Below are 60948 nucleotides of genomic sequence, written 5' to 3'. Positions count from 1 at the left end.
TCCGCTTGCTTGCTGCTGCTGCTGTTGTTGATACAACTCCCGTTGGCGTCGCGGATTGCGTTGTTGCGCCGCTGTTTTCGAGATGCACCTCCCTCTAAAACATTCATCGCAACCAGCACGCTCGCCCGGTGCTCGAGCAAAGGAGGCATGAATCATTGATCCTGCATTCATCGCTGGAAGGGTCTCCACTGTTGCTCCGGCTGTCGGCAAAAAAGGGAGTCATTGACACAACAAGCCCCAGCAAAAATCTCTCTGCTATGCAGAAGGGCCATTGCTCGAAACGTCTTCTATTGTACGTATATATCCATCCTGTACTCATTTTGCGGAGCGTTCTCCACTCTTGCTCTGGCTTCCAGCGAGGGAGTAATTAGCACACAAGCCCCAGCAACATTGAAATATCTCTGCAGTGCAGACGGGCCCTTGCCCGAAACGTCTCCCATTGTTATTGACGAATGCGGTTAGTGGTTTGCAATGTGTAATTAAGCACCGCCGCCCAACGCAGTACTACTATCACCAAAATACACACAGTTGCATTACATCATCGGCAGAGGGGGAAGACACATTGGTCGCTGGGTGGAGCTTCAACTCGCACCTTCGTCTCGCCCCCCCCTTCCCTTGCCCCCCCCCATCCCCGCCCCCGCACACTCAACACTAAAACCCGTGCGGCGCAGCGAGCGTGGTTCATGGAACGCGCCCGAGCGAGCGCGGCGCGACACGGGGTATCCCATGCGCTCTGGCAGCCCGAGTCACGATGGACGGCCCGGCGATGCGCTGCAAGGTCGTGGTGATAGGAGACAGCCAGTGCGGCAAGACGGCCCTCTTGCACGTCTTCGCCAAGGACTGCTTCCCAGAGGTACTGTGTGTTTCATCGCCACCGGCACCACCGTCGGCTTCGTAGTCGGCGTCGTCGGCAGTGGCTCAGCGGCGGAGCGGAGCGGCTTCGCTGAACGGACGAAGGGTTTTTTTTTTTGCGAGTTCAAATCCTGCTAAAGGGGTTGAATGAACTTGGACCATCACCCGTCCGCGGTCGATAAAATAGGTGCCACTTTGTGGCGGAAGTCGACGGTGGTTGTTTTCTACGGATAGACTGTCCCACCCGCCGGAGAAATGTCGAATGCCCAGTGCTCATTTTGAGCAGGAAATCACTTTCACCTGACTTTTGATGAGTCATTCATCGCCGGACGAAGTGCCGATTCGAGTGTTCGTCCTTACCCCTCGCGACGTTAACAGCTGCCCACCTTGAGCTCAGCTGATATTCATAGCCGCATCTTCACGGCGGACCGCCCTCCCTCTCTCAGGCTCGTTATCTTCGTGCCATCATTCCCTTAGCTGTGCCACATTTATTGGGCTCCTTAATACGACGCCGTGTATGCAAAGCGGACTTGCGGGCATACTCGATTTTTATTGTTGCGTGTGGCGCCGCGGTGGCTAGCTGTTAACTACCTCGCCTGGTATACAGGAGGTCGTGGGTTCGACCCTGACGCCTGCTGTATATTTGGAGTTTGCATGCCTCTCTCCCTGTGGTCGCGTGGATATTTTTTTCCCTCCGCATTTATAAGCAACATGCGTTCAAGTATTTGGCTGCCGTAAGCCACTTCATTGGGCTATCAATTGTGACCAGTTCGCTTCTGGAAAAGTGCTATATAGCTGGGCCTTATCTGCTAAAAGAAAAAAAATATTTCAATTGTTTAGTTTTAACAATGGGTTAAGGAGCTACAGATGCTAATGTCGAGGCTAGCTCGCCAACGACGAGAGGGCTTTAAATTCAGTTCGTGTGGTTTTGCCATTTCTTCTCCCTCGTCGGAGGAGCGCAGACGAAAGCGGGTTTACTCTACGGTCAATCGTTTGGGTTGCATGGCCACGACATTTCAACGCTCTGCGCAACGATTGCTGCGATATAGAATTCTAGTCGTGGACTCGAACTTTTGCCGTGCAGATGCCCTGTGGCACTCGCTCACCGCTTGCTCTCTTTGAAATGGAACGGAAGAGGAAATTTCGTGTGCGCCATGTTTAGACGGCAGCTGTTAGCTCTTAATGACTTAATAATCTGCTCTTAAACAAATTGTGCAACAACTAAAAAAAAATCCCCGCAATTAAGGCCATTAAGAGCGTTATTCTTATTTAAGCTGGCGGGTTTAAATTGGCCAGCCTAATGGACCGTATAATAATATTGAATCGGAAATGTAATAACTACCATGATTAGGGGTCGCGGTAGCTTTTGTCCCTTTTTAAAGTCACTTATAATTTATTGAAATACAAAAATACGGCCTTCGAAACTACTCGATAGGGGATTACCAGAACATTCTAAATGGGACCGCACGACGATATAGTCTTGGCACTCAGAATATCCCGGATGACAAAAGACGCATCATTAAGCAATTACTATGCTTAATGAGGGCGGAGCGGTGGCGCGGTGGTTAGCACGCTGCAGCCACGAACACGTCCGGGCGACCCGAGCTCAATTCCCATACCACGTGACATCTTGAACTGGTCCTGGAACCCCTAAAAATCCCCACGCCGACCCCACAACCCATGCACAAAACCCACACGGATCAGCGTGGTGACGTGTGGTCAAGCAGCCCTCACAACCGCCACGGGGCGTGTGGATGCCTTCATCCAGCAGTGGATTGACAAAGCTTCGTACATCACGGTCATTGTCTAACGTGGTTTAGTGCACCCCCCTCTCTCCCCGTGTCTTTTTACCCCCCCGGCACCCCCCTCTTAGAGGTAGAACATTTGCCTGAGTTAGAAAATGAACCTGGAGTACCTTAACCGCTTCCTGTTTAAAGAGATAAGTCTACTTAGAAGCCCCCCCCCACCGACTCTCCCGTCATGCTGATGTTAATCGCGCGTGTATGCTGCCCTCTGATGTGATTGCTGATGTTGGTTCAATGAAAACAAAAATAAGTGGTTTAGTGGTGTCGCGTGGTTGACGTGAGCCCTGGTGCAATCCGTGAGATGAGGGGGGGGGCCCTGTCCAACTCCCCTCCCCTTCTTATCTTCCTTACCTGGCGTTTTGGGCCTCTGTGGGGGAGTGTTAAAGGCGCAGTTGCACCGCCTGCACGCACCGTAGCTGACGACAGCCACTGTTTGCACCCGAGGTCTATCTCTGTCTTGCGAACGGAAACTACTTTTCGCTCTCGCCCTGGTTTTACTCGCAAGGTTTTCACGCGGGGCAACTTTGCGCGCGTACCGTGCACATGTCTCATCTCCACCCCCCCCTCCCCCCGTCTGCAGGGCTACATCCCGACGGTGTTTGAGAACTACACGGCCAGCTTCGAAATCGAGAAGCAGCGGATCGAGCTCAACATGTGGGACACGTCTGGTGAGGCCGACGAACCGGTTTAATTTACCCGCCACGCCAGACCACGTCTGCTGCCCCTCGCCCACAGTGTGCACGGTCGGCCTGCGTACGATGCGAAAGAAATTCAACAAACATAGGGTGCACGTACAAACGTAGGCACGTTCGCGGAACGGGAGGGCTCTCGTTTTGAAAGGGCTCCGCAGCCACACTCCGCTGCGAGGGTGGCGGCCGTGTTTAAGAAGCGAGCGCGTTATTGAAGGTCGGCCCCGGCGCTCACCTCGTGGGAAGGGGCGAGCAGTCGGCCCCGTCTCGCTCTGAATGGGGAGGGAAACGTTCTCGGGATATTAACGGTTCGTGCCGATGATCGATCTCCGTCTATTCGTGCCGCATTGATCATTCAGTAAATGCGCTGTGGCCAAAAACGGTCTTTCGCCTTTGACGTAAAAAAAATATAATCATCACCACAGCCCCGGTTTTAAAAGCCGCCGTGAGATTGCCCTCCGGCCTCCCATTATCGTTCCGTGGCGCTTCTTCTGCCGGTCCACAGAGATGAGCAGATGCTCTCTCGCTCCTCGGCTCCGGCGTCTCACTCACACCCCCCTGGTGCCACCGTAACTGTATCTAGGGGCCCATCTGCTCATCTTTGCCGGATGAGGACTGATCGGTGGCACATGGAGAGGTTCGTGCCGGATTTCGGGATTAAGCAAGAGGCAGCTCGGGGTGAATGCAGCACATGCCCTGTACGCCGCCAAAGCTATCAAATGTCTCGTTGAAGACTCATTTCTTTCGAACTTTTTTTTTTTGTGTTGAGTTTGTTGTCCTTCCCCGCACCTCCGATTAGCACGGTTGGCTACGTACGGTGCGAGATAAGTTCAACGTACATACATGTCCTCCCAGCCCTTCATCTGCGATCTGCGAGTGCAATTATTATCCTGGGATGGGGTGAGTGGGTGGGGGGGGAGGGGTGGACAGATTTATTTATCTTCACGGAAAAGACACGACAAGCGCAGGTTCGGAGATAAACCGGCGTGACCTTTTGATGGGCCTGTGATGAGTGGCTCTCGCGTGCGGACGCAGACGGAATGTCACCGAGGTCGATCTGTGTCCCCTCTTCTCAATGGGCTCTGACCTTTCTCCATCCACGGTCCACTCTACATCATAGGCATGCTTGGCTGCAGTGAGCACAGGAAGACAGGCTCGGTGGCTAATTGGCGATTAACTCAAGTGAATGCCAAGTGCACACCTACATAAAGGGGGCGGTGGGCGGGGGGGACCTGCAGCAGCGGCTACTGCCGTTGAATAAAATATTGCATTCATCTTGCATCCATGACTCGCACACGTTCATGGCCAAGCAGTAGTGGTAACGGTCCATGCTAACTGAAGAGCTCTAACAAAAAATATTCACTCGCGGGAGAGCGCATAATGGCAGCTAATGATGCAACGCCAGACATGCTGTTAGGATAATGCCCAAAACAGATCTCCTGAGAATCTCAGCCCCCCCAAAAAATGTTTTTGCTCTTCAAAGACAAAGAGGGTAACAGCGGGGGGCAGGATTGAAACGATGTGGCAGCCTTACAAGCAATCGCATCACCCAGCAATACGCGACACATCATTCATTTGGGATTTCATTTTTGCAACTGAGACGATTTCCCGGACAATCGGTGAAGAGTTCTTCACGGAGGTCAACGCGACCGCCTTCACGCGCGCTCAAGCATCCCGTTCCGAGGGTTCATGGTCTGCTGATGAGTTATTTTAAATTGTGCGTTTTTGTTGTTGTTGTTGTTGTTCCAGTTGGTTCCCCTCGCTCGTTTCAGCTCTTTACCCATCTTTAATTGCAGGATCGCAGGAAGCCGGATGACACGGCACTCGTTCACATCAATTCGCGCTTGGCTAAAGCACGCACGCACGCGCATGCTGCAATTTAAACACACCGGGGGTGGGTGGAGAACAGATCAGATAAAGCCTTTCAATTCTACACCCGTTGTGGCTGTGTATATATATTTCCCCCTCACCCCGTAAACGAATAATCTCCCCAGCTGGCGGTGGTGAGCGTCGAGGGGGGGTCTGGCTGCGATGGCCGGCACGGCGGCGGGAGCCTCGGAATGTCCTCACGTGGCAGCGCGGCAGAGTCGGGGAGGGGGGGTCAGAGAGGCCACGACAATCGGGGTCTTTGTTGTGCAAATCGTCTCGCATTGAGAGGGCACTTTTTTTTCTTTGTGGCTACCACGGGTTTTTTTTTTAATCCTTCGCGAGCTTGTCGCTTTTGTGCAGGAGGAGGGGTGAGAACGACCCCCAGCACCCCCACACCCCGAGCCCAGGGGTGGCTCCGATTCTGCGCACCGCACTCACGCGCCCTGGACCCCGACTTTTATTTGTGACCACCCGGAGGTTTTCGTCGAGTCAAACCCGCGCGTTGAGGCGCGGGCGTTCTGCCACGCAGCCTTCTGACGACTAGGTTCCCGCGGCCACGTGATGGACGTTGCAATGCGCAATTTATGAGTAATGAAAGTGATTAATGACATCTTGGGAGAATTTGAGAAGAAAATAACGTTTTTCACGCAACTTAACGTGTTGTCCTCTCTCAAATTCAGCTATTAATTTTAATCATGTTTAATTACAAAGCTGGCTGGTTGCACACCTCTTTCTCCCCAAGCTGTCCGGAGGTGGTTTTTGTTTCTGCAGCTCGTAATTAATAGTTGCAGCAGTCACACATCCACACCCACGGTAAATATATATTTTATGCAACGCTTTCAAACCTTGTCTCTCTCCCACACGCACCGCTCTGAAGCCTGACCCAAGCGATGTAATTATGGACACTTTGGAAAATATCAGTCGCAATTTTACTCAATAAAACTTATGTAGTCCTCCCCGCTGCTGCTTTCTGCCGCTTCCACTGTTGAAGCGTCAGGCAGGTTTTTATGAGGACAAGCTCAGTTTGTCCTCATAAGTTTTGCCCCAAATAGACACGAGACTGACATCCTGGAATGCCTTCCAGCCTTTGAAGTTACCAGGTATATGCATTACAATATAAATATTTCATACCAATCAACTCGTTTGAAATGCACGCAGCTTGTTCAGGAAGAGGCTTTGGGCCACGGTGAGGTGGACACGATTTGAGCACCGTTCCTTAGCTACGGTACCAAGAATCTGTAACCCAGCTTGTCAGAGGTTGAGCTCGCGTGTCACGCGAAGACCTTGTTCTTTAGACGCGCATTTCAGGCAAGCGATTTGGCTCGTGAAAGGCAGTACAGCGAGTTGGTTCGCTGTCAAAGCTATACAGAGTTTGAGTGCCCTTTCCCCCAGAAATGCGTGGGATATTTTCTAAGCACTCAATGTTATTGTATGTCATCATAAAACATATATTTGAGCAACCACACCTTTCGAATATAATATATAGCCTCAAGACTTATTGCAAGATTTTCCAAGGTGAGTAAAGAACGAGGGGACACTAAGCGCAAAGCTGCGTGGGAATTAATGGCGGGCTCGTTCAAGTTCGCGACTAAGCGCGCTGTGGGGGGTGGGGGGGGGGCGCCTTCACACACCTCCGGCGACAGCCCCTCGCTGGCGTAGCCGCACACGGCGCTCAGCCGCGGCCGCGATGGAAAGCCCAAGTCCCACCTCGCCTTCCGTAAAAAAACTATGTCTCCACCGTCCCGGCTGCAGACGATGTACGGTTTCACTCCTTGGCTTCGGCAGAGTGGGGGCAGGGGGGGAGGTGCGCGAGGTTAGACACTCGAACGTGATCCGCACGCAGGCTGGCTGCGGAAAATGACACACGGCCCGCGGAAGCGTGATGCGGCCAGCACGCGACTTTATGGCAGCGTCTGAACGTAGCCTGCTGGCGTCTTCTTCTTGGTTCTTTCGGTAAAGTCACGTAGATGGGAAATAATAAAATAATAAAAATAAAACATGATAAAATACAATTCTCACGACGTTTCGGCCACAACGCAAGCAGCCGTCCTCGTGTGAAGAACAGGTCTTTCGGAAAGACAGCGTCTTGTATTTTATTATGCTTTATTTTTATTATTTTATTATTTCCCTTCTACGTGACTTTACCGAAAGAACCAAGAAGATGAATCCCTGCAGTCACGAAAGCTTTAAATCGAAATGCGGGCGTCTTGTTTAAATCCACGAGTTGAAGGCGGTGAACAGCTACCGGCCAAGCTGGCAAGCTGCTCGGATTGCCAACCCGGGAGACGGGCGTCCGTTCACGCTGCGCGAGGAGTTTCCTGCGGCAAGCTTGTCTCCTACTCATCTAACCATAAAAAAGATCTATCAACGTGTGAATCAGGCCCTGACGGGCAACGACGGACAGCCCTCCGATGTTGCCGACGCGGCTATGCTACAGCCTGGCTTCAAACTGCCGCTGCCAACGCATGAGAGAACCTCGGTGCCGCTGCGTCGGTTTTCGCAGATGCGCGTATACGGCTCCGTTGCGTTTCCCACGTCGGACCGTGCGAGTCGTTCAGACGGCGTCCGATGTCTTGCTCCGCGTACTGGGATCTTATTTGGCGAGAGAGTATTCAGTTCCTGAAAGAGCCCTCACATTGTCGAGGCGAAACATGAAGAGTTGAGTCTCTTCTCGGCTTTTTCAGCTATCGAATGTTCAGTACCCTGATAGAAGCTGGGAAGAAACTGGTTCCCAGCATGTGCAGTGGAATGTTGGACATCGTGCCGAATGACGGGCGGCACACCCTTGGGGTCTCGGCTCGAACTAATGCAGCGGTGCAGGTGGCATTCCGAAGAGGTGTGAGGGTGAGAGTGGAGAGGGTCGTGGGGTGACTCCGAGGGCGGGGGACATCACCGGCGCCACCGCAGTCGCTGTCGGCTCGCGACGCGGCCTCCGCGCTCCATCCTGATGGCGGTGTCGTTATTTATTTTGGTGGATGCTGCAGTGAGTCCCCGTGGAACGTCTGGTTCCTTCTTGATCTCGGAATTATGTTAATTCTTGGACCGTGTGTGTGTCACTGCCCTACGAACCCGGCGACCCGAGGTCGATCATCGCTCCCGATCACCAACACCAGTGACGATTATCTCCCCGAGGTCGACTCAGCCTCAAATAAGTACCTGGTACAGTGTATAAACATCGCCGTAGGGAAGACAAAGGCGGCCGAGCTTGGTGTTGGCCACGCACTCCCTTCATAGCTGCTCACTAATAGGACTTGCCCCAAAAGTCTGTTAAGGCTATACGGGGGATCTTTGTCTGCGCTTGTAGTCTCATCCGCTGCACATTATACGGAGTGACATTTCTGATTTATGCTTCTCCAAATGCACGTGGCTAATGCAAGCCAAGAAAAAATAACGCTTGAAACATTTCCCTATTCCATGACATTGCATATTGATCTTGACATGAAATGACAAGGCGATCACGAACAATGTACGCGGCGGAGCAGTGAGCGGGAGGATGATGAGCTCTCTGACGGCGTGTTTTGGTAGCGTTCCAAGGCCGGTACATTGTTGCGTTGCCATTAAAGAAATAACAATTCGTTGTTTCGCGATTACATGTCGGCGCCGTGATTCATTACTGGACATTAGCTAAGTTGATGCGGCGATTGATAACTGTCATCTGTGTGGCGGGAGTGACTAGGGATTGAGAAGGACAGCTGATGCTTGCGCAAGCTCCTGGCTGCATGCTTCATGTCCTGTCGGTCAGCCTCGGTGACGTAACACGACGATAATTTTTTTGTTAGATTTCCCAGCCGTTGTGTTTTTTTCTTTACTTTACACATCCCTTTGTCATTCCACTGCTGGACGAAAGGCCTTCCCATGCTGTGTCGGTCGTGGTGGTCGTTGGAATCGTACGTCAGCACCGCTGGTCAGTGCCGGTTGAACCTGCGCAGATATTGCCCGCGACCGATGTTTCGCCTTGGCTGGGGATCGAACTGCGGTCACCGGGTTCAGAGCCCACTGCGGACGATCACTGTGCCGTGGCTGCACACATCCTAGCAATCTGGGAGGTGTCATTGGGATACATAATTTCGTTCATCGTGCATAAAAAGTGACACGTAGTATCAGTGGATTTTATTTGTTTGAAGTGCGTAGGTAAATATTCTTGTTAATTTCTGAACGGTAATATTTTTTATTTTAATTGCCATAGCAGTGGCAGCAGCGTTGAAGCTGGCACATGGATTGTGCAAAATTAAATCCATCGCGCTGCGGAATAACACGAAACTCCGCGTGCAGTTTTCAGCAAAGCAGCAATAGTTTATTTATAACGAAAACATGTGAATTGACATTCTGAGCACGTGAAACTTATTCACCCAATTTCAACAGCGGTTGTTTTAATTTTTTTATTTACTTGGATTTTTTTTTTTTACCATTCTGGTGACTTGTCAAAAATAGCCGGGGCTGCTGGAATGCATTTGAGAGGCATGGGAAAATCCGGCGGAGCCCAGGAGGCCGCTCGTTCTCCATCATCTCGCCCTCCCACCCCTCGGGGGAGTCTGCCCAGCTTGAGCGGTGTTTGTTCTTCACAGAGCTCAGCCTGCACCCTGACCCTCGGTGGAGAAAACCTGCCCGCTAGCTCTGCGACGCGTCCTTGGTTGTTTGCGCCGCGCCTTGTTCGGCCACGGTGCCCCGACGATTCGCTCCCACGCGATAGGAGCTTCCTCGGGAACTGCTCCCAGCGTGTGGTTGCAAAACGTCGGACACCGTGCGGAACGATACGCGGTTTAACCCGACAGCGCATCAGAGAGCGGCTATACATTACAACGGCGAGAACCTATGCGGCAGAACCTGCTGTTAGTCGCGACCTTTCGCTGAAACTTCCTGCGGAGGGGCAGACGCCCCCCGTAAGCGTTCGCGATCCCGTCCACCTGCTCGCTTGCCCCCGCCTTACCTAATTTATTTTGGAGAACCAATTTTTTCCCCCTTGTCTGACTTGATTGTTTATTTTAAGCCGATGAAACAGTTGCTGCGGTGAAGGTCACCGTGCAGCTGCGTTCTTGGCTTTAGAAATAGCAGATGAGAGGAGGGTGGGCGCTGCTCACCAGGGCGAGGGAAGCAATCCACCGAGGTGGTAATACTCCGTCACATCGGCACCGATCATGCGCCGTGCTCGTTGGCAGGGACGGAGGACGCCGCAGCAAGGGGCAAAGGTTATCGCGAATCGTCGTTTCCGTGGACTTTAAAAAGTCGGCAAATTTGATTTCCCGCCCGCCCGCAGTGTTGTGGCGGCGTAATCGCATTTCACTGTGACCCTTGGGCCTTGGTCAGGGTGACACCATTTGCCGAGTAAATATCCCATTCCCACAGCCCTGCCAACTGCTGCCCGTCCCCATCTCCGTCCCCCCTTCCCCGCCTCCTCAATTCCCCCCCATGTCTCACGCTATTCGTGTTAAAATACTTCTCGTCCCGTGATGGACACTTAACCGAAAGAACGAAAAAAAAAACCCCACCACTGCAGCTCGAGGCATTGATCAACCGCGCGCTGTCGGGGTGAAGGGGCAGCACTCACGGGACCTGCGTGGCCGTGGGCAACTGTCACATGACACAGAAAAGGGAGGAAAGTGACGGGGGGGGGGGGTGATATTTCTTACAAACAATCCCATGGTGCAGCTTTCCCAAGCGCAGTTTGGGTCGTTATCGCGTGTTGTCACGCGGTAACAACCGGAACAACGAGCGGTAACGACCCCAACAACGAGCGGTAACGACCAGAACAACGTGTGGTAACGACCCGAACCACACGCGGTGACGACCAGAACGCGCCGGAGAACTACGGAGCGGCACAACCGCAAAAACTTACACGGGAAAAAAAATCACTCGGCGCTCCGCCCCCCCACCCCTCCTGCTGCCCCCCCCCCCTCCTGCTGCCCCCCGTTGAGGTCCAAGGGCACCCGCTGAGCTCGAGTGCGACATGAGCGGGGATTCGGCGTTCAAGGGAAATGAATCAACTTTGCGTGCGCTTCGCCCCGACAGGGGGACGCGGCGTTCTAGACACAACGCACACGCGGAACATTAGCGGGGCCGTCACTTAACCCGGATAGAAGGCAATCTAATGGATGCTACGGACGCAAAGCAGACATGTCCTTCGCCGTTTGGAAAACAGCCACTGTTTAAGTCTTCGTGGCGGGATGAGTCATGACATTAAAATTGATTTTCCACATGAAACGTAGGAGTAAAATAATGAAATAATTACGCCTTCCAAATCCATTTTCTTTGTGTGTTAATATGACCATGTCAATAAGAAGGCCAAACTTAAATGGCTCTTTGCTTAGACGTTCGCAAATAACGCACGTCAGCCCCTGCCAATTCACTGTGGAACCAAGGCCTCCAACATGCCGTGCAAGCCAAGGGGATTGTTTTGGCCATACTTCACCGTGCTGGTCAAAGGAGGTTGGAGACAGGTGGGGGGGAGGGGAGAGGGGGCGGGCAGCACCAGTCATTTCGCCTGGGCCTGGAGTCAAGCGAGGGTGGCCAGGTTCACAGCGCAGCACGCGAACCATCATGCCACTGCTTGGGAATTGTATCTAAAATGCGTAGCGATATTTTAGCCACGGCTGACGAAGGCTGGAGAGAATGAGTCAACCGCAGCATTGAACGTCACCACTTACACGCAATGTACGGCCGACGTTACATCTGCGCATGATTAATGGTGTCCCAACGCGGCAAAAGCACGTCATTAAAATCTGCTGCTGCCGCTGCTGCTGCTGTTCCTTCCCTGTGCCCCAAGGGTCGCCGTACTACGACAACGTCCGGCCGCTCGCCTACTCGGACTCTGACGTGGTCCTCATCTGCTTCGACGTCGGTCGCCCCGAGACACTGGACAGCACCCTCAAGAAAGTGAGTGTGGCCCGCGTGTCCCCCTGCGCACACGCACATGCACACACACGCGCACGCACACATGCACGCACGCACACACACACACGCACACACACACACACACGCACACACACGCACACACACACACGCACACACACGCACACACGCGGGCATAGGCACGTTCCTGCATCGGTGACAAGGCGGCAAAAGTGCAGGCCCCGCAATTGCTTTGCTCGCGCTGCTGCGCTCGAGAATGTTTTAGCCTACTCCTCCACACTGGCGCACATGTCTTGGAAGATGCGGGTGTACCCACACTTGACCCCACCACACGCGAGTGACGGTGGGAGTGGGCGGTGGCGGCAGGATTCCAGCAACCTGAAAACCGCCGCGCCGGGAGATTGAACTGACCCAGCGACGTCTGGATCGCATGTCCAGTGTGCTACTCATTATATTCTTGGTTCTTTCGGTAAAGTCACGTAGATAGAAAATGAAATAAAAACAACAAGCGGTCTTGCGATTGAAACGGCGTGGGTTTTTGCGTTTATTTTTATTTTATTATTTTTATTATTTTTTTTGTCTTTTTTTATCTATGCGACTTTACCGAAAGAACCAAGAATATGAATTCCTGCAGTCACGAAAATTTTCAGTCAAAATGTAACTGCTACTCATTACACAACTATGGCAGCATCCCAGGTAGATACACGTACAACACAATCACTCGTGCACGCGTGCCGAATTTAAACGCCGCGTTGCTCACCGCTGAGACAGCAACCCCACGCCGTGCCCGTTGCGTCACAAGACGCGCGATGATGCATGCATCCGCCACACGCACGCACGCACGTAAGCGAGCAGTGAATGCCTTGGCCCCGGATTAAAGCATTGCCATGAGGAATGGAGCCATCAGTTTTAATAAATCCGTTAATGCAAACCGCGGCCGGACCGTAAATCTCCGCCGTAATCCGGCGTTTGCCGTGGGCACGGCCTGTGCCTGCTTGCTCGTGGTTCGGCCGAGGTGGTCACAGCAGCGATCGGGGCCACTGCCACGTGGCGGCACGGAAACGCCACGGCGGCGGCGGCGGTGGAGTAGGAGGAGGCGTAGAACCGCTCGCCGCCGCTCTGTGTTGCCCACGCCACCGGGGGCCGTCGTCATCGTTGGCTGCGAGGAGAGGGAGAGCGCTCACCGGGGCTGTTGGGCTGCAAGGTGTCGGCTGCACGCTCGCGGAGCGGGGGTCGGCGTCTTTTTTTTGTTGTGCGAGAAGAAAAGACGGGAAACTATTGTGTGCACGCGTGTGCGTCAGCGCTTGTGAAAGTGGACCGGGCCAGGTGTGCCGCGATCAACATCCGCACACCTGTGCGCCGACAGCGTTTGGACGTTGGGACATAAATAGATGACCTTTCACCCCCTGTGTTTATTCCGCCGGGGTTAGGTTTACCGAAATTGAGTTTTGATCCTTTGTAAGAACAGCATTTCATCTATTCACGTGCTACAAAGAAGGATCGCTGCCCGAAACGTCACTCATTGTATACTTTTCATTGAGTGCCAGGGGGTTCATTGACGGATGTGTTGAGTTTTTGTTTGTAGTTGGCGATGCTTGTGCACCTCCACCGATGCAGCTGCATCACCAAACAATTTGTTTAATTAATTTAGTTTCCTTAAATAACAACTTGGGGGAGCCTGAGTCGGGCCGTGGCATTTAAAGGATTATCGACAGCAAATGGCATTGCAGTGCAATTAATTAAACATCTCTGAAGCGTGCGCACGCACCCATTGAACGCACGCGCTGATGGAATAGAGCAATTAGGAGCACAATGGACAGCGCGGCGTGTACAGATTCGTCAAGAAGCTTCGGCGCAGCGAGAGCCGCATCGTGCGAGGGATTGTGCGTCAAATCTGCCCGGGGCCGGCCCTACCGGAAAGTTTAAACTCGCGTCTGTGAAAGAGCTCAGCTGCATGCCGAGTAGACACGTTGGCCAAAATAAATGTACACCACCATCATGCTCGAGTGCAAAGCACTTTTGAGTGATTTTTCCGTTAATAAGGTCACTGTAACGAGTTTCAGCTCTGAAATGCGGTTATTAATGATGTGCATCGTCGTGAGCATCGTCAGCAAAATCAATCCACTGCTGGATGAAGGCCTCCCCAAGCCCTCGCCGCGTCGCTGCCGGTCCCGTGATGTGACGATCCACTTAACCATCTGCACACCAGCTGCTTTCGCTGCTCCATGGCGGCCGTACCGTAGAGATGCGTTTTTGTTTTTTGTTTACAAAAAAGATCAAAAAAGCCGTCGACCGATAAACATTCACTGCAGCAGCACAGTTTTGCCGCAGCCGCATATTTGGAGTTTGCGGTGTCTCTCTCTCCCCGTGGTGGCGTGGGTTTTTCTCCGGGTCCTCCGGTTTTTTCCCTCCACCTTCAGAATCAACGTCGCGCGTTTAGAGTGTTTGGCTGCGAGAAATTTCCACGCGACGAGCCGCTTCGTCTCGCTGTCATTTGTGGCCAGGTCGCTACTGAAAAAGATCTACATAGCTCAGTGGGGGCTTTCATGGTAAATATTAAAAGTTTGGTTTAGTTTAGCTAAGATACCAGCGCTTACCAAACGCGGTACGATTATTTACAGAGCCCTAAAGGAGTGGATTACCTTGCCGACGGATGGCGAGTAAAATTCTGTCGCTCGATGTAACGTTTAACAAAGAGGGTCACAGGGAACGGCTGCACAGCCGTCGTGTGTCCGACTGTCCCACAGCCAACGGCTGGCAGCTGCTGCTGAGATTGACTGCATGACAGGGCGGGGAGAGTCACCGGTAAATCATTAACGAGCTCTAACGGCATCCATTAAGGGCGGCCCTTTGTGGGTGGATTCACGTGGATTTCCCACGTAAACTCGATAGCCTGCTGGTAAGCCTCGTGTTATCGTGGCGATATCCCCGGTAACTTGGGTCGATTTTTATTTTCGTGAAAAACGGAACCGAAAAGTTGAGGGTTTAATTTCAAGTGAGCGATTATTAGCTCATAAAACAAATCGTATGACCAGTCATGTACTATGACAGCCCCTGTTTGTCAATCCATTGCCTCCCCATGCCTTTGTGGGTCATATGGGTCATTTGACCATACTTCATCACTCTGGTCAGTGCGCATTGATTGATGAAGGTAGGGAGCATAGTCGTGGAAATGTAGAAGTACAGTACAACAATGGATTCTGCTTCACTGCCCTCTGCTGCCCACAACATAGAGCCCACCAGGCCCTATGGCAAACACCTAGCCAAGTACTATCCAGGCTCAAGCATGCTTACCAGCCTTGAAACATGTTCAATCCAAGTAAAAATCAAGAAGATATCAATTGACAAATATTTGTTTGATTATTGCTCCTCCAAACCGCACCAACCAGCGTGGTGACGTACGTTCAAATAACCCACATGACCCGCACTGCATGATGGGAGACCCATCATCCAGCAGTGGATTGGCAAACAAGGCCGTACTTGCGCATTTGTAGAGGTCACAGGGGCACCGAGGTGCCAAGATGTTAACTCTCTTGCCAGGTATACAGGAGGGCGTGGGTTCAATCCCGACCATGACGCCTGCTGTATATTTTAAATTTGCGTGGTCTCCCCCTGGTAGTGTGGATTTTTGTCCGGGTCCTCCGTCTTTTCCCTCCACATTTAAAAACGTGCGTTTGGAGTATTTGGCTGCTGTAAAGTTCCACATGATAAGCCACTTCATTGAGATATCATTTGTGGGATGGTCACTTCTGAAAATAGAGCTGTATAGCTCAGTGGGTAAAATAGAAAAAAAAATGTGTTTAGTTTAAATAGTTTAGTCATGATTTGTTTTACAATTTTCCAGGGGAGAACATTTGAGAGTCTGGCTTTAAAGTGCCCAATGTTCCCTTCCGCGGGCAGTCATTATCCGTTGGCTGTTATTTTGCCCGAAATTCAGCGACGCGGTTTGGTTATTAAGAAACCGGTAGCCGGAGGTGCTGCGTCCATCACTGGAAAACTATAAATTCGCTTTAAAGTTAAAGTTTGTATGAAACTGAAAATAAATCTGCGAAAATGTATCAATTATTACAATGCACCAACCCCAAGTGACAAATTTGCCTGTTTATCTTGTGACGTTTTTTGTTTGCAAAAGTTTTTGGTGATATATTTTTGCATTTCCTTCCAATTACGGCACTCACATCCCACTTTACCGGAGTGATAGCCGGTGGTTTGCGCTTCGCGGTACGATCTCGTCGAATGTGCCAAAATACTTTTTTTTATTTGTCTCGGTTGAATAATCTCCTCGTGTTGCCCTGAGTTAGCAGAGTTAGGCGAGTTAGTTTTATTAAGTATTTTTAATGAGCCGGCCAGGATTGGGCAAAAACTTGGCCCACTTTGCACCCAGGCAACTGGAGAGCACGCTGAGGAGGCCTTAGAAATAACGGTGTAATTTCAGCGTATAGCGGTCACCTCGCTGCGCCGTCTAATCGGTGTGTCAAGCTCATTATCTCACCGTGACCCACCAACCCCTCATCCAAGCAGAAGCACACCTAGGAGGGGGGTGGGGGGTGATGCGGGGGAGCAAACGGGAGAGTTCCCCCTAGACATTTTAGACAGGCATTCTGCATCGTGGACCATTTTTTGTATTTTTCATTTTTCATTGATGCAAAATGTATTTTTAAAATAAAGAGTTATTTAACATCATCAGGTAGCATTTCTGCATTCCGCACATGCTTTTCACGTGAGTTCCTCTCTGCCGCTTCCAGCCTTTCACCTCCTTCGCTGCTGTTGTTATTGACCGCATTATGCCAAATCTCTGTTTGCTGTGCCTTGCCATGTGCTCTGAGGTCTTCCTCTTTTCTGTCCAGCGTGTGTCAGTTTCCATTGTCTCAGCTTTCGCGGTAACCTCCTTGCGGTATCCATCCCCAGTCGATGTCTACGAACAATTGTTTGACCCATCCGGAAATTTCTTAGCTGAACACGCCACTGCCTTCACGTCACGGGCACCTAAGTCACGCATCATCAAACCCGGACCATTGAAAAAAAAATAACCGTCGGTTATGATCTTCGCGGGCCCGACATTTGAGAATGTGGCCACCGCAGTGCTGCTAAGTGGCTCGTTTACAACGCGGCTGCGGCGAAGTGACTTCCACGGTGTTTATCGTTGTTACCGCTGCTCTACAAATAAACTGCAGTTCATTTGCCCCCTGTCAGGGCTCTGAATCTGCCCGGCTCCTAAACAGCGATCTCCCTTAACAGCTGCTCTCGCGCTCGCTTACTCGCACAGGTCGATAGACATCTTCTGACTTGTTGCGCCCCTTATCAGTGAAGTGTCCACCGAAAAATGCGACCATCGTGCATTCGTTTTTGAAAGAGGGCTAACCTCGCTTGCCACGTCGTTTGGCATGAAATGTTGTTTTGTATTTTTTTTGTCCGAGCCACGGCTGTGATTGCTGTTGAGCTGTTATAGCCTCCACGACGCGTTTACAGGTCGTTCTGATTTTAGGGTGCCATGGTGGCGAGACGTTAACCACCTCGCCTGGTATGCAGGAGTGCATGGGTTCGATCCCAACCCTGACGCCTGCTGTATACTTGGAGTTTGCGCGTCTCTCTCCCCGTGGTCTCGTGGACTTTTCTCTGGGTCTTCCAGTGTTTCCCCTCTACATCTAGACACATGCGTTGAGAGTATTTGGGCTGCAATAAATTTCCACGTGATAAGCCACTTCGTTGAGATATTATTTGTGGCCAGGTCGCTTCTGAAAAAGAGCTACATACTTTAGTGGGCCTTACCTGGAAAAATAAAAACAGTTGTCTTTTAGTTTTTTAGTTCACGAAGGAGCTCCCAGCGCGTGAAGCGAAACGTCGAATGCCGTGCGGAACATCACATGGCGCGACCCGAACAACGCATGAGAAGAGCTGCAACAGCAGAGCCGCTTATCCGGACCCCGTTCGCCTGTCCGCCTGCAATACTTTTATCGTAAAAAAAAGGGCACAGCGGGTTGCGACGAACAGCTGCTGCTCCTGCTGTAACGGCGGCATTCAAAAAGTAATCTCGAGAGATGTCGCCGGTCGTTGTGGAGGTTCGATTGATTGGGTCACCCACGGTCTGCAGACAATCGCTCTCCATTCCCGTGATGCTGCGCCCCGCACCCTTGGGGGGACAAGGGCCTCTTGAGGGCACATCTGTCGGTGAGCGACTCTGAATATCCTGTTCACCACCTCCGCCTTCATTCAGGCGTCCTGACGACGCTTTGCATAATGCTTGCCCGACCGTAACACTGGACGCGTGCATTGAGAGCAATCGGAATTCCTGCGTACAGTATTTGTGACATCCGCGCACCTGTACAGCCCCATTGTCAATCAACTGCTGGATGATGGCAGCCCTGGTACATGCCGGTCATTTGACCATACGTCCGCACGCTCGGTCGTTCGCGTTTGTCAAAGCGGGGAGAGTGCAACAATGGGTTTTGTCGTTTGCCGACGTAGCCACGCAGCTTTGTGTGTGTGTGTTTTTTTTCTTGCGCCACGGTGGTCACGCATCCATGCCCTGTCCGGGGCTCAAACTCGCCGAGCTTCCGAGACCCGTGGCGCATCGCAGGCGGTTTTGTCGGCGGCCGTCGTCGGCGTACGGCGACGCAAACGTCCGCATCGTTCGTTGACTCGCGCGCGCGTCACGCCTCTTGCAAGGAGCCCGTGCGGTCGACGTCTCATCTCGAGAGTTTTGTTTTGTATCTCGGTTGTTCTTGCCCACAGTCGTGTACTCCCTGTTGGTGCGAGCTCGCGTCCAAGGCAGGCGCTAAATGTTCGTCTTCCACCACGTTAGACGTAAGCGGCGAAGCGTTCACGCTGACCGCTGCCGACGCGAGGCTTTCTCGAACTCTAATGAGGTGCAAACCGACCGCACTCAACGCGCTGCGAGCTCTTTCGCCGCTCCGACTACCGCGGGGGACGCCATTTAGAAGGCATCTCGTTGCAACAGCTCTCCCGTGTGTGTGTGCCTGTTGCTGCTGTCCAAAGCTCCCGGGTTGTGCAGCGAAACGTCGGACACTGCGCCGAGCGAAACTCAGCGGCATAACCTAAGAGCGCATCGGAGAGCTGTACAGTGGCAGGACCGCCAACGCCTACACAGTGGCATTTTATTTGAAGGCGCTATCCAGACATGAAACATCTGGCGTATGGCGTAGATGTTTTTTTTTTACAGCTATATCTGACACTTGACAGACTTCCTCAAACTCTTTGTTCTATTACCGAAATTTGTTTATTGAAAAAATGTCCTAAGTTCATATTCTAAAAAAGCCTGTAGAAAGGAATAATTATTGTCCCTGAGTAGAGGTAAGACAGAGAATGATGGCGATCGTGTACATGTGTTGCAGTAGCTTGATCGTGCCACATTGCGAATGCCGCCATTTGAAGTGTAAAACTAAACACGTTCACACTGCCACGAGTTGAAACCAGAGTAATTTACCGCAGTACAACTCATCATCACAATGCCCTCCTCGTCCTCCTGCTTCTCAGCTGGAAGTTCCCTTGCTGCACGGAGGTAGTTTGACCGCTCGGATCTTTTTCTTCTCTCTCCACGCACTCCCATTCTGTGCCTCTTCCCTCGTCACAACCCCGCTGTTCTCACATCTCGATCCACCGTATGCGTCATCTCCCTCCTCCTGCCCCACACTGGTGGCAGCCTCCTCGAATTCCCCTCTAATTCCGTCCTCTTGTGTGCCCCTTCTCGGGCTCCTGAAGGTGGCAAGCCCCCTCTATACACAAGCCTGGCTGCCGCCTGATGAAGCTGGTTGTAATTACTGGTGAAACGTCGTGCTCGGATTGTAAATATGGTGGCTTTGCTCTCCAGCACACCGGTGTGCTGTACTCGTAACGAATTGTCATGTTCCGTTTACGTGACAAACCTTACCAATTGGCTGTGTCGGGTGGTGGTGGGTTTTACAATACACTGTTATATATTTACGCAATCTAAACCGAAAAAAATCCTTATGGAGCCCCCTCTACATCCATCCTCTCGTGTGCCCCTTCTCCGTCTCCCGAAGGCCGATACGTCTCGTCCCTTCAGCGCCTTGTCACGCCGGCGCTTCGCCCATCGCCTCGCAAACTGAAGTTGCGGCATTCCCTGACGGCATGCCGGTCGCCCCCCTTTCGTTCCCTGAGCCCCCCCCCCACCCCCCGACGTCACTCGCAGCCCCAAATTTCCACATCCGCCTCCCCCATTTGTCCCCTTTACCTGGCACCGCACAGCCCCAGAACACGCCCGCGCCTCGGCGCGCCTTCTGGTGCGCGTGTGATAAATAAAATAAGTTGGTAAATAATTGAAGCGAAAAACGCAAGCGCTGCCACGACGCCGTCGGTCCCTTCCCGTTCCCGCGTGGCTGCTCCGGCTGCTGGCAGCTAGGGTTGCCACCAGCTAGGGATGCCACATGTCCTGGATTTAACGGATGCTCAGCACTTCCAACAATAACACTGTGGGCTGGAAAATAAAATAAGCCCTGCTTCTGCAGCACACGTATCAAGGAGAAGAGCATTATCCAAAACTCCGCCTCTCGTGCTATTTTTAGGGCAGTGTTATTGTCGCCATGTGTTGAGTTTTTGTTGTTGTGTGCTAGTGCAGCGCTGCCAATGCGGTTATTGCAACAAAACATTGCTTTTCCTTGGTAGCTCGTAATAACAATAACAATGCACCACTCGAGACAATACATGTGCAGGTAGTCTTCCTCTCTCGTGGTCTTGTGAGATATTCTTCTCGCCATAGTCAGGTCCTGGCCTTTTTGTCCCTGAAGAGGTGGCAATGCGGCTGGCAGCGTGAGCCATCCGTGCGAAGAGTGGAACGCATTCCCCTGTCAATCCCCCGTGCGGTCGGTGAAGCAGCGTCCGAGTGTGCGGGCGGGGCATTTGCACCGGGGCCCATTAGCCTGAGGGGCTTGGGCACCGGGCTACAAAGGAGGGGGGGGATTGGACGGGAGAGGAGGGACGATAACGAGACGTATCTATTTATTTATTTGGGCGCCACAGTGGTATACAGGAGGTCGTGGGTTCAATCCTGACCCTGACACATGTATATTTGGAGTTTGCATGTTCTCGACCCCGTGGCCAAGTCGATTTGCCTCCGGGTCCTCCGTTTGTTTTTTCCCCCTCAACGTTAATAATCACCGTCACGCGTTTAGAGTATTTGGCGGCTATACATTTCCACGTGACAAGCCACTTCGTTGGGCTATCGCTTGTGGCCAGGTCGTTTCTGAAAGAATAGCTCTATAACTCAGTGGGCCTTATCTGGTACGATAAAAATTGTTTAATAGTTTTTGATCGTTTATTTAATTGCTTGGACCAGGGCCCATGTTGACCGCACTGTGCCACTGTTTCAGTAATCGGTTCCCTACGCTACATTCGGATTTCATGCTTTCAATTATTAAGCCGTTCGCCAAAATGGAGCTCTTTCAAATAAATACAGGAAGATATTAGAGGTATGAAATATGTAGCAGTTGAACGCATGGCTATGGAGGATGCAGTCAAATAATGCAGAGTAGAGTTTGCATTTGTATTGAAGACAATGGGCGTCATAAATAAGCAGTCAATTATTCCCTTTATATTGTCAACCTCACGGACTCTTTATCAAGAGGATCCTGCTACACTGGGATGTTTGGCCAATTCTATTCATGTTTGTGTGGCATCACGTGGCAGGACACCGTAGATTGGGGCAAAACCCCACAACCTATAAGGAGGGGGGACACTTACAACTCCGCACAGATAAGATTCGACAACCCATTGCCGCAACTGCCATCTCTTGGCCCCGTCACAGCCTAAGGCTACAACTTGTGGTAGGCAGTACGAGCAAATCTCAACCCTCCCTGGCTTCCGAGATCTCGTGAGATTGAGCGTAGCATCAGAACGCGGTCTCCGTTATCTCCGCAAAACAACAGCGCTCTCCGTCACGCGGAGTCGGCTCTCGTGCCGACAGCACGCGAGTTCCTCGCACGCAATGCTGCCGCGGTCCCGGCGAGAAACCGCATCTGCTGACTTAGCGTGGGGTGGGTGGCGGTTGTGCTCGGTGTGCAGTGGCAGGCGGAGTCGCAGGAGTTCTCCTCCAGCAAGGTGCTGCTCATCGGCTGCAAGGCCGACCTGCGCGTCGACCTGCCCACCCTGCTCGAGCTCTCCAAGCAGCGCCGCATCCCCGTCACGCAGGAGCAGGTAACGGCGCGCACGCCGCGTGGGGCGGAGGAGGGCAGCACGCTGCCTCGTCCCATCCAGCCCCACGGCGCCACATCCCTCACCCCACATCCCTACACCTCGCCCCCCACCCCCCCCCCCATCAGCCTGAGCCCCCACTCTCCCCCACATCGCTACACCCCGCCCCCCCCCCCCCTCCACCACCACCACCCCCTTGTCAATCCGCACCTCCGATGAGCATAGTTGGCTACGTACGGTGCGAAAGAAGTCCAACCCGAGCCCCCTATCTACCCAGCAACCCACATCGCTACACCTCGCCCCCCCCCCAGTCCCTGGAACGACGGCGAGCGTCACCCTGCAGAAGACACCGTGGGGTGTGGCCGGTGCTGGCTTATCGCCACGAGCTGCCCCACAGACAGGGGGGACCCCCCGGCACCCCTAGCCCCCGCGCTCAGCCACGGACATTAAAGCGGCCCTGATGAGCTTTTCGATCAGTGAACGCGATTAATCGCACGTGTGTGGTTTGTAATGATTTTTTTTTCTAGGGTGTAATAAATACTCTTAAAAAATATATTCTTTTCATACCCAGCATGTGCACGAAACGATAAACACGCGTAATTACTATTTCCAAGGTAGGGATTTCACCTGCGGCTTGTATACATAATGTACAAATTATGGCGCGCATTAAATATTTAGAGTCGCAGGTGCCGGTTTTTTTTTATCTTGCCAAAAATATTCACATCGGGCCAGACGCAATTTGTTTGTTGGTTTTCTTTCTTCGTCATTCATTATTCAATCACCTAGGTTGCGTTATGCTAATATATTTCCTGGGGGTGTAGGGGGGGGTGCGGTGTCGCTCGGGCGTGGAGGGAAGGTGGAGTTGGCGGTAGGGAATTGGGGGGGGGGGGGGCAGGGTAGGGGGGGAATCACAAAACTGAAAGGGGTTTGAGGTGGTTCTGTGGCAGTGGGGGGACGACGGCCAACAACTGCACATGCTGCTGTTGCTGCACATGCTGCTGCTGCTGCTGCACATGCTGCTGCTGCACATGCTGCTGCTGCTGCATCAGAGGAATGTAAAGGATATTCGGCCAAACAAAGGCGACAAGTGCGTCGTGCCCTATCAAAATAGAAGTCCTAGCAGATGGCGGAGCAAAAGTTCGAGACTGTCAGATATCATTAAGCATCAGCACCATCATCGCCCTCTCTCATTTCACCGTTAAAAGAGAGACACTTAGCCACCCACACACCCCCCCCCCCCCATTTGATCTTCCCATTTGGATTCAGAGCTCTGGAAACCGTTTAGCACGAGGGAGGTGCGCGATATTCCTCAAGTGTCTCCTGAGCGATTGAGAAATTAAATTAAATGTACGTCGGGAGAGCAAGAGCGATGAGAGGATTATGATGTAATTTTCGTGGAGTTGTTGTTATTATTGTTGGAACAACATCGGGCAGTTTATCACGTTTAAAGCTTTCGTGACTGCAGGGATTCATCTTCTTGGTTCTTTCGGTAAAGTCACGTAGAAGGGAAGTAATAAAATAATAAAAATAAAACATAATAAAACAATTCTCACGACGTTTCGGCCACAACGCAAGCAGCCGTCCTCAGGCGAAGAATGAGACATTATCAAGCTAGGAGCTTATATAGGTGTAGCGAGGAGGAGCGCCTTAACAAAAGAATGTGCATATGAAGAGGAATTTTAGCATACCAATGGGCAATGCGTAGGAGGGGGGGCGGAGGGGTTTCAAAGTCCCATTATGCCCATGCATTATGCAGGATCAACAGCACCACGGGGGGGCGCAAGGAACAACGTTAATAAAGGAAAGGAATGTTAATGATATGTAGTTGTTTGGTAAATGCAGCTACATATCATTAACATTCCTTTCCTTTATTAACGTTGTTCCTTGCGCCCCACCGTGGTGCTGTTGATCCTGCATAATGCATGGGCATAATGGGACTTTGAAACCCCTCCGCCCCCCCTCCTACGCATTGCCCATTGGTATGCTAAAATTCCTCTTCATATGCACATTCTTTTGTTAAGGCGCTCCTCCTCGCTACACCTATATAAGCTCCTAGCTTGATAATGTCTCATTCTTCGCCTGAGGACGGCTGCTTGCGTTGTGGCCGAAACGTCGTGAGAATTGTTTTATTATGTTTTATTTTTATTATTTTATTACTTCCCTTCTACGTGACTTTACCGAAAGAACCAAGAAGAAGTTTATCACGTCCTTCTGCCAAATGGATCGCTTATCACCATCTAAATCATTTTACTTTCTGAAAAAAATAAGACCCCTAAGTGTGTGTTTTTAAACGATCTCCAATGCAGCTTACAAGCAGGGCCACGCAGAGAGAGGGGAGGGGAGGTGGCGGAGGGGGGGCACAAAAGTGAGCCCCACTCCAGGCCTGTCGGTGGTGGAATTTGAACAAAAACACGCGTTTCTCGAGTATTTAACTGCTATAGATGTCCACGCGATAAGCCACTTCGTTGAGCTAGCATTGGCGGCTAGGTTTCTGATGAAAAATAACTAAAAGCTCAATGGGACTTACCTCGTAAAATAAGAATAGTGTAGTATTTATTTATTTGCGGTTTGTTGACCTTTCCTATACTTTGCACTCTAATTCTTTTTGGCATTGTTTGTTGTTGTAACTTTCTGACCCGCCCTGACGGGGGACATCTGTGAAAAAGACCTTCATAGCTCATCGGATTGCCCGAGGATTCATTGGGGATTATGATTCATTCTGGAATAACGTGGCCCACACCAGCTATTCCACCACGGGCCTCCAGAAACCTCTGGCTGGCCCTGCTTGCAAGGGAAACAAACGCATGCCATACTACACATGTTTGGTTTGCTTTGTTTGCACAGCAGTCAATGCCAACTTTGAAACATGTTCTGTTGGCTTTGTTTACACAGCAGCGGAATGCCTTGGTTTAGGTGGATATCTACCGCACAACACGGGGAGAATGAACTTCAGTTAATAAACCAGCCTCGCGACGGGGAATTTAACCAGGTCACAGGGATTTAGAATGACCTATCGGATTTTAACAAAGACACCAAGGTTAAGATGGTATCTCCGTTTTCTCTGTCGTCAATACCTTCACCTGCCAGTCTGTACAAAGGCCCTCATTGAGCTGGGCACTTTCTAATTAGCTGTGGCTTGTACCATTTCTAGTGAAGGGTGGGGTGGGGGTGGTGGTTCCGCTATTGGGTCATTCTCTCTCCCGGTCACAACCCACTCATCCCCCACCTGCCCTTGGTCCTGTTGAACGTACTTGAGCATTCCTGCTGTGAAACGTAAAGCAAAGATAGCTTTCGGTAAAAATGCACTGTTGTGAATGATAATTAATTAATTTTCATGAAATTATAGTGTTGCAAAAATTGGCGCACGAGTTATTTTATCCGGGTAGAAGGGTAGTGCAGTGGTTAGCGCGCTGCACTACAAACCCGGCAAACCTGAGTTAGATTGCCAGCCACGGCGAACACGAGTTGGGTTCCTAGCCACAGCTATCACGAGTTGGATTGCCAGCCACGGCTATCACAAGTTGGATTGCCAGCCACGGCTATCACAAGTTTGATTGCCAGCCACGGCTATCACAAGTTGGATTCCCAGCCACGGCTAACACGAGTTGGATTGCCAGCCATGGCTATCACAAGTTGGATTCCCAGCCACGGCTAACACGAGTTGGATTGCCAGCCATGGTTAACACAAGTTGGATTGCCAGCCATGGCTAACACAAGTTGGATTGCCAGCCACGGCTATGACAAGTTGGATTGCCAACCACGGCTATCACAAGTTTGATTGCCAACCACGGCTAACACGAGTTTGATTGCCAGCCACGGCTATCACAAGTTTGATTGCGAACCACGGCTATCACAAGTTTGATTGCCAACCACGGCTAACACGAGTTGGGTTCCTAGCCACGGCTATCACAAGTTGGATTGCCAGCCACGGCTATCACAAGTTGGATTGCCAGCCACGGCTATCACAAGTTGGATTGCCAGCCACGGCTATCACAAGTTGGATTCTCAGCCACGGCTAACACGAGTTGGATTGCCAGCCACGGTTAACACGAGTTGGGTTCCTAGCCACGGCCATCACAAGTTGGATTGCCAGCCACGGCTATCACAAGTTGGATTGCCAGCCACGGCTATCACAAGTTGGATTGCCAGCCACAGCTATCACAAGTTGGATTGCCAGCCACGGCTATCACAAGTTGGATTGCCAGCCACGGCTATCACAAGTTGGATTCCCAGCCACGGCTATCACAAGTTGGATTGCCAGCCACGGCTATCACAAGTTGGATTGCCAGCCACGGCTATCACAAGTTGGATTCCCAGCCACGGCTAACATGAGTTAGATTGCCAGCCATGGCTATCACAAGTTGGATTCCCAGCCACGGCTAACACGAGTTGGATTGCCAGCCATGGCTATCACAAGTTGGATTCCCAGCCACGGCTATCACAAGTTGGATTGCCAGCCATGGCTAACACAAGTTGGATTGCCAGCCACGGCTATCACAAGTTGGATTGCCAACCACGGCTATCACAAGTTTGATTGCCAACCACGGCTAACACGAGTTTGATTGCCAGCCACGGCTATCACAAGTTTGATTGCGAACCACGGCTATCACAAGTTTGATTGCCTACCACGGCTAACACGAGTTTGATTGCCAACCACGGCTATCACAAGTTTGATTGCCAGCCACGGCTATCACAAGTTTGATTGCCAGCCACGGCTATCACAAGTTTGATTGCCAACCACGGCTATCACAAGTTTGATTGCCAACCACGGCTATCACAAGTTTGATTGCCAACCACGGCTATCACAAGTTTGATTGCCAACCACGGCTATCACAAGTTTGATTGCCAACCACGGCTATCACAAGTTTGATTGCCAGCCACGGCTATCACAAGTTTGATTGCCAACCACGGCTATCACAAGTTTGATTGCCAACCACGGCTATCACAAGTTTGATTGCCAACCACGGCTATCACAAGTTTGATTGCCAACCACGGCTATTACAAGTTTGATTGCCAACCATGGCTATCACAAGTTTGATTGCCAACCACGGCTATCACGAGTTTGATTGCCAACCACGGCTAACACGAGTTTGATTGCCAGCCACGGCTATCACGAATTTGATTGCCAACCACGGCTAACACAAGATTTATTGCCAGCCACGGCTATCACAAGTTGGATTGCCAACCACGGCTATCACAAGTTTGATTGCCAGCCACGGCTATCACAAGTTTGATTGCCAACCATGGCTATCACAAGTTTGATTGCCAGCCACGGCTATCACAAGTTTGATTGCCAACCACGGCTATCACAAGTTTGATTGCCAACCACGGCTATCACAAGTTTGATTGCCAACCACGGCTATCACAAGTTTGATTGCCAACCACGGCTATCACAAGTTTGATTGCCAACCACGGCTATCACAAGTTTGATTGCCAACCATGGCTATCACAAGTTTGATTGCCAACCACGGCTATCACAAGTTTGATTGCCAACCACGGCTAACACGAGTTTGATTGCCAGCCACGGCTATCACAAGTTTGATTGCCAACCATGGCTATCACAAGTTTGATTGCCAACCACGGCTATCACAAGTTTGATTGCCAACCACGGCTAACACGAGTTTGATTGCCAACCACGGCTAACACGAGTTTGATTGCCAGCCACGGCTATCGCGAGTTTGATTGCCAACCACGGCTAACACAAGTTTGATTGCCAACCACGGCTATCACAAGTTTGATTGCCAACCACGGCTAACACAAGTTTGATTGCCAACCACGGCTATCACGAGTTTGATTGCCAGCCACGGCTATCACGAGTTTGATTGCCAACCACGGCTAACACGAGTTTGATTGCCAGCCACGGCTATCACGAGTTTGATTGCCAGCCACGGCTAACACGAGTTTGATTGCCAACCACGGCTAACACAAGATGTGAGCGATATCTGAACTGGTTCTGTGCAAGCCCACCCTCTCCCCCCACCCCTCTTCACCATTCCACATTGACCGGGTATGTTGAAGTTATGGCCTTCATCCAACAATGGATTGACAAGGGCCTGAAATTATTATTGCTATTATTTGATTTATTTATGTTGTTATTTTTATTACTGTTTGTAAGGCACCCCTGAGAACTGCATCCAGTGTTTCTACCCCACCACCGCCCCCCCCCCCCCCCCCCCCAAGTCATTGCTTCTCTCAGCCCTGGCAGCTTGGCTTACCTTGTCGGAGCCTTTGGGACCATGAGAATCATTCAAATGAATGGGCCTATTGAGCTGGAGTGTGGGACCCGATGCCCCAGAGAGAGCTGCCAGAGCCTAGGAAGGCTTTTTGAACGCGTTTCAAAGCGTCGAGTTGCTTGCATCAGAGATGGCGAGGGAGGGGGTTCGCAAAGTTAACCAAGAATTCTGCACCGTTGCTTGGATAAGCATTTTTGCCAAAACAAAGAAAAAAAAGCAAACTCATTAAAACAGAATTCAACACATTTGCAATTTGTCCTCCATACACGTTGAAATAACACGGTCGCGCTTCTCCGCAGCAACGCAATTATGGACTCTGTCAGGATGTCAGGAACTGTCCCTCTTGGCTCTTTACACACGGCGCCCAAGGCGAATAAAAATCCCACGAAAACTTGCCACTTCCAGGCGTGCATTTCAGCAGGGTCCATCCGGGTTGGCTACCAAAAAGTATTTCCACACCCAGCACACCACATCCAATTTACTTCTCTCAGTAACCTACCACTGATCCCCCACCAGCGCTTTTGGCTTATAATTATGAGCCACCTATGCCAATCTACCAGCGACCCAGAAAAACAAATTCCCACCAGGCACACCACATTGAGTATACCTCTCACAATGGCCGCGACTCCTCATCGTCACTTAGCCACTTCCAGTCGGCTCGAGAATGTTCAATTGAGAAACTAAGCCCTGCATTCGCCTCCCCCCATCAGTATTCCTCGTGCATTTCCCCCCCTCCGCTCTCCGCTAAAAAGTATCCGCGTTAATTACAAAAGTCCAATTCTTTCCGAGTGTCTTTCCCCTGGGAGATCGGCCGCCCTGCCAAAGCGCCCGGGGGGGCCTGCCGATGTCTGACGCCCCCGACACGTGCCGTCCGCAGGGGGCGGTGGTGGCGCACCAGCTCGGCGCGGCGGCCTACGTGGAGTGCTCGGCGAAGCTCTCGGAGAACAGCGTGCGCGACGTGTTCCACATGGCCACGCTGGCCGCGCTCGGCCGCCTGCCCCGGCACCTGCTCAAACGCGGCCGCTCCCGGCTCGAGGCGTCCACCGCCGCCGCCGCCGCCGTGTCCCAGACGCCGCGCGAGACTCCCGTGCCACAGCAGCTCGTGGCGCGCAAGGAGCGCGCCAAGAGCTGCGTGCTCATGTGAAGGAGCGCCGCAAGGCCCCCGCGGGATTGACGGATCCGCGCACCGGAGACTCGCGGGATGCACCGCAAGACGTCGTGAAGGACCTTCCCTCCTCGCGTGGGCCGCGGTTTGATAGATTGAGGGTTCTCGGAACCCTACCTGCCTGCCCTCCCCCAGCCCGCACCGTGAGGTTCAATCACTTCACTGTAAGTGCCGTGGGGGGGGGGGGGCGTTAAGAGCCAGATGTTGCTGATGGGGGTTCACGGATAGCTAAACGCGTTGTGGTAATGTGAACGAAAATATTTTTTATTGCCGAGGTATCCGTGTCTCTGTCTGCGTGTGTGCGGACCCGCGATCTGACGAGAGGGCGCGAGTTCCATCGCACGGGAGCTCCTGGTGAAGGAGGTTGCCCCCCCCCCCCCCGCTGACCCACCCACGCGACGTTTAGTGGGCGAAGTGTTTGCAGCGGCGGTCATTGCGAGCAAACTCGGAGCTCGAGTTGTGAAGATGGAGCTGCCGTCGCGCGGCGATCTCGTCCCACTTCTCGCGGCGAGAGAGGCGGTGTTTTAAGTCGGCAGCGTTGGTGTTCAACACAAAGAAGAGTTACGTGCAATACAGACGCTTGGTGTGCTGTGGCTTACACGTCACCCTACAATCACCGCTCCAGTAACAAAAACTTAGATCGACCGGCCGTTCCAAAGGTATAGTTTGCCGAGACGATTAATTCACCTCAAACCTATCCATCGTGTTAAATGTGCTGCAAATTTTGAATGTGTTTTATTTAACAGCTTCTTGCTGCTGCTGCTGCTGATGCTGCTGCTGAAACATAACTTCTAGTTAGCATTGCTGTTCGTGCGTGTGTGTGGTCATGCGAGTGATATTTATATGAGGATAGCGTTATTGTGACCGTGCAGTGATGCGACATATAAATCGGTCAGCCTCGTAAATCGGTCAGCCTCGGCAAGACAGCACCGTTGTCACCATCTTTTCTCTCGGTAAATTACACTTCAACAAGGAAACCGCGAGCGTGTCATCTCGCGAGTTAATGATGCTTTTCACGCGGTCTTGCGGACGACGCGCGCATTTAAAATGTACGTGTCTCTTGACTGTTGGTATACCCCTTTCCGCGTCAGATCCTGACGGCGCATTTCCATGACTACTGGGAAATGGGGCGGCTCGGTTTGAAAACCAGGCTTGCGTTTTCCAGGGCAATCCAACCAATACCACTTTTTCCACTGGCACATTCGAGCCAGGCAAGCAGGAGGTTTTCTATCGGCTGCAGGAACTAAATTAAACTATTTTTTTTATTTTACCTGGTAAGGCCCGCTGAGTCACGGAGCTCTTTTGTCAGAAGCGACCTGGCCACAAATGATAGCTCAACAAAGTGGCTCATCATCGTGTGGAAAGGTCGGGGTCAGCAAGGGGTGGTTAGTGCGGGAGGGCGGTTACTGTACCGAGTGCTCGGTCCGTGCCAGCTTCGTGTCTCACCAAGTGATGGTGGGTGGGACACGGATCCCAGCGCGATCCGGGGCCGTCCCTGCACCTGTTGGTCATGGAAAGGTGGCGTCGGTAATTATGTGGCGTGTCAGTTCTCGTGTCGTCTTCATCTGATATTTGGCGAGAATCGGATGAAGCAAAATTACACTCAAATAAAAAAAACCGCGTCATTTGAGGCCCATTGTCTGGTTATGCTTCCCGCCTTAAGCATCACGTACGCGACGGAATGCAGAATATTGTCGTTTTGTGACCGTTGCAAAATATTAAAACAATATAGTAGTAATAATAAGAACAGTCGATGTGCTGTTGGCAGGATTTACGGCGTCTTTAACATTGCGAGCGTCTGTGGGGTTGAGAAATGGATTGTCAGCCATGGGGCAAACCAATGTCTTGCTTGTTGCTCAATTGCGAATATTCACACGCATATTTATACAAACTAACCAACTGCCGTCACGTCTGTATGCCGCTTTAAAATGTTAAAGAGAAATGCAATATCTAACTTTTCACCCCCGGGGGAATAGATGTCAAGTTCTCAGCGGAGCTTAATTATGACAGGGTAAAACACCTTTAGGGGACGCTTATTTTGACAAGGTCCCATAAAAATGGGACCTTTATTTTGATGGGTTGCCTGCCTTCACACAATCCCTGCAGGACACGGCATCTGCTAATTAATTTCGTGAAGAAAGATAATGAATTGATGAACATAAACAAGGGCAATAACGGTGAATCGAGTGTGCATTCCTGCGTTTTACGATGCGAAATAACAATACTCCTATGCACTGGAATCATGAAGAAGAATAACGCTCAAATTACTGTCAAATAAGGCCTGTTGTATACACAGAAGTGGGAGTACAGTGCTTGGAAGCCGAACTGCAATTTGCAAACTGCTCAATGCGGCTGTCTGCATAATTAGAATACCTCTATTGTTTCAATAGTCAATTGAGTACATTTACAAAAATCAGAACGAATTCATAATAATTCACAACCCTTTATCAATCCACTGTTGGATGCACAGCTTCCACACGTCGCCGTCAGCCATGGGGGATGTTTGACTATACTTCACCATATTCTTAGGTTTTTTCGGTAAAGTCACGTAGGTATAAAATTAATAAAAGACGGAAGCTTGTGTTGCCTCCGAAACGTCGTGATTTTTATTTTATTTTTTATTTTACTTTTATTATTTTTAATTTTTTACCTACGTGACTTTACCGAAAAAAACCTAAGAATATGAATCATTGCAGTCAAGAAAGCTTCAAATCTAGAATTATACTTCACCACACCGGTCAGTGGTGAATGGGAGATGGGGGCGAGGAGCTGCGGGGGGAGGGTGGGGGGAAGGTGGGGGGGAGGGTGGGGGGGGAGGGTGGGGGGGAGGGTGGGGGGGGTGGGGGGAGAGGGTGGGGCTGCCCCCCCCAGACCAGTTCAGAAATCACTCGCCACTGATGTCAGCTTTGGGCCGGGAATCTCACCCACGTTTTGCTGGGCTCACGGCGGCAGCACGCGACTGCACCGCCGCCACCCTCCCAATCTCTCTTTCTCTCTTTCTCTCTGATGTTACATCCATTAGCTCGGCCTACAACGGCGCTGGACGCGAGTGGCACAGCGCCGCCGCCCGTGATGATTGGCGCGCGCCCATCGGCTCGACGAGCCCGTGGGAGGACGAATGTCACGGTGCCATCTAGAGCTCGTTGTCCTTTCCTTGGCACAGCGAGGTGACCTGGGACACGCCAGCAAGCGGCTGCCTGGAAGGAATCTATTTTCATTGGTCCCATTACGTTCGCTCCGACACTGCCGCCGCCGCCGTCGACCCCCCCCACCCCCCGACACTTCCCGTCAATCAGTCACAACAGGCCCCAGACAAGCGAAGTTCACCACCCATTAAACGCACGGACAAAATGAACCGCCCCAATTAGAGCGGCTTGTTCCGAAGCAGAGGAAGCACACCGTGCCCTAACCAATACGTGCAGTGCGATACGCCGGGTCAGAACATGTGCTCGACAAAGGGGATTTGATTCACTCGTTCGTTTATTGCCCATCGGTCGTCTCAGCAAATCGAGTACCCTACGGGGGGCTGTTTTTTTATATCAGCGATGTTCATATTTGCGTGGGAAATGATGATGACAATACAGTTGGGGGGGGGGGGGGGAAACTAAGCTGTTAGCCAAAATTGATTCGCGCGAAATATCGCAACAGTGCAACGTAACGTCCCCAAACATTTTATATCCATAACAGCAACAACAACAAAAATGTGCATTCGCACTAAGCTCTCGGGATCCCTGTTAAAGCCTCGGAAAAGCTCCTATTTAAAACGCAACGCCACGCGGGGAGACGCAGCCAACACGTGACTCCGTTTGCCCAGAGCCAGACATTCATTTCAAGCGCGGCTGATCTGCGTCGTTTTAATGACCACTCAAACTTTTCCGTGAATCGCAGCAACAAAACGCAGACTCCCTTGCCCACGAGCGTGATCGCAAGGTTTGCTTCACAAGCGAACGTAATAGAGAGTCTTGTGGGAAAAGATTTGCCACTCGCAGAGCAATGGTATTTAAATGCATCACAGTAATGCATTCACTCGGTGCACCCACCAAATGAGTTCGTATTATTCAGTATTCTAGTCTCGTAAAACGTGCTGCAAGGAGCCATAATTATAATTTTAAACTTAACAACAGCACAAAAATATTTAATTTGTAAAAAAATTTGCCTGCCTGCAGGAAGCTTGATCAATCGTACGCATGCAATTCACGCCGTGGATGATGGCAAAAAATTTTAATGAAACTTTTTTGGAAGAAAAATGCAGAGCAGTGAGTGAGTCTACACAGAAACACACCGTGAAGCCCAAATCGTCTGGCCAAGTATCTGCGGGATTCCTTGCAAGAAAATCAACGCAGTCTTGAGGACAAATATCTCTCTTGGTTCTTTCGGTAAAGTCACGTAGAAAATAAAATAATAGAATACGACGTTTCGGTTGCAACACAAGCAACCATCATCAGCTAAGAATGAATGATAAAACACAGACACGGAAATAACATAGGCAGACACACATGCAGAGAGAGACACACACCAAGACAAACTGTTTGTCTATGTTGTTTCCGTGTCTGTGTTTTATCATTCATTCTTACCTGATGATGGTTGCTTGTAATAGAATACGCAATTGAAACGTCGTATTATATTATTATTTGATTTTATTTTCTACGTGACTTTACCGAAAGAACCAAACAGTAATTCCTGCATTCACGAAAGCTTCGAATCTAGTTTGACTAATATCTCATCGCCGCCTTTCCATCAGCATTGAATTCATAACTTCCCTGCAAAACAATATATACCCGTGCCGAATCTTAATGGTACAGCATAGATCACACAGATCTTGCGCAGGCTCGAGCAAAGGCATGAATCTAAGTGCTGAATGATGTTTTTCTTCTTACGCTATTTAAACAAAGGGAATGGGGCACTTTAACCACCAGAGGGGTTTAGTTGGAATGTGTGCCACACACAGAGCGTGGACAAGAATGCGTATGCCTCCTTTGTGCAACTACTGAAGAGCTTGGACTTAGCCCAGGAACAGCCCAGTTCTGACCTAAGATCAGCACAGGGCCCAGATCTGTGTCCCCTGCACTCCATGTGCCATGAAGGTCCACAAGAATCACTTGTGTTGGCCGTGAGCGGGAATTGATCTCGGGTCACCAGGTTCGGAGGGCAGTGCGCTAAACACTGTGCCACCGCTCCCTACAAGGTCAACAAAGACAAAAATCATCCGTATAGCCTCAATAGACTGTAGGGGCAAGTGCTGTTAGCGAGCACCTAAAGGCCGGGGTGGTTGGCCAACACCACGCCAGGCCGCCTTTGTCTCCCCAGTGGCGATGTTTACACGTCGTACCAGGTACTAATTTGAGGCTGAGTCGACGTAAGGGAGGCCCAGGACCGGTTCAGATAATCGTCACCGGCGTTGGCCGTGAGCGGGAATCGAACCCGGGTGGCCAGGTTCTTAGCGCAGCGTAGCGCTAACCGCTACACCACCACTCCCCACAAGGTCAACACGCGCGCGCGCACGCGCACACGTCCCGGCGTGGTGCGCGTGCTGGCGGTTTAACACCAACACGCTGTTATGGCTCTTCCACCTCCCACAGAGCCCGAGATCTCTTCTTGCCATCGGATCGACGGCTTTTGATTCCCAATGAAGGTCGCTCGGTCACATCCACGTGTTCCATTGATAACCTGCAAACGTGCCGACATTCGCGGGCGATCGTCTGCGACGTGTTCGGGCAAAAAGTCGCCTTCATAAAATTCATTTAATTTCAGTAAATTTGCTGCAATTTACCCCATTGTCCAGAATGTGAAGCAATGCAATCTGTTGCTCAAATCAACGACACGCTCGCAATGCGACCGCGTTCATGCCAGCTCTGTCGGAAATAATCTATAGGGTAATTAAACACGGCAACCTCAAACTCATCGTGTCCTGCTGTTACCATTATAGCATTTCCACATAACATCCCCGCGGCTTTCTTGGCTGGCTAACGTTCCGCGGTCGATGGATTTCGTCTGTTTGGGACCGACGTTGGTTAGGATTCAGGGGTTCGTGCCCGGTGAGAGGTGGACGGGTGGAGCGGACCACGAGAGGGGAGAACCCTCCAGCAGCCGTCGAATCAAACGAACCTCACTTAAATCTCGAGCGCACAGCGCCTCCAATCTCCCGCTCGGGAGGGCGGCCGCCCGATCTGCACAGCGAGAGTGGGTCTGGGGCACAAGAGAGGCGGCACGAGGTAGGGGGGGGGCGTGAGTGCAGGCGGTGGCACGGGCCAGGGCCCACGGGCCAGGGCCCACGGGCCATTCGACGGGGAACCGTCGGGGCCGGCGTTGGCGGCCGCGGGAAACGAAAGAAGAAGGGAAATCGGACGTGGGGGCAACCCCCCCCCTCCTCTCCCCCCCCCCCTCCTCTCCCCCTCTATTTGATTCCTTGTCAACCATGCTGCGCCGCTGTCGTAATCGGAAATTAAAGCGGTGGGGGAGTTGGAGGTGGGGTTGGGTTGCAAGTCGAGGTGGGGGTGGGGAGCGAGCGAGGAAGCCTGTGTCCCCACGCCCCTTCGTGGCACGCGCGAGACGGGACGCAACTCGAGTGCATGAGCCATGAACATGACTCAACCCCGAACGTGAACGCTTGAAGGTGTCTTTAGAGGGCGCTTGGCACCCCTCTGCCTAGAGCCCCCCCCCCCTTGCCCCATAGAGCCCCCATTTATTTTAATCCTGAGGTCCCTTCAACAAAGTTTTGTTTACGTTTGTTAGAAATCTCGTCGCACGTGGCTTTCGCTTTGCTCGAATTTATCTTGAGCCCAAACAATTCTGGCAAATCGCCCGATGAGACTGGTTGCTGTAATCACCAGCGATACGTCACACGACTCGAATTGTAAATCTTGTGGGTTTATTCTCCAATCACACCGGTGAGCTGAACTAGTAACTAATTGGCACGTTTGGTTTTACGCGACAAACCTTACTAATCGGCTTTGTCGGGTGGTGGCGGGTTTAACGACACAATTATATTTACGCGATGTCACCCAAAAAAAAACACATTCATTATGGATTCGGGGTTGTGTCGACAGAAAATCTGAGATGGTTAATGTTCTATCCACATATGTTCGTGCGTTCACGTCTCCGATTACATTTTCGGAACTTATTTTCTGTCGCTGTGAATGGCCTCGCCCCTCATCGCTGAACAAATACCACAAGAGTGGGCGTGCACCGACAAATAACCAACATGTTGCAGTCGTTACGATGTATTTTTTAAATTGTTTTCTATTCTCCCTTATCGCCGATATAACAGAACACATTTTGGTGACGTGCGAACTAAGTTCTCGGTAATGCATTGATGCATTAGGAACTCCCAAAGTCAATTTGGTGTGCATTTCCGTAATGGCTATAATGAATTTCACTGCTATTTCACTTCACGCTAATCCCACACCAGAGAACGAGGGGTTGTTATGCTCGGGAAAAAAAAAACAGATGCCGATGGAAAATGGAACGCCCTCTTTATAATGCATTAATTCACATTCGGAGGCCCCTATCTGCTGCAGAAGGTAATGGAAAAAAAATAAGCCAAACGTGTGTCGAGGTGTTACCGTGAAAATGTAAATTGACAGTAATTAGCGCAAGCTTGCCGGCGTTAAAAGGCTCCCGCTGCGAGCCTGACGTGTCTGGTTATGAGAATGTGCGGTGGCATTACGGATCAACAGTCAGATTGCATTGCCAATTGCCGTGCACGGGCGTGATTGCAGGAGAGGATTGGCAGAGGCGGTGACGTGTCGGGGAACGCGCGCTTGCGCGGGCGGGGGGAGGGGATGCCGGGTTTCTCGGGAGTTTAATTGCAGGCAGCTGCCACGCCTGGTCCAGCCACGGCTCCTCTGGGCACCCTAATGTGCAAGCGAGAGATGTGTGTGTGGCAGTAATCAATCACGAGTCTCTGGCACCCGCTGCCCCCCCCCCACACACACACAAACCACCTGCCTAACACAACCCCCATCCCCCCCCATCAGCACTGTTCATAAGAATGTGCCACCATCCGTTATGCATTATTCACCCGCGAGACGGCCGCGAGCAACTCCAAGCAGAGCCGGCCTTCTTCCGTCTTTTCTTGAGAAGGCAAAGGTGCAGGACTGCAATTTCTTGCTCACGGCCACTGCCGGCAGAAAGGCCCTCGACTAAAGGGAGCTTCGGAGAAGCCGTCTTAGGAGGGGTTTTGGACTGCTCGTTCACGCCGGGCAGACGTCGTAGAAGACACGGAACTGAACCCCAAACACACGCGCCCTACCCATCAACTACCAGTGGATTTAAGAAACGTGGACCGATGTGTCATCAGCCACACCGTCAGATCAAATGTGCAACCTCTGCGAGTCCAGTGTGCGAGCCATGCCACGTGTTGAGCACGGTATGAGTGGAAATTACCTCCCCGCTCGACTTTCGTTCTAAACGCATGTGTGCATGTTGAACTTCTTTCGCACCGTACGTAGCCAACCGTGCCAATCGGAGGTGCGGGGAGAGGGATGCGTGTCCGCCTACTCTGCCGTCGAAATCGTGTCGCGACAAAGAATCTGTTCCGATCTCTCCCGCAGAGCAGTGCCCACCCCCCTCGTGTTAGAGAATGTCCCACGGAAGCGGATATCACAAAGCTACATCTGAGATCTCTTCATAGACCTCTGGTCTATTTTGTTACTCGCACCCTGGCAAGCCCAACCATTCCTTCGGGCTTAGGTAGTAATTAATTTTCTTTGGCGGATTCTTCTCTCATAGCAACACCTAATCCCTGCCCTTTTGCAGTGATCTCGCTGCGCTATTGTTATTGAAATTTAAAACTATATTTTTCGATTTCTCGGCTTTTGTGCTGTAACTTTATCCAATCTGTGCATCCTCCTCCATCGCCTTCTGTGCCTCCATATACCCTTCAGAGTCAGTGATCACCTGCACATTGAAGTTCTGGCCATGAGTAAAAACATAAAAATCAATATTTCATTTTCTCCACATTTTCACTCCTCAATCGAGATGCGTCAAAAAATGAATGCCGTTTTTATATAGACGAGAGTCAATTATACCTATCGGTTATCGCAACAAGTGGCAAAAGATTGTCCATGACGGCGTTAAACAACATGAAATGGGGGGGGGGCCTTTGACAACGTCTTGTAATAATATACTCTTATATGGACCTTTAATGGGTCTCTCTCAGACGTCAAATTGTCTAAAAAATATTTCATGGGCGACGTTAAATATAGAAAAAAAATTGGGGGGGGGGGAACCGGGGCAAATCCGTACGGATTCGAATATCAAGTAACAGAGGGGCGTGCACCATTCCTCACGCCAAAGACGTGATATTGAAAACAAGAGGAAACAAACTTCGTAAGAAACGAGCGACTTGTTTGAATCGTCGCTGCGCGGACCGATGTCGTTTGCACGCCGACGCAGCGGCGGGCTCGGGCAGGCGCGAGGCGGCAGACGAACGAGCGCGCGTCTCGTCTGTGCGCTCCACGCTCTCGCGCTCGGGTCTCATCGTGTCCTCGACCTCAATCACGCGGCTGAGCGCACCGCCTTCGTGGCAGCGTGGCGACGACGCCGCCGCCGGCGCGCCCATCGTTAATCTCGGCCGCGGTTGTCGCCTATCGGTGTCAAGCGCCGTCATTGTCCCCACGATGTACACGAAGCGATCGCTCGCTCGCTCGCCAGGCACCCACCGTCGCGAGCATTTTCCGTACAAAAGCCCTCGGCGCGTCAAACGCACCGCGCACCCAACAACAACAGCAAGTGAATCGCAAAAGGCCATCGTTTTGACAAAGATGCACCACTTATAATGAAAGCGAGGCCGCGTGTCTCGTGCCCGTGCGATGAATTCTGCCGGTGCCATTGCCGTCGTCAGCTCGAGATCTCTGCTCCGCGGCACGGCCGCCCCCTAATTGTTTGCAGGGGGACGAGGGCGACAGATGCCTCGGTCTCGGCATCGCAGCGACGACCGCCGCCGTGTTCTCACGGGCGGCTCTTTGTCACGCGTTCACTCACCTGGATGGTCCCGCGCAATGTTTGCGAAGGGGGAATTTTGGGTTTTTTTGGCGGTGCAAATTGCCCGCATCAGTTGCGCCCGTGGCAAAGAGCGTTTGTAACGGTGCCCCATTAAAGCTGTTCCAGTACCCGACACCGGCTTGTACTTTCCAAAGCACTGCCCTTGCAGCGTGGATTTGAGTCACACAGCTCGAAGGTATTTGTCATTCCATCTTCAAAAGCCTTGCCAAAGGGAATGTACTGTTACATTTTTCATACAAAAGGTGCTAACTTGCGACGGAAAAGTCTTCTCACATTTAAAAGTACCAAAAGGTCAGCAAAAGAGTAGGCTCGCGCAAGGAAGCGTTTGAATAATTAAATTTACCATTATATGAGAAACTTCGGCGAAGATGAATGAAATTGAAAAAAAAAATCCTACTTCTTTAGAAATGCATAATGTCACGCGAATTAACTGGGGAGCCATGGTGCTGTGCACTGCATCAAGGCCCCCCCAGTGTACTGCACCGCGGACCCGAGGACCCGAGTTTGATTCCAGACCGCGACATTCCCACCCACACAAACGAGTGTGTTCAACTTTACAGCAGTGGAGTGAAGTTACAGTAGTGGACCGACAAAAGGCCGTACGTTATTTGTCCCCTTATTATCACAAAAATCACATCGCAAACTCCCCCCCCCCTCCTCGCTGACCTTCAATCACCGACTTAAACATCCCACTTTGACGAGCGTGCATCGCGACGAGAGCGCAAGGCACCACGAGGCCTCACAGATTATACATCCTGAAGAGAGAAGCACGTTGCTCAATATACTAGAGTAGCAACGGCATTTTGTGTAAATTACGATTGGAATTTATTTTTTTATGCAATGTTCGGCACTTGATTGTTTGAATTATATATTTTTTGGCAAGCGACAATGTATGTGAGTAACTGTTGGTTTAAAAGCACACACAGAACCTCAGCTCTTGGGAACGTATACACATCAAGGTTAACAGAAGGGAGAGAGTTGGCAACCCGATTGTTTCAAGTGGCACCCTTGGCCTAAAAACAATGTGAACGGAAGAGTTGAAGGTTGGGGTGCATTTGTATGCAACGGCGTTTGTTCCACGCTGTGCATCGCACGGCAGAGTGGGCCGGGCGCGTCCCTCAACATTACATCAGGACCAGTGGCGATTGGTGGCTCCCTGGTGGAATTACATTGAGAGACAGAGAGAGGAGCACGTGGATCTAGAGAACAGAACGCGGGCTCGGGACAACATTCTAAGTGTTGAGAAATGTTAAGTAGGGGGTTTGGGAAGGACGCGTCGCGAGAAGGGGCGATGGCCTTGTGGTCAAAAGTAACAGCGGAGTAGCAGCCAAGGAATGGAACGCGTCACCAGGGAGGGCGTCCAATGGGGAGACGAGGATTGGCGACGGCTTGGGAAGGCCATCATCCAGCAGTGGATTGATCATCGCTGATGATTACGTTTCTATATGATAACGCGTGTACGTAACACAGGAGTTCACGGGCACGTGACCTGGTTCGATGAAATGCAAGCGGAGTGCGCGGAGTGTATTTTAGTAAAAACAGCAACACTTAAAACACATTGCAAAATTACCATCTGAGACATTCTGATTTTAAGGCAATTATAAAAAAAAAACACACTGATTTTATTGCGTTCCTTGTTCAATGTTATCACACGCTCACTGGTCGGCATGGTTACAAGTCTGTATTGGCGTATTTTTCCGCATAAAAAATGCATATACCTTGGTACACAAGACAAAGATCCTCGTGTAGCCTTAACAGACTGTTGGGGCAAGTGCTGTTAACGAGCACTATGAAGGCCGCCGCGGCACACGAGGGGGGTGGGTGGCCAGCACCACGCCTGGTCGCCTTTGTCTCCCCCGTGGCGATGTTTACACACCACACCGGGTAGTCATTTGAGGCTGAGTCGATCTAGGGGAGCCCCATGACCGGTTCAGATAAGCCTCACTGGTGTTGGCCGTGGGCGGGAATCGAACTCGGGTCGCCGGGTTCGTAGCGCAGCGCCCTAACCGCTGCACCACCGCTCCTAACCACACACCCACACACACACAAACATTTGGAAACATAAATATGGAAACACATTTTAAGATGTCATTTCCATCGTAAATATAGCGGAGCAAAACACGGCACTTGTCTGCGCCAAATGACCCTGTAATGGCTCGTGATAAATGTTTATGTATTGTGCGCACCAAAGCACAGGCAGCCGCACAATCCGCACGAGGAAATGCTCAATTGTGATTCGACGGCGATGCTAAAGCTACCGCCACTCTTGCCTGCAGTTGGCGTCGGACGCACTCGATTGGGTGATTAAAGAGGAAATGGGAAGACGACGGGAGGCCATAAATGTTGGCCGCGCCGCTCGACTCCCGTCAATCAGCGCGCCCCGTGGGCCGCCAAGAAGCCCTCCCGCGTGCAGCAAGATGACGGACGGCTAATGAATGAGAAGGGACGTGCATGCAGGACAGCGAGAGAGAGAGAGAGGAGGGGGAGAGATGGAGTCACGTGGCCATGACTCCTCGACGAGAAGAGATCGGTCTGACATGACGGGCATGAAATGTCAGCCGGCAACATCATTCGTTGACATTTGGTTGTTCTGCACGGCATCGCCTCGAAGTTTCCTGCTTCAAAATTAAAACTCCACATCGGGCGGCTGCCGGTAATTTGGCCGCTTGCATTTAATAGACTTAAGAGGGATGCTGCCCAGGTTCAGAGCAGCCTCGGCATGGATGCAATTAATTGAGTAATTCGCCTAATCACGTGAACAAATCAGTCGTGCTGTCCAGTAGTAAAAATCAATTGTGAATGCAATTTTGGAATTTAAAAAATATTAATGCACTGATTTGAGAAAGGCTGCCATTGCCAAGATGCCATAAGAAAGTGGGCACGGTGTTCTGTGCCGACACGCCGGATCATAACCTTACGTGCCAGCCGACACATTCTCTTTAGCACGTCTCGACAAATCGAGGGAAAACTTTTTTTTTTACATGGTAACAGGCACTGAGTACACCGCTTGGATGCCTGAATGTTATATTTTTGTCCTGGTGCAGTTTGAAAAATGCCGGCGATGTGCAAAAGGAGTAATTTATTCAATTTAACATTGCCACCAAGTGATATGGCGGTGCTGTGAGTGTAATTGAACCGTTTTGCATTTATTTGAAAAGTGAACGCCCGCGCTGGACAAAATGATGCATTGGGTGAGTCGACTAAACGCGCGCGGGAATGAGTGTAGTAGCTCTTATCACATCACCATAAAATATAATTCATTGTCCAGGTCGTAAATTATACATGTGCTCTCTTGCCCGAACATACCGTGATATTTCAAGTAAATCAAACTTTGTAGTCTCAACACATAAAATAACTTTTTGTTTCTCACCACATTCTATTTTATTATTATTATTATTTATTTCCCCGTTACAAAATTAATTCAGGTTTTTTTTCTGTTACGGCCACCAGAAAATTGCACGGTTTAGGGGCACGGCTAACGGAAATGCATTTAAAGACCACAAGGCACAATTGCACAGTCCGTGAAACGTGGAGCTCCCCGCTCTTTCCCAAATCTGCGGCCGCTTGCGATGAAAACCCCAAACGCGGAGAGGCTCATGAATCATTCATCTCGGCAAAGAGCAGCACATTCGTAGAAGTGTATTACTCTGCCGAAAATTAGGATTCACACCCGCAAATGGGGAGTACAGCATATTACATTTTCCCGTAAGAATAATGTTGTGCGCTCTTAGAATAACCATGGAATACTCACACACACACACATATACACACACACTGTATATGTACAATTTTAATAGTTTACAACGGGAGGCGGGTGGGGGGGGCGTATGTAGTGGAGGTGGGGGGAACAGTTTACAAAGGGATATGCGGTATAATCTGAATACAAATCAAGTGCGGCGTAGGAGAGGTACACGTCATCAATGAAGAGTCCTGCACAGGCGGTGGGTACTGCAAGATAATGTGGGGGGATAACCCCAGTGACCGCCTGTTAAAAGCGCTGCTTTTTAACATTTTTGTTCTTGAATTAAGGTGCATATGAGCTGAGCCGCCGGCAGAAAGGGAGGTTGGGTGGGCGCCCTGCCACGGTCACCCCGCAGGCATCATGAACCATCAAGGAAGCGGAGCTAATAGGCAGAAATGCAAGGAGCATTACAAAGAAGACCTCACTCGGAAGCCACCACACCTATTACAACGCGTGGCGGCGTTTCCCCGTGACAATAACGCGTTCGCATCACTCACCTTTCCTGCTGTATCGTTTTTTTTTCACTTACGGTTCCAAAAGCTGTCAGCACCATTTTGCTTTTACACGAGGAAAAACTTTTCTCACACGCAGCAGCTACGCAGCGTGAAATCGCACTCCGAGTACATACGGGAGGATGATGTTTGTTGGAAACTTCTTTAACACCTAGGCTTTTGCGACCGGTATTTATTCATATTATTTGGGTCTTTTGGTAAAGTCACGTAGATAGAAAAAAATAAATTATTATAAAAAATTAAGTGAATGAAAATAAAAAATTAAATTAAAACAAAAAACCACGACGATTCGATCGCAACACAAGCAGTCGTCATCAGGAGAAGGGGGGATTAGCCTCTAAAGGCAACTGTTTTCAAGGTTTAAAGATGGGCGTAGCCCAAGTGTGTCAGCAGCATGGGCGGGGCAGCTGATGTAAAGGTAGCCCACGTGTGTCAGCAGCATGGGCGGGGCAGCTGATGTTAATGTTGGCCGGCAGTGGGTCTCCACCAAATGGGCCTCCAGGCAATCATTGCACCTCGCTCCACACACCCACACTGCTGACGGTGGAGGTTGACAAGAAAACACAAATCAAGTCATGAACCAAAGTGGTTGATGACATCTTTCCAATGATTGCTGAGTTTATAACCATCTTCTCGGTTGAAATTGTGTCTGTGTCTGTATATATGGATGGCTTCATGAACGGATCTCTGTTGATATCCAGGGGTGCTTGCAAAGTACTATCATCTTAGATAAATACATTTCGTGTGAACCAGCTGCATTAAAATAATGATCAGCCACGGCAGAAGTATTGGTCCTACCGTGTTTTGTAATCTGCCTTAAGCTCACGAACATGGTCTGAGACATGTCGCTTAGTTTCCCCAATGTAATTGCTGCCGCAGATACAGCTTAGTTTGTAGACGCCAGAATACTGCATGCCCTCGAGCCGCTCGCAGCATCCGTGTGATGCCAGCGAGCGCCGCTACGAGGCAGTGATAGGTAACGTCTTCTCGTGTCCTTCTCCCTCCGACTCTCACAGCGTCTGTCCGACGCCGTGAGTCCAGCTTCGAGTGACTGGGTTCGTAGGCAGAGTCAGGCTAAGCCCTTCTTGCGAAACCTTCCCCTCCAGGTAGTGTGTATTTGCGCCATGAATAAACTTTAGTTCAGAGTATCGGTGCAGTGTGATTTCTGTGTGTGTGGTTAGAACCTCGGCGCGGTGCTATTAATATGAGCGTGTGTGTGAGTGTGCGCGTGTATTAAAGCATACACGGCCGCCGATGCTGGCGCGTGTTTACGCGCGCGTGTGTGAAACACTAGCGCCTGCAAGTGTGCCGCGTGAGTTATTAGGGCGGGGTGCGATAAACCTGCTCGCAGGCGTTTACACAGCGTGTTTACACAGCAGCAATAGCATTAACGGCGAGGCATAAGCGTAAATTCATACAGCCCTTTAGCATTAGCCTTTATGTGCAAGCGGATTAGGGCTTAGCAGAGGTGGGACAAAGTCATTGTTATGCAAGTCCAAGTCGAGTCGCAAGTCATCAAATTCATGACTCGAGTCTGACTCGAGTCCAAGTCACATGACTCGAGTCCACATCTCATAGGTGGGACAAAGTCATTGTTATGCAAGTCCAAGTCGAGTCGCAAGTCATCAAATTCATGACTCGAGTCTGACTCGAGTCCAAGTCACATGACTCGAGCCCACACCTCTGGGGCTTAGCCACCCGGAGGTGCGCATGCATATTCATACCACGGTTTTCTTTAGCGCTAACCTTTGCGCGAAATACGCGCCTGCAGGGGCGTGCGCGTGCACGCGTCTGTGGTGGTGCACGTGGGCGCGTGCGGGATAACTCCGAGCGGTGGTGAGCCAGCCAATCAGCTATGTCCCTCATAGAGGGCGCTGGCACGGGGGGGCCGATCACCCGATAGGCGGGGGCCCGGCGAGAGGGGCCGAACGACGCGGTGGAGGAATGAGTGGAGGAGGGAGTGGAGGGGGCAAACGTTGCGCTCCACCTGCCAAACGGGGTGGACGTCGGCTCCCACAAAGACAGTGTCAGATGGTGAAAGTCGAAGGAAAGAGATTATACATGTTAAAGACTGAATGGCTACAATAATGCTCAAATTAACAGAGCAATGAATGCCAAACCAAGACCGAACAACAATACTGCTGAAAGTGATCAGATTATAAAAACAATTAAAATACCATATATCTCAGGAGTTACTGACAAATTCGCCCGTGTTTTGCAAAAGCAAAACATTAAAGTGATATTTGGTACGGTACACAAAATTCAAAACCTAGTGTATTGTACTAAAGATGGATTATCGAAATTATCAACAGAAGGTGTATATCGGATCAATTGCTTATGCAGTATATGTTATATTGGACAAGACTGAAAGAACACCAAAACAACATAACATTTTCCCAAACACAGCTGTCAGCAGTAGCAGAGTATGCGTGCCAACAAGGACCTTAAATTTATTTTGATGACGTTGAAGTGTTATGCAGAACTAATTATTACTGGCCAAGACTAGTTAGAGAATTAATCGAAACTGAGACGAATTCAAATAATTTCAACCGCTGTGATGGCTACAAACTCAGCGCAGCCTGGAAGCGTATTATTAAGTAATACACAACACATATCGCAATTCCTTACAGGTGAGACACATGCTAAGTGGCTGATTACTGATCTATTACATAATTGCATACACCCCCACCTCTGTCCCTGATGTCGAATCCTGATGGGGTTCAACAATGATGACGTCATCCTGCACTATTTAAGATCGGAAGCAGGTGGATGGCTTCACTATTCTGGCAAATCGCTCGAAGATGCTGCATGTAATTTCCAGCGAAACGTCATACTACTCAAATTGTAAATGTTGTGGATCCACTCTTCAACACACCAGTGGGCTATAGTAGTGAACTATTTGTCTTTTGTGAAGGTGACACATTTTTTACTGATTGGCCGTGTCGGGTGGTGGAGGGTCGTGACACATTTATAAATAACGCGATCTAATCCAAAAACCTTTTATGCAAACTTCTTATTTGATGAAGGATCGTGACAAAAAAAAGTTTCTGTTGCAGATGCGGACGTGCGTGCTCTGTTTGTCCACACATCAACCGATTGAAGAGAATTCCAAACGAGTGTCTGAGCTGAGCGTGGCCACGTACGCCCCTGACCCACCGAGCCGAGCTGGATCACATGTGGCTCACGCCCGTGACCCACCGAGCCGAGCTGGATCACAGGTGGCTCATGCCCGTGACCCACCGAGCCGAGCTGGATCACAGGTGGCTCACGCCCGTGACCCACCGAGCCGAGCTGGATCACATGTGGCTCACGCCCGTGACCCACCGAGCCGAGCTGGATCACAGGTGGCTCACGCCCGTGACCCACCGAGCTGGGATCTAGCAATGCCTGGTGTCGGCCGAGCCGTCGACACGACGGACCTCATCAATGACGACTGACGGTGTCGTCAGAAGTCGGGTGGTGGAATTGCGTAAATTTGAGACTGTTATACCTGCTGTGGGCTGCTGAGTGGTTAAGAGATGGAAATATCTTCTAGAACAGGGATCCCCAACCCCCGGGCCGCGGACCGGTACCGGTCCGCGGCCTGTTAGGAACCGGGCCGCACAGCAGCAGGAGGAGAGCGGTGAGTCCGCGCGTGCCCCCCCCCCCCCCCCCATTGTTTTATTATTCACCACTTCCATCCGCGCCTCTTTCCCGCACTGCGCACTTGTCTCAGTCACAGTGTTGGTAAGCCCACAAGGTAAACCCTAGTAGCCACAATGAGTAGAAAACAAACGTCGCTGGAGAGCTTCTTTGCAAAGGGGAAAGACCCAATGATGAACCCCCCCCCCCCCCCGGTCCGTGAAAAAAATGTCTTTCACGAAACCGGTCCCTGGTGCCAAAAAGGTTGGGGCCCGCTGCTCTAGAATCCACCTGTGAATCCACCTGTGAATCCACCTGTGAATCCACCTGTGAATCCACCTGTGAATCCACCTGTGAATCCACCTGTGAATCCACCTGTGAATCCACCTGTGAATCCACCTGTGAATCCACCTGTGAATCCACCTGTGAATCCACCTGTGAATCCACCTGTGAATCCACCTGTGAATCCACCTGTGAATCCACCTGTGAATCCACCTTCGAGTGAGCTATCCCCGAGTGTGCACGGGTTTACAAGGGGATCTCTGGTTGCCTCCCAAAACACAACAAGACTCGTTATACAATACAGCACAATTGAGATTTACAAAGCGTCGAAATATCGCAGCATCTCAAGATGCATATATCTAGAGAGCTTAACGAAGAGAGCGAGGTTTGAAGATTATATTTAGAGCAGGGAATAATGGGCACGGTGCTTCGAGCCAGTGAGGTGGTAGAGAGAGCGCCACGGGAGACACATTGATGAAGACGCAGTCAGATACAGATGAGAAGTCTTGAGTCTGAACTTGAACAAAGTGGTCTCAGCAGTGTCGACAATTACAGGGAACAAAAGTTGGCCAAGCATCTCAATGCAGGACCCTTTTGATAAATAGCGGGGGACGTCGCCATACAGACGAATGGATCACGTGGCAGTGTGGCACGCAGCGAGCTTTGATAAACATGTCTTTAAAATGTTAAGCATTTACAGTTGATTAGAGAGAAATATATGTAGGCCCCCACATCATACATTAACGCAGGCAGCATACAACTTGTAAAGCTGTTTTCAAAATGTTATAGACGGTAGACAACCTTTGGCGGAGGAATACCTTTTTGCCAGAATGTTTTCATTAGCACAGGAGCCGGCAACTTGCAGTCCTGCAATTGTTTTAGAGATTCACCACGTGGTATACGTCGTTTCGCTCCACGTACTGAAGGAGCTCTCACCATGTGGATCGAACGTCGGACATCAGTACAAACCGTGGGACACCTGCACGGTGATATTTTCGGTCTCTGTCACAACAACAAGGTATTGCCAGGGGTCTGACTATACTTTTTTTCCGTGGGGCCATTAAATGAGAAAGAGTGCCTCTCAAATCCTAGTGGATCAATTCTGCTAAGTGTCTTGAATATATATGACAGTGGGAGTACGCCATCTGCAACTCTTATTCCAATAGTTCCGGGAAAAGGACAGAACACCCTTAATGAGACGAGGAAATTAATGATGCGCATTGATAATGGAAAGCAACGGGGGTTTTTTTTCCCCCTTCCACAACACTCTGCAAGACGACACCCGCTTGCTTGTTGGGCTGATGCTGGAGCGTGGCGGAGGGGTGGCATGGGTGAGTGGGGAGACGCACCGGGGGCTGTAATTTTGACTCCAATTTGGGGCTGTGAGGTCCTCGCTTTCCATGCTGGCAGCAAAAGACCGTGACCCCAGCAACGACGTACATCGCTAATGATTCACAAATTTCAGCAATAAGGAACATTCTGGGTTTTTTTTGTTCCACCTACAACGATAAGCACGAAATGTATTGCAGATCAAGGTTGGCATCGGGTAGCTTCAGGCAAATGATAAACCCATGGCGAACAAATCGATGCCCGTTCTCGTTGGATATCGGATGTTGGAACGTAAGCAGAGATGATCATGGTTAGTACTTGGAAGCATGACCATCAGGGCTCCACAGGTGTTGGATGTGTATGGCTGTGAGAGATGTGGCCACACTCATACGGGTGGATTTTCTCTGGTTTCCGGTTTCATTCCATCTCATCAATGGGATAGGGCAAAAATCACAATTCAGGACCCTCCTGTAAGATTCCTGACACTCTGCGGATTTTCTGAGCAAATAATGGGCATTTCATAATAGTGGTGGCTTCCGTGGATGGTTTTCTTATTTTAAGTAAAAACATTTTTTAACCAGGGGAGAACTCAAGAAATCAGGATGAGTTTTATTTCCAAGAGATCCATGAGTGACCACAATTATACAAGTGATAACTTTTTAAAAAAACAATGACATCAAATAAAGCGAAGATAAATCAGAGGAAAAACAACCGAATAGAATTTCCATTCCGGGTGGAATCTACACATCACCTACCACTCGGTTGATATAAAAAAAAAAGATTTTTTGTTATCATGAAAGCAAAAGGCCACATTATACCCCAACAGCAGAAAAAATACCCGGCAGGGTGGCTGTTACTGATGGGCGCAGACAAAATATCTGAGCAAATCGCAACTTCCAGGAAGATCACAAAATTCTCTCCGCGTATATTTCATTGCATCTTGCAACCCCGCGCGTGTGTGTGTGTGAGAGAGAGAATAAACAGCACAAGGCGAATAAATAATTCAGCGCATTTAATATTAATGAAGTCATCACGAACGCATTTTAAACACTGTTCAAATAGGAACATTGTCTGGCGCATCAGTGTCTGCATATAATTTGAAAGACTTTCATTGCGAATTGTTTACAGCTATTAATGTTACTGCTTCTATTGATTTAAAACGTATAAATCTTACGTGTATAACATTTATACTCAACTACAGGCGTGACAATGAATACTAACGATATAGTTATTATCGTTATTGTACACACACACACAAATACACATGCATATTCCATGCAACACAAACACATCGACCCATCTTTATCACGCAAACTACATGTTCAATTTAGCATAAGTTCAACATCACTTGTTTCCAACTTACTCATTTCTATGGCAATGCCCTACACCCACCGGATGATAATAATGCGATTATGAAACACGCAATGACCACGTGCTTCATTCGGACCTCCTGCATATGTAGTGAGGGAAAAAAGTATTTTATCCCCTGCTGATTTTGTACGTTTGCCAACTGACAAAGAAATTATCAGTCTATAATTTTAATGGTAGGTTTATTTGAACAGTGAGAGACAGAATAACAACAACAAAATCCAGAAAAACTCATGTCAAAAATGTTATAAATTGATTTGTATTTTAATGAGGGAAATAAGTATTTGACCCCTTCTCAATCAGAAAGATGTCTGGCTCCCAGATGTCTTTTATACAGGTAACGAGCTGAGATTCGGAGCACACTCTTAAAGGGAGTGCTCCTAATCTCAGCTTGTTACTGTAAATGGAACACTTCCGAGGACACGCCCGCGTGGAGATGGAGCAATGCAATCAGCTCGTGTGCGGATGCCAGGCTGGCTTCTTGTGGTGGTGGCCTCCTTCCAGCAGTGGATCGATCGTGGCTGATGACGAACATCCGACATTCGGTGTGCTCCCAATTTCACAACCGGACTTTGTGGAAACGGCGCGTACCCTGTTTGCGACGCAGATCTACTCATGCCGCCAACATTCGGAGGAGACAAATTACCTAAGGATCTGTTGTTCCAAAGCAGAGGAGGCATCCAAACTATAATTTGGGCCCCATGTTTTTTTTTCTCTTTCCATCGCGGTTTTGCCAGGCTGTATTTGCAGCCAACGCATTGTGTGGCTCGTGCAAAGAACGGCGCCCGTAATTACAATTCGCGTAAAAAAAATTGTCCGTAGGATGTCCTAAACCTCTGAGACAGTCGTTACAATCTAGACTGGTGAAAAATGGGCCCAAATTGCTACTTTGCGCAAGCAGGCACAGGCCGTATTATGCCGCGTAAATTCAGGTGTACGTCTGTGAGTTCATCCGAGTGTGTGCGTGTCTTCCGTGCAGGGTACGGTGACTCGCTGGTTAGCGCACCGCGCTACAAACCTGGCGACCTGTGCTCAATTGCTGGCCATGCACACCGTGATTAATTGGATGCCGATGTTGGCCGTGGCATTATGCGAGGTAAACTCAGCTTAACGCGAGCAAGTGGTGTAATGCGTCTACATCTGCACAAGGGAGACGAAAGCCGTGCTGGATCCACTACCGCTGCGGGTTCAATGCCAACCTGAACAATTGCTTGCTAATAACAATGGAGCGACTTCGTGATGTCCTTGCACGATAGGAATGGTGGGAACACAAAATGTACTGAATTAATGATATTATTATATTCTTTTGGTCTTTCGCTAAAGCCACGTAGATAGAATAATAATAATTAAATAATAACAATATCACGACATTTCGAGCGCAACACGAGCGGTTTTCATCAAGAGAAGGGGGGTTAGCTTCTAAAGACAACTGTTTATAAAGATTTGAAATGGACGTAGCCCAAATGTCAACAGCCAATGACAATGCAAGAGGGTGGGCAGCGACCGCGGTGGTGGTGGGCTTTCCACCAATCAGAGGGCTGCCAGGCAAAAATTTGCACGTCAATGCAAGATCGCCGACACTTCTACACGGCGAGTGCGCCATGGCGGCGATGTTAATGTTCGAGATTAGCATGTTAATGGGGGATCGCCGAGCATCCTCCACGGCAATATTGTTATTAGTATTCGTATTGTTTTCTTCTCCTACAGGAAGCCAAACAGTCATTAACGCAATTGGCCAGATATCGCAACGCTGGACCCTCCTGAAGGAAATTAATTTTAGTGGAGAAAGAAAATGGAACATTTCCAGCATGGCACATTTGCTCACGGCTAGGTGGGCCTTGACCTAATTGCGGGGCTTGTACTGCCAGGACATTGAGGTGGGATTGTGCAAGCGCACGGCCACTCATTTCGACTCTAGATATGTAAATGGCACATCCATTTTGCCGACAAACTAAAAACTCAATGGAAGGTTTAAACGTGAGCAATCATAGGCTACGGTGCCCAGTTCACCCTGATTGTGTGACCTATCACTTCAAACTGGTGCTGCTGGCAGAGGAGGAGATGAAGGATTGACAAGAAATCTATTCAATGCGGTGCCAGGGACAAATTAAGGTATCATCTCCCCTTGTACCAAAACCGCACACAGTTCATCTGCGTAAATTAGAAAGGGCATCAGATATTGTTAACGGGCAGAGCAGACGAGCGTTCCGTGCTCGCTGTGGATTTCCCATGCCGGTAGGATTCACAGCCAAGGGTCTTCAGAAAAAAATAACGTGAAAAAAAGTGTAATCACAAAAGGCAGCGAGTGAGAAAAGCGATTTACTCGATGACAAAATACATTACGAACTTATAGCAAAAAGAATCTGTAATGATTCGATCATGAATTTAATTTAAAAGCACCTTTCTACCAGTTTGACAATGGTATAATGATTGGATACGTCTAATCCTTTGTACTGGCATATAAGTATCCATCTTTGAGTGCATTTTTTTTTACGTTTGATTCTTTTAACGTTTCATCCACCTCGCAATCGTCCGATGGATGTGTTACAACGCAGAACCCCGAGAGACAAGTTCAAGTTCATGTATTAGGTATAGCCCAGTGAGCCATTCGGCTCTTGAATCGGGTGCAACCGCAACAAACAAAAAACAAAAACATGAACAAGAAAACATCTTAAAGTGAATATGACTAAGTGCAAACAGAAAATCCAAGAAAAGACAGCAAAATATTGCAGAAAAAGCACCGTACACCAACGCTGTGTGCAAAAATCCCAGTGGGATTCAAGTCAAACAACAACAACCACAAGCCAACTTAGATTAAGGCCATCAGTCTTACTCCGTACTACAACAAACAAACATGGCCAAACCAGTAAGCTTTTCGAAATCACCAAAATAAAGCAATGAAACGGTGATCATAGGAACTGACAGAATTTTCACAATAAACGACCAACAACATGTACTACCTGCAGCCGTAGCTGGCTGCATGAGACGACCACAGCTTGGGGAGGCCTTCATCCAGCAGTGGATTGAACGTGGCTGACGACGATGACCACGATGAGTGTTTCATCTTTAAGGGTATCCCTACAACTTCATTTACGTTTCGATTTGCTATCGTCTCCGTTACCCCATTAGCAGCCACTTGCCGACCCCGTCAATCTTGCCGCGCGAGCAGCCGATATATTCCTCGGCGTGTCACCCGTACGGAGAATCACGTGCGGAATACAGCGGCTGACGAATTGGTATGACTAAGGCAAAGCAGAGGAGACACTGCAGAGTGCAATTTCTTTTTTATGCAGGCCGGCATCTGTTCAGGCTGTGAAACCAGAGGGCAGATAAATTGAGATAGATTTGACAGCCGAGGGCCACAGAGGGACTGATTAGACCTCCACAATTCCTCCGCACATTGACACGGCCGTGGCAATGCATCCTGCCACTTCCCCCCTCGTTATCCCGTTAAGACCCTGGGTGTACGTGTCATTTACTATCGAGGCCGGGCGAGGAGATATAACCAAAAGGAGTTTATTTTCATTCCTTTTTGGTTTCATCTTCAGCTGGTGCGATGGGTGAGAAAGGTTGCACTGTTGTTAATCAGACCCGAGAACATTTGAATGGGACTCAACTTTATAAGCAATATAATTGTGCCATTGTGGGGCCTAACCCAGAAATCAACTATGTGCTGAAGGCACGGTTGTAGAGACGTATACTTTTCCTGTCTCCTCGCCCATACATTGTAATCGTCACCCCCATTTCGCGATTTTTCCTCTGCTCAAAGTCCACCTTGTTCTATCCGTGGCAGGCAACACCGAACGATTGGAAACTTTCTTCTTGAAGCGCATTGCTACGCCGCTTTTCACGAATCACTTGTTCGCCTCCTTGATTTCATAACTTTGGAATACATTTCGAGATGTGATTGCCTTACGTGATTATTACAGGCCACACGTTACCAAAAGAAAAACACGCGCGCACGTGGTGCCACATTCATTGCTTACCCTGCCTCGAGGTTACGTGACCACCACGTTGCATCCACGATGCTCCCAGCCTTGTCCGTGGCTGCATGCGAGGCACACGCACGCGGAGGCAGCCCTTCCTGCTGCTTGAGAGCAGCACGCACGTTTCAAAATCAGAATATTTATACTGGAGGAATCCAATGAGCTAAAAAGCTCTTTATTCGCAGATGTTCAGTGGGGGCGGCGGGTAAGAACGTTACAATGAACAATACAAAAAACATGATAGTAGTGCAAAGTAGAAGAAAGGTAAACAATCCGAAACGTCGTGATTTATTATTTTATATCTATTAATTATTATTATTTTACCTACGTGACTTTACCGAAAAAAACCTAAGAGCATGAATCCTTGCAGTCACGAAAGCTTCAAATCTAGAATAGGTAAACAAATCACCAAACAGATACAAATAAAACTAAACCATCCCCATCCTACCAGACAAAGCCCACTGAGGTATTCACTTCTTGTTCAAAAGCAACGTGGCCACAAATGATAGCTCAACAAAGTGGCACCATCATTTGGACATTTATAGCAGCAAAATAATCTAAATCGCCTAAACGCGCGTCTCTAAATGTGGAGGGAAACACCGGAAGACCTGGAGAAATAATCCATGCGAACATGGGGAGAGAGACACGCAAACTCCAAATATACAGCTAATTCCATTCATTTCCAGCCTGAAACGTATTTTCCTGTTTTGATAAAAAAAATACATTTGGTCCACAATTTATAAGGTGTTGCTGCATTAGAATTTATATTTGAAACTAAAATCACCACACTTTTTGAAACTGCCTCTGAGTTTCGACGCTGTGTACGTGTCAACTATTTTCCTTACGGTGCACCCCGCGATTAAAATGTACAACACCGCAGCCGCCTTCGCTGAGAGCTCCACTTCTGGCCTCAATGTGGTAACGTCACTTCAGAGAGGGCACACTGTGCGGGTGCCCTGTTCTCTGCCGGGGATGTTGACATGGCAGGCATTCAGCGGCCAAGCCAGGACTTACAAGCTACGAGGACACACAGAGGGCACGATGACCGCACGTTACGTATCTGTTTATCACGTAACCTACTTACCAGGGGTATAGTGACCACACTTCGATTCATCAATTGAAGTCGATTCATCAATTCATATTGTTCATCAACTGATGTCGATTCTAGTTTTCAAACTCATGCTACCTGCACTGAACCGCAAGGTTCAAGAATTCATGTTTTTGTTATACCATTTGCATGTTGTAATTACTTCGCATGAGCTCTTCAGCCACTAGAGGCCGCTATATCAACCACAATCTTAAACAAATTAAGCGATTTGTGAATCGGATCACAATTAAATTTAAACAAAGGGGGTTGATCCATTACAGTATATCGGTGTTACTCATACACACATTTCACAATTGCCCACGTATGTGGAACTTCTTTCGCACCGTACGTAGCCAACCGTGCTAATCGCAGGTGCGGGGGAAGGACAACAACAATAAACACAAAAAAGCAGTTCGAAAGAAATTCGTTTTTACGTATTCCTTACTTGCCAACTCACTCCTGTATCTGCTTACTCACCCACCAAACCAACACTCTCCTTACAACAAAGAACAGTGTGGACTTCTAGGGCGTCTTCGTGTGACTGCATCTCAAGACGCTGTGCAGAAACAGTGGCCGTATTTAGGGGCCGTCCATAAATGACGTCACGCACCTGGGGGGGGGGGCGGGGGGGGGTCAGACATTTGTGACGATGTGTGACGAGGGGGGGGGGGGGTTGAGAAATATGACGTCACATCAAAATGCGTAACTTTAAATAAATATAGACAACACGTTCTACTTAATTAAATAGACTTTTTAATAAATGTTTTCTCCTACAACATCAGAGTGCAGCGTCACATTAAATACACACTACAATGACAATAGTTTAAAGCGATTTGAAGCATGTTTTTTTTTTGGGGGGGGGGGCAGAGCTTTGTGACGTCATATTTGAGGGGGGGTCTGACTTTTTGTGACGCCGTGTGACGAGGGGGGGGGGAGGTAAAAAATCGTCCAAAATCGCGTGACGTCATTTATGGACGGCCCCTTATTTAATATCTTAAAAGGCAGTGATAGGCAAGGGAATACAACGTCCCTACGTCTGAATTGGTCCAGGGGCAGGGAATTAACAGCACTGGTGGCTGGTGGGGGGGGAAGGGAATTTCAGGCTACGCACGTAGCGGAGGAGAATGAGTGACCTCCCCAAGGAATAAATGTTGACTGATTATGGCTTTCACAGAGAACTTTATAGCGCAGTGTGGAGGGGAGTAGAGATGAGAGGTAGGAGAGTGTGTGGAGGGGAGTAGAGATGGGAGGTAGGAGAGTGTGTGGAGGGGAGTAGAGATGAGAGGTAGGAGAGTGTGTGGAGGGGAGTAGAGATGAGAGGTAGGAGAGTGTGTGGAGGGGAGAAGAGATGAGAGGTAGGAGAGTGTGTGGAGGGGAGTAGAGATGAGAGGTAGGAGAGTGTGTGGAGGGGAGTAGAGATGAGAGGTAGGAGAGTGTGTGGAGGGGAGTAGAGATGAGAGGTAGGAGAGTGTGTGGAGGGGAGAAGAGATGAGAGGTAGGAGAGTGTGTGGAGGGGAGTAGAGATGAGAGGTAGGAGAGTGTGTGGAGGGGAGTAGAGATGAGAGGTAGGAGAGTGTGTGGAGGGGAGTAGAGATGAGAGGCAGGAGAGTGTGTGGAGGGGAGTAGAGATGAGAGGTAGGAGAGTGTGTGGAGGGGAGTAGAGATGAGAGGTAGGAGAGTGTGTGGAGGGGAGTAGAGATGGGAGGTAGGAGAGTGTGTGGAGGGGAGTAGAGATGAGAGGTAGGAGAGTGTGTGGAGGGGAGTAGAGATGAGAGGTAGGAGAGTGTGTGGGGGGGAGTAGAGATGAGAGGTAGGAGAGTGTGTGGAGGGGAGTAGACATGAGAGGTAGGAGAGTGTGTGGAGGGGAGTAGAGATGAGAGGCAGGAGAGTGTGTGGAGGGGAGTAGAGATGAGAGGTAGGAGAGTGTGTGGAGGGGAGTAGAGATGAGAGGTAGGAGAGTGTGTGGAGGGGAGTAGAGATGAGAGGTAGGAGAGTGTGTGGAGGGGAGTAGAGATGGGAGGTAGGAGAGTGTGTGGAGGGGAGTAGAGATGAGAGGCAGGAGAGTGTGTGGAGGGGAGTAGAGATGAGAGGTAGGAGAGTGTGTGGAGGGGAGTAGAGATGAGAGGTAGGAGAGTGTGTGGGGGGGAGTAGAGATGAGAGGTAGGAGAGTGTGTGGAGGGGAGTAGACATGAGAGGTAGGAGAGTGTGTGGAGGGGAGTAGAGATGAGAGGTAGGAGAGTGTGTGGAGGGGAGTAGACATGAGAGGTAGGAGAGTGTGTGGAGGGGAGTAGAGATGAGAGGTAGGAGAGTGTGTGGAGGGGAGTAGAGATGAGAGGTAGGAGAGTGTGTGGAGGGGAGTAGAGATGAGAGGTAGGAGAGTGTGTGGAGGGGAGTAGAGATGAGAGGTAGGAGAGTGTGTGGGGGGGAGTAGAGATGAGAGGTAGGAGAGTGTGTGGAGGGGAGTAGAGATGAGAGGTAGGAGAGTGTGTGGAGGGGAGTAGAGATGAGAGGTAGGAGAGTGTGTGGAGGGGAGTAGACATGAGAGGTAGGAGAGTGTGTGGAGGGGAGTAGAGATGAGAGGTAGGAGAGTGTGTGGAGGGGGTGTAGAGATGAGAGGTAGGAGAGTGTGTGGAGGGGAGTAGAGATGAGAGGTAGGAGAGTGTGTGGAGGGGAGTAGAGATGGGAGGTAGGAGAGTGTGTGGAGGGGAGTAGAGATGAGAGGCAGGAGAGTGTGTGGAGGGGAGTAGAGATGAGAGGCAGGAGAGTGTGTGGAGGGGAGTAGAGATGAGAGGTAGGAGAATGTGTGGAGGGGAGTAGAGATGAGAGGTAGGAGAGTGTGTGGAGGGGAGTAGAGATGAGAGTTAAGAGAGTGTGTGGAGGGGAGTAGAGATGAGAGGTAGGAGAGTGTGTGGAGGGGAGTAGAGATGAGAGGTAGGAGAATGTGTGGAGGGGAGTAGAGATGAGAGGCAGGAGAGTGTGTGGAGGGGAATAGAGATGAGAGGTAGGAGAGTGTGTGGAGGGGAGTAGAGATGAGAGGTAGGAGAATGTGTGGAGGGGAGTAGAGTGAGGGGAGAGGTAGGGGAGTGTTTGGAGGGGAGTAGAGTGAGATGAGAGGAGAGAGATGGAATCATAATGTGTTCATACTAGAAGAATCCGATGAGCTATAAAGATATATTTCACAGATGTCCAGTAGATACGGGGAAGAACGTAACAACAATAAAAAAAACGATAGGACTGCAAAGTACAAGAAAGATGAACAAATCACCCAAAAACATACAAATAAATCCAATCCATCCCTATCCCACCAGGCAAAGCCCAATAACTTATTTTTCAGAAGCGACCTGGCCACAAATAATCACTCAACAAAGATAGGAAATGGCGAGACCATGGCAGATCTTGGAGTTCGATCTTGAAATTGATCCGGGATTGGATTGGGAGTCTTTGGGAGGACTCCAGAGTCTCGTGTACGGGTGTGGGAATTTTGGATCATCTGGATTTGTCTTTTAGATGAGGCCATAGGGGAGAGAGTTGCAGTGGTCGTGTCGGGATGGGACCAACGCGTGGGTGAGGTTCGCAGCGGCAGCTGGGGTAGGGAAACAGCGAATTCGGGAGATATCGCGCCGATGATGAAGTTGTGAGTTCCTGCAGAGAGAATTCATTCATTGCTTGATTTTCTAAACGGAGGCACAGCCAAGTGATCACCAGTGGAACGCATCGTTTTGGCGATCTTCCTGCGGAAGGGTCCAGGATTTGCAATCCAGTGAAGGAGAACGGCCTCTTTGCACCAAGCGGCGGCCGAAGGAAAAAAGCCCCCGACCGACAACGCAGCCGACACTGCTGCGTGACTCGGCGAGATGAAAAACCACTCCCCCAACGTTGTTCCCGTCCTTTCATTGTCACGGAGCACTTCATCTTAGTAGAAAGGTGCCCCCTACGGGCGATTTGGTCTCTCTCTTCAGAATGTATTTTTAGTGTTTCAACTGGCCTCAAAGGTGAGCATGTCTATGCATTGTTTAACTTGTTCTGCATAAACTGAGTGAGTCGGTTTTTTTGCTGCTGCTGCTGCTGCTGCTGGGGGGACGATGGCGAGGGAGGAGGGGGGTTGGAATAAAATAGTGAAATATTTGAATTTCAAAACCTCGTAGGGCTCTTTGTTGTCGCTACTTCGCTACGGATCGCCTTGTGGTCAGTAACAGTCTGCACGGTCTGCACCGTTTTCGTATTCCGCACACTTAGGTATTTACTTATTTTTCAAAAGCAACGTGGCCACAAATGATGGCTCAACAAAGTGGCCTATCATATGGACATTTATAGCAGCGAAATAATCTAAGTAGTCGAAACCCATGATTCTAAATGTGGAAGGAAAAACCGGAGGACCCGGAGAAAAAATATGCACGCGAGTGACGCGACCATGGGGAGGACATGAAACTCCAAATGTACAGCTATTTCCATTCATTTACAGCCTGAAACGTATTTTCCCTGTTTCGATTATTTTTCTTTTGGTCTACCAGTTACACAGTGTTGTTGCATTCGAATTTATATTTCAACAAAGAAAATCGCCACAGGTTGGGAACGCGCGCGCGTTGTTGCATCAAGAGACAGCGCCACTCTGCACTGTAATCCATTCCAAAAGTATAAACAATGACGAGCGAACAAATGCAAATGGGACGAGCGGCTTTTCCATTTTTTTCCAACAACTGAAAATTATTGTACCCAATTGGACGACTGTTTGCCTTGCCATTCTGGAATTACTTCATAAAAAAAAACTACAGCATGCAAATACATCGTTAGGAGCATATTTGCATGAAGGCAGATTCTTTCCATTGCCTGCATAGTGGCACATTTAAGATTGTGCATGAGCGTGTGGGTGGAGGTGTCACTGTGCCCGTGTGTGTGTGTGGTGAGCGGTAGCGTAGCTGCGCTGCGAACCTGGTGACCCGAGTTCGTTTTCCGCTCACGGCCAACACCAGTGGCGATTATCTAAAACGGTCCTGGGTCTGCCCTAGGTCGACTCAGCCTCAAATGAGTACCTGGTGCGATGTGTAAACATCGCCACTGGGAAGACAAAGGCGATCGGGCGAGGCGCTGACCACACCCACCTCCTCGTGTGCCGTGCCGGCCTTCACGCGAACAGCACTTGCCCCAACAGTCTGTTGAGGCTATACGGGGATCTTTGCCTCTTCTATGTATGTGGGGCACATATGCACGATGTCTTTTTTCCGCTGTTGCCAGCGCGTTCATCTGGTGCTGCTCTGGTAGCCGGGGTTATTTTCGCCGGGCTTCGGCTCTGACTCTGTAATGAGCTAAGTGCTCAGAAGACGGCATGTAATTGCCACTCCAATTTTAGGGTGGTATGGCCCCGTATTAACAGCAGGATGTGGTGCCTCCTA

At 50.0% G+C, this 60948-nt stretch overlaps 1 protein-coding gene across 1 annotated transcript; it reads left to right on the top strand.

Moving 5' to 3' along the window:
- The first annotated feature begins 650 nt into the window (after positions 1-650).
- On the top strand, positions 651-31373 carry LOC144934440 (rho-related GTP-binding protein RhoN-like). Its single transcript, XM_078860192.1, has 5 exons — positions 651-853; positions 3238-3325; positions 11976-12085; positions 22100-22231; positions 29339-31373. Exons 1-5 carry the CDS (start codon positions 752-754, stop codon positions 29603-29605), a joined length of 699 nt encoding a protein of 232 aa, XP_078716318.1. The 5' UTR covers positions 651-751; the 3' UTR covers positions 29606-31373.
- The last annotated feature ends 29575 nt before the right edge of the window (positions 31374-60948 follow it).

This window comes from Lampetra fluviatilis, chromosome 10, assembly GCF_964198595.1.
Source record: "Lampetra fluviatilis chromosome 10, kcLamFluv1.1, whole genome shotgun sequence".
Taxonomy (NCBI): Eukaryota; Metazoa; Chordata; class Hyperoartia; order Petromyzontiformes; family Petromyzontidae; genus Lampetra; species Lampetra fluviatilis.
Note: the sequence above shows the minus strand (reverse complement) of the source record. Positions and strands in the feature narration are given on the sequence as shown.

Bases quoted from the DNA above. Each gene is read 5' to 3' on its own strand.
- LOC144934440 (XM_078860192.1), top strand. From the start codon at position 752: ATGGACGGCCCGGCGATGCGCTGCAAGGTCGTGGTGATAGGAGACAGC. The intron at 854-3,237 runs GTACTGTGTGTT...CCCCGTCTGCAG, and splicing joins CCAAGGACTGCTTCCCAGAG to GGCTACATCCCGACGGTGTT. The intron at 22,232-29,338 runs GTAACGGCGCGC...TGCCGTCCGCAG, and splicing joins TCCCCGTCACGCAGGAGCAG to GGGGCGGTGGTGGCGCACCA.